The sequence below is a fragment of the Rhipicephalus sanguineus genome, unplaced genomic scaffold (genome assembly GCF_013339695.2).
Source record: "Rhipicephalus sanguineus isolate Rsan-2018 unplaced genomic scaffold, BIME_Rsan_1.4 Seq568, whole genome shotgun sequence".
Classification (NCBI taxonomy): domain Eukaryota; kingdom Metazoa; phylum Arthropoda; class Arachnida; order Ixodida; family Ixodidae; genus Rhipicephalus; species Rhipicephalus sanguineus.
In genome coordinates, this window is record NW_023615527.1 from 206,185 (window position 1) to 277,516 (window position 71,332).

The window sequence follows — 71,332 nt, forward strand, 5'->3', positions numbered from 1 at the left end:
TCACCGATAAGCGTAAACTCGGGCAATGTGGTTGTGTCTTCAGGGGTGAAGTTACAGCCACAAAAACGTGGATCTTGGCGTTGAACGGATAGCGAGAGCGCGACGCTCATTGCAGCGACGAGCTGAAGGGATTCCGCTCGCCAGATGCCTCACGAACATTGCACGATGTCACAGCCTTACAAGTCACCAATTGCTAGAAATTTGTTAGATATGTGGTACACAACACGGCTAGGGCGATTAATTATGTCCAAGAAAAGAAACCTCGAGATAAACACTGTCGCTCAGCTCACATCAACACGGAGTACGTTGTAACACAGGCAGACGACGCTCGCTGCCCACAGGAGGTTCAGTGACGTGTACTGGACATATCCAATCAGATCAGCCGCCTGCGTGACGTCGCGCTTCCAATACGACGCGCACTGGAAGTGGGCGGTTTGAAAACGCGTTTGGCTGAGCCGCTGTGATCGGTGGCGATTCGCAGCTTTAAAGCCTTGTAATAAATTACACAGTTTTCGCACAGAGCTTAAATCGGTCTGTAAATGATCCTTAGGACTTGCTCTACCGGCACAATGTGTTCGTACAAAATCGTCAAAACCGTTTCAGGGTCCCTTTAACACCAAATCAATCTTGTTACATTTGCTCTTTTATCAGAACAAGTTGAAAATACAGAACGCTGATTTTTTTATCAGAATAAACTAAGCACACATACAAACCTACTAAGCTAGAATGGTGTAGGTATGCAGAATAGTGCTCACTCTTTGGCAGTTTGATTGAAAAAATAAGAAAAAATCACATGCCTTGCTAAAAAATTGCTAAAATTTCAACACGTAAAATGCAATTGTAATCTTAGCGCCACTGAAAGAGGAGACGCTGGCAAATAAAATGAAACAAACGCGAATGCTTTACATGTAGGAGTTTCAGAGAGAATGGGTTTTAAAGAAGCACTCAAAATACATGGGAGTATAGGGCCTATTCTGTGCCCTTACCGAAATGAAAAAAGAATGTCCAACAAAGTGCGCGAGTCTGTACGATTGGCTATCGAGATCACGTGATGTCTTGAATCCGCCGCAAGTTTCGAAATGAGCTCGCTTACACCTGATTGGGTAAAGCGAGATCGCGTGACCTGCGGCTCAGCCAATGGCACGTTTTTTTGCGGACGCCGATTAGAGGTACCATGCTACTACGGCACAGGATAGCCTAATATATCTCTGGTGTAAGAGCACAAAACAATTCATACCTCCGTTATAAAGGTCATCGGAAGTAGCACCATGATCTTCAAGAGTGAGGTCGCTGAACTCCGCCGAAGCAATGCCTTTGCCAGCCGAAGAATTTGAGTTACTGCATTCGGTTACGTAGTGATTGGACAGGGCCTTGTGCAAGACTTGCTTGCCACATCCCGAACATTCGATGGCATGCCACGTGCATTGCTTCTCGAAGTGCCGCAACATATCTTCTATGGCGCCCTCAAATTTGCATCCGTGCGCCTCGTTCCAACAATGGACCTCCATGGCAAAGAAGAAAAAAAAATTCGACTCTTATAACACACGAAGGTGAAAGCCTTAGTGCAATCAAGTAAAGCGTCTGAGCTGCAACGAGCGAGTACTATCGCGATGAGAAGTATCTCCAGCAGTGTGGCCCCAACGTGCACTGCTGTTCGCATTTCTTTTCGCGCGGTTATAGCAGCAGCTGGTCCAGCGGGCTCGCCGGGTCGCGCAAGGCAATGGAGCCCTGGACTGAGGGCCCCACCCAACGATGGTCTTCTGTAAACTCAATAATAATAAATGTTTATTCTCTCTCTCTCTACCGTGGATGGCATAAAAAAAATCTGGGGAGGGGCGAAGCCTGTAGGCAAGTGTGTTTCAGCTCCACTAACGTGAAACCTGTAGAGGGGCGGATCATGCAGCGTGCGCCGATGTATCCCACAGCAAGATCACTGCTAATGGGCAATGACAGACAGAAGAGAAGTTAGACACAAAAACCCGCAGTCCGCTTTTAGTTAACGTGCAGGCTGCGAATCTTTATTTTTTTAACTACGCACAACTTAAACCTGCCATCGGCACAACATTGCAGGGAAAGATCCAATGCCTATATATACGCGGTGGCCAGTGAACGGTTGTGCAGCGCGAGCAGTTGTTTTTTTTTTTTTTTTTCAATCAAGAAAGTCGCTAGCAGACGCTGCCTGCGTCGGCGTTGTCTCTCGCAGGCAAGGGCGCGTTCTCGTTACTCGCGAGCTGGGGCCGTATTCTCAAAAAGGCGACAATCGCAAAAGCATCACCTTTGGTGCGCGCTGATTGGCTATTGACCAAAACAGGAAAAGTGAGAGCGCCACTTAGTATTTCCATCGACGTGACGATGCTCTACGGTGCTCCTGCAATGCCTGGAATAAACTAACACACCCTATCACCGTCGGCTGGTGGTGAAGACTAGCATTTCAGTGACGTAGGCGGTAGCTTCTAGTATTCAATCCTAGGCGGATGTACGCAGCATTTTTTACGCTGCAGCTTTCAGCGGAGCATTACCTTTGGGTGTTATTAGTACTCCTTCTTTGCCAGCGCCTGTTTTTTCGTAGTTTGAACGTCCCAGGAACATGAACCGTGCGTTGCTCGCGTGGCTTATCGCAAGCCGGGAACATGCTGAGATGTTGAGACGATATCGCTGCGGGGGCGCACTACAGCTGAACTCTCCGAGTACGCCGTGTTAAACTCTCAACGAAAATACGTTTCACGCAATGTTGCATTCTTTAAATATTATACTCTGCATTAAACAATCGCACAAAAAAAAACGTTGAAAGCACTTTACACACGTCCTATATTTCAAGTAGCCACAGCCAAGCCTGGCCACTGCGTAGAAGCCAGCATACGCTCGAAAACGCCGCACTCGGGTCCCTCTGCGCTCGTACGGTACACCCACTCCGGTGTTGCGAGACAGTCGTAACACCAACGGCCAGTGCAGCAGTGACGTCACAGGCAAGTGTTTTTTCAGTTATTGAACGCATCAGATACTATCGCCTTTTGCGACTGTTTGAGAATACGGGCCCTGGTAGTAGTGTTCATTGCAGAAAGAGCGTTTCTATTGCCAACGCTCACCGTTCGCTTTCTCTCGCCACACGGCGAGCGCTCAGGCGGTGACGCCCTCTCTTGCACTCAAGCAAACGGACGACGAGCACGCCGACACTCCGAGACTCCAAGGTGATTCGCCCCTAAAAGCCACTACAGCCATCTATGATACAATCAAAGACACTCTAGCACATATTTATTGTCACCAAGGTCAGAGCGCGCCACGCTGTTCGCGGTTCCTTGCATTGCCCCTGTACATGTATATCATTAAATCGACCTTTTGAATATCTCATTCGGGTGCTTTTATCTTTATATGCATTCTTGAAATGTTTGTAGACTATTGACGTAGCCGCTGCGCGTCCCACGTAGCTGCACACTGTTGATGCTGTCGCTGATGATGATTGTTTTTTTATTGTTGATGTTTAACGTCCCAAAACCACGATACATGATTATGAGAGACGCCGTAGTGGAGGGTTCCGGAAATTTCGACCAGCCGGGGTTCTTTAACGTGCACCTAAACCTAAGTACACGGGCCTCTAGCAGTTCCGCCTCCATCGAAAATGCGGCCGCCGCGACCGATAATGATGGACGATGGCTGAGCCCTGTGTAATGAGTGCTAAGCTCTACAACACTCATCCGTTGCGCAATTCGCGTGGTGGGACGCGTAGTGTGATTCTACGCTTCCGCCACACAATATTGCGTCTGGTCACGTGACCTCTCACGTCACATGACGCCTGTATGACGTCTTTTTTTCAAACCAGTTTCAATCACTGGCGGGGCTCTGTTAGTACACCTGACTGTCATGCAGAATGTCGGATTTCGTTTCCTGGTCGAACCCTGTTATGTAAGGTCACTTGAGAGGTAACGCGGCTTTCTGTACCACAAGCCACGTTTTTCAAGGTCACCCTCTAATGAAGCACCTAAGGCTTTCGCCTTTTTAAATCACGTAGCCTTTGTAAGCAAATAGCCTCTAATCTGGGTGATCTCTTAGTAGGCCGAAGAAGCGAACACATTTCTGGCTATGACATTTTGGCATTGCACAGCGCCGAGGTGCTAGGCGAGTGAACATAAGTTAAAGGGCCTCTAAACCTCACCGAGTTCAAAGACGAGATAGTGTTTTTTTTTCTTGGCTTCACTACCCTTCCCACAAGCGCTTGGCTGCTCCTCGCCACTTATTTCTAAATAAAACACGTGCGCAATGTCAGCGCCAAGCGTTGAGCCCATCAGGATTTCACGCTTTTCGGTTACACGCCGTTAACTCCGCTTGCGCAGTCGAAAACGAGCAAAAGGAAGTGAAATCAGTTGATCGGGCACGATAGTCACTCGAGGTAAGGTAGAGCGGTCGTGCGACTGCATAGCAAAACAGGGTAGGAGAGCATTCACAACTGATATCCCTCGTAGAGCGACAGCTTATATTCTGATGACGTCACGTGAATACGGGAAGCGCCAGGAGAGAATAATGCGCTAGTTTTTTTTTTTTTGCATTTTCAGAGCTTTTCTAGAGGCCCTATAAAGGACCTAAAGAATGCAGCAATAAGCGTGCAGTTGTGCCTTGTTAGATACGAACTGCGCACAACTGCAGCATCCAGCTTTTCAGCGGATAAGTGCGGCATTCCCACAGAGGCATGGGAGTGAGTCATCCCCAGAGCGACGCCTTCGCGCCAGAGCCGAGGTGGTTCGTATTCCACGTTCATCGATCCTGGGACGATGGCCTCACCGGGATGCAATATGATGCAAGGAGGCATTGCATCTCTAGGCGCGCGCTCTTACACGCAAGAGTGCAGTGCACCGGCAACAAGGCTCTGGGTCTCCCATTGGCCGAAAGTGACGCCACCTGTTTGGGACTGCCAATTGGACGAACCTGACATCACCTCACCCCAGTTCTTGATTGGCTGGAAGTGACGTGTGGGAAAGCTTTATAAGAAGCACAACCATCGAAAGCCGGGTCGTGTTCTCCTGGCCGTGGTCCGCAGCGTACGATATGCTGCCGGCCGAAACTATGTTTATCTGCAGTCTTGTCACCCTATTTTATTAATGCTCATATTGTAAATAAATCTAAGTTCTTCATCGCACTTCCGCGTCAATCAAGGCCAACTCTCGCACCTCAGCGGCGGGATGCAATAGCCTGCAAGGGTTTCACACCGCGAGTACCAAGTCATTTAACAGGCCACTCTTTGTGCGCTAAACATCGTGTAAGCGCTTGACATGCTATCCGGTTGGCAGAAAAGCTTCCGCCTGCTGTGTAAATACGCAAACATGAAATATATACGACAGCTCGCGTGATTGCTAAAGCGAGATAAAAAGGATCGCTTGCCCGCACGGCGGTACGCAAGTAAAAAATATCTGCTGTCATTTCGTCGATTGTTGCGTTATGCCATGTGGTTCACCAGTGGAACGTTCCAGAAAAATTACCGTTACGGTGGTGATATGATTGCGCATGCGTTACACTGTTAGTCAGGCTACAGTGCTAGAACTGTGACTTGTACAACAAATGGTCAAGTTACCCTTGAACAATTCGTTTTGTATTTAAAGCGAATTCACGGCAATACTAACCTGTTTTTTTTTATCTAGCACATTTAGCCCATCGCAGTAGCTCAGCGACTAAAGTGTTGGTCTTCTCGAGGACGTAGATTAGAGTCCCAGCCGCGGCGGTCGCATTTCGATGGGAGCGAAAAGCAAGACCTTCAAGTACTTAGATTTAGCTGCACGTTAAAGAAACCCGGGAGGTCCAGATTAAACCAGATCCAGCCACTGCAAAGGTAGGGCTCGAACTAGCTTGTACTCCACCCAGTGAGGCGTGCCTCTTAATGATATTGTGGTTTTGGTGCCTAAAACCCCCGGTATTATTAACTTCCTGTAGGTACTGTACAGTGAATCGCACTTGTCTCTATTGATCGAGCGCGCTGCTGCGGACGCTAGCGTCGTCCCGTCCAAAGCTGCTACATACCTCGCGCCAGTTACAAGCTTCCGTTCATGCTTGAATTATAGCTCAAGAATCTAGCATGCGGTTAAGACTATTTTTGGTGTAATTACGGTGACGCTCTTTGTATATTTTTGCAGAAAACGGCGGCCAGAGTAGCCGACTGGCCCTTCTAGACAAGCGCAATTCAAACTGTACTACATCCTTCTGTGCGGATGGACACATGTACACCGCTCAAGCACAGTCTTCGTTTGTCCCACCGACCGTTGCATCCATATTTAGCTTAAAGGCGCCCTGCGACACTTTACCAATTAACCATCGAATGGCTTCACTAAGGGAGTTTATTTCCTCGCGAATGGACCACCGCAAATTTTTTTAGAGTCTGTCAAGTACCAGTGGAGTTACAGAAGTTTGTCGCACGCAGTGATTTCTCTCTTTTCTCGTCCCGACGAACGCGCTGGAAGCTAAGCAGGGTGGGATGGCACGGGGAGAAGAACCTCCGTCACACGTGCGTCATGAGCTTGAGCACTTTTTCTTTTTATGAACGCGCGGCTAACCTTCAGCGAGATAGCGAGAGCGCGCGCGCGGGCACGTGGCGGCCTCCCGCGGCGGGCGCAATAACCACGCAGCCAACGACGCTCAAATCAACCAATAACCGTGAATTTGGGTATATGGTGCGGTCATACGAGTATATGGATTCATTTGTAAAGACATGAGCGGGTGATTTTTTAGCTGATTTCAGAATTAATCGTAATTCCGGGCCGCGTGCTGCGCTGTAATGTTTGGCTCGCGTGTTCTCAGGAGCTTCGACTACCGGATCAGCAGCGTTTTCTCAACACACTGGAAAATTGTTGCAGGGCCCCTTTATAGAGAGGCCACGACACGCTCACCCAACATTTCGCCGTTTTCCGCAAAAAATAAAAGCAGAGGGCCTATTGTGCCTGTACATTTATAAAAAAAAATCCTCTGTACAAGATTATTTCAGTATCGAATAAGTCATACAAGTCGCCGGCTATAAACCCAGCCCACCGCCAGCGACCGCAGTTTTGCCATGCCGTGTGTGACGTTATGTGCACACATGAAGCGAAGCCGTCGTCTTCTACCACAGTTTCAGCCGCTGCATACTGTTCATTTTCATTGCCAAGCTGAAACTGGCTTGGTTGCACGAGCATCTGACCCGGGAATAAAGTCGTTCACCGCAATGCAGACGCTCGCAAAGCGAGCACCTTGTTACGTCACAGCCCGCGAGTGCGCCAGCGTTGACCGACCTTCAGGCCACTCGCGTTTTTATAAAAATGTTCAATTATTATTTAAGGTCTCGGCCAAGCGCGCGCTAAAATTTCGCCAGCTTGTTTTCGAACATGTAAGAATTTTTAATAATAATAATGCCTTTTATTTCTTCAAACAAAGCACTACATGTGGCTAGGCCTGCCAAAGCCAATTGGTGGCTTGAGTAGCAGAGCCTGGCAGACCGCAAAACAAACCGAACGTGTTACAAGGTTGTAGTTCATGGCATCAGAGGGATGATAGGACAAAAAACAACGTGCACATTAGATTAGAAGACACCCACATAACACGAATTATGATCGAACATTGGGTGTCGCGGCCCCCTTAAATATCGCGTTTGTTTCTTCACTGCGCGGTTAACCGGGGCACCCAGCCTCCCGGATTAGTAACTTCCATACACCCCTTGGTCTGCATATGTGCGGATGCAACACCTAATGCAGAATACCGACGCGCTTGGAAGCAAAAACAAAGCGTGCATGATCCGTGCATGTCTCGTCCGCGTTGCCTGCTTTTCTGCCTGGCATACATAGCCAATACAACTTGAACAAGTACAGTACTCACGAATTTAAATGCGACATCATTTTTTTTAAATTAACGACCGCTATATGAGCGATTTCTCGCGGTAGCCGCTTCTTGTCGCTGCAAATCAGGTCGCTAAGGGAAACGCTTACTCAGTGTTCGAACCAAAACTGCACCGATATAGACGTCAGACTCTGGAGTTTCCAAGATGTGTGGCGCCACCTGTCGGAGAAGTATTGAGTAGTGCATAGACCGACTCTCTCGCACAGTTTGTTATGGGACCAGGTGCAACTAGCGAGTGCGAAACAACTATTGAGCCTAATATCGCGTGTGTTTGCGCATTTAGCACTCAGAACGAGAGCTGTGAATTGCTCTCCGCTAGTCGGACGCGCCACCGAACCAACCGAACCGTCGTGAAGTGCTTGCTGGATCACTCGCCTGAACGACGGCGAAAACAGCAGCAGACGAGAGCCCTCCGCACGCTACGAAGAAACTCCGCAAAAGACGCACTGTTGCGTTTTGAATTGCCACGGACGTAAAAGGCTGAATAACAACGTTCAGTTTTACCGATTTCCATAGTTGTCGTACGAAGAAGAAAGGCGAGAGCGCTGGATACGGGCCGTTGCGAGCGTGTTGGGTAAGCGAAGTACCCGCGTTCTCCACAGCCGGTGGCATGAATGTGTGGCTCTGCTGTTGTTTTGCGTAGCCCTGATGCAAAGCCGTGGTAACCTTGACTATGAAGCTCAGCAGAGGCTCTGACCGCGGTGCTTGTCGTGTAACACGAAGTGAGCAGCTAGAGGCAGACTGGAGACGCGTGATACGCACACCGACGAGTTGGTCGTCACAACACAGCATCGCGGACGTATGTACGTTTTGAAGGCTCAGAGTTCTGGTTCTAACTAGCTGACACCACGTGCGTCATACAAGTAAATCGCAGAATGTTGGTCGTGACCCCCTTCAGGTTTGTTTCGCCCGTGTCCTCCGCGGTTGTCGTAGCTATCTCGGAGGCCACGGTTTCGCCTTTGATTGTAACCCGCGAAAGTGGACACGCACGTATCCCCATTTGCAGTACATACAAACGGAAGACGACCATCAAGAGACCATTTGAGGATGCGTAATAAAACACTCCAATGCACAGGAAGCGAGAGATGAATTAAGGGAGAATACAACTGAAAAGGCGAAAATCGCCGGAGCCATTCGCCCTTGATGAACCGAGTTTTCTACCACTGATCGTAAGATGCATAGCTAAGTAAATTGATGGTATGTAGGTACTTTATCGCTGTGGCATACGTATATACCCAATTTTAACGCATTTAGGCTCTAGAGAACGGATGTCGGAGGGCTTGCCTCGAACTCGGTGTCGTGTGATGCTCGCTTGTACTTGCGAGTTGCAGCGCGCGGGAATAACTAAAACTTATTTTGCATTGTACTCGCGGTTCGCTTTGATCAGCTTCCTTTGTTTCTGAAGCGTGGATTGGCGGAAGAAGCTTTCCAGGTCCTTGATTTTCAGGAAATCGCGCCTCGACACCAACGAAAGAGGAGGGTATATTCAGGCCTATGCACATTCGCTTGCGGGCGGCTCTCCTTGCACTACCCAGTTAGTGCCAGGGCTACGATGAGGGCGCTGGTGGCGGTGTTTTTCGCAGCGCCGCCTCGGCAGAGTCTGACGTCTATGACACGAACTGTAGAAGCTTGGAACGAAAGTACGTGCATTGGCTAGCTCTAAATTATATTGATCCGCATATTGATCCGCGAATACGGTACAGCGGTGAGCACTGTTAGGGTGAACACGCGAGCGCGTGGCCGACGGCACTATCAGCGCCGCGTAACAGCCATCGTTGGAAACATTGCACATGCGCAGCATGTGCTTTGCGATGCACTCTTTCCACCACGCACACTGCGTCATAGATATGCTTGTTGGGGATACGCTTGTGTGCGCGCGGTGTAGAACGCATGATGCGCATGTGCAATGTTCCACCGATGACCGTTACGCGGCGCCGACAGAGCCGTCGGCCACGCGCTCGCATGTTCACCCTAAGAGTGCTCACCGCTGTACATACATGAGATGGGCAAAGCGAAACGCCCAGCCTTACGCTAGACGCGCAGGTATGTGGTGGTGCGAGTGACGTAACTAAATACATTAACGAATACCGACGGAAACAATCAATCTCTTCGCTTTTCTCACCTGCAAAGTGTTGGCTTCCGTGGCAGGCAAGTCATCATCAACGTACTCCTCTACCTCGAACGTTCCTTGATCCAAGGGACATCGTTTCCCGGAATCCTGGGACTCCGCTGAACAGCAAGACTGACACAGGTTATGCCCACACGGCAGCAGCAGAATCCTGTTGGGAATCATGCGGCAGAGGCCGCACGCAAGGTAACTGGGCACTTCGTGTACAAACCGCGTTGGTCGCCAGTTGACGCCTGCGACAGCGTGGTCGCGAAATTGGTGCACCTCTCCGAGATCAGGCATGCTGCGCTCGCTAGCAGGGTTTCCGTGAACACGGGAGCGCGTGTCGTACAATTTTAACGGCGAAGCCTTCCAAGTTCCTACACCAACGCGACGCTCTGCACATGCGCAGTAAGTCAGCTACGAGACTATTTTGCCAGCGCGCGCACCGCGTCACCTGAGCGCACCTTCATCAAAGCCACTCACTCACGACGCGCTGCGCGCGATAGTAAGATAACCACGCCGCAAAAAGTCTGCGCATGCGCATGCGCAGAGCTACGTGTTGGTATTGGTATAGGTGTCGCTCTTATAGCAGTTCAGCACGTGCTGCCGTGTTCACGATAGTCGGGCTCACGACTTTACGTGGTAGGCCTTCAGACTCGCGAATCGTGTACTCGCACGAGAGCACACTGGCTTTCATTTTCTTTCTTTCTTTTCTATTTTTTTCTTTCTTTTGTTGTTTTTGTGCTTGTTCAGAGAAGTTCCCGCTACTGCATGCTCTAACACAGTTCGGCTGACGTAGCATTAAGGAGAGATAATAGGACGCCATTCTTTTTTTTTACTTTTTTTGTTATCGCGTCCTCCCTTAAGTTTTGGAACATCACGTAAAGCAGTGCAGTTGTCACCACCGGCCACATGGGTCCCGCCACGTCGCGGCGACACAAAAAGATAAACGAGGCTTTTGGTGCAGTTTATTTCATTGCCCCGAGACGGTGATTCTTTATCGTCGGCTCGTCGGATTCATCACCAACGTTTCTTTATCTCCGGTGATCGAAATAAGTGTTTCAAGCAATTTCGAGGAAACAGGCGGAATACAACTTTTAGTAATGCTCAAGCGATTACTAGCGTCATTGTGAGAACAACTGGCGGAAAAAGCCTGCGCCCGTCACTGTAGCGCCCTCTAACTTTGTCAAAGAGAAAAAGAACGAGAAATAAGAAGGAACATTAATACATAAAACAGTGAAAGCAAGAAACAAGAACTAACAGGGTCCTTACGCATTCGCCGAAGACGACTCGGAGGTGAAAGCCATCTTCTTTTTCTTCTGAGTCTGTGCATTGATCCTCCCCCAGCTTCGCCACCAAAAGCTTTCTGCATCTAACATGGTTTTGCACGGCCTCCATGATCGGGTCACCTATGACCAAGCGGCAGTGTCATGAGATGGTGTAATAGTGACGTCACGGTGACATCATATGCTTTGTCGATCAGTGACGTTATGTGGTCGCGTCACCACGCGATTATGATTTTTTGCATCACTCGTGTTAAAGCCGCCGACGCGGGACGCCGAAGGTCAATTTTCGCGTTTGATGAGGCATCTAAGGCTTTCGCCTTAATAATAATCATCGAAAAGAAAAAAAATCATGCCAGTACTGCGCATTATGCAGGAATCGAAGCTACGACTTTGATAGCGCGCCTTGAAAGGAGCGCCTCACCACGCCCCATTTTCCTTACGCGTTGGAAATTGCAAGCCATCCGTTTAGGGAAGCGTTTACCGAAAGAATTCCTCAAATTAAATCGTTTCATTTTTGAACAACTCTAAAGAACTTAAAGGGGAACTCCGGTGCATTTTCTACCATATTGAGATAATGCCGTTTTCAGATAGTATTAGCAGTCCTGTAACAGCAAAGGTGCTTCATTTTGCTGAGAGACTAGTCAATAATTTTAAATAAGCAATAAACGATGAGTCGAAACCGAAACAGGGAGCTAAACTGCTCCGTGCTGGGTATGCGGTGACGTCACGAAGTACGCTACACGCCGCCACAGCTGGCCAAGGTGTAAACATAGCACACGCGCTTCCTCTATCACGCGAAAAGTAAGCTTTCGATGTCATCCGACGCGGAATCAAGCTGTGCCAGCCCGTCTCAACTTACCAGTGACAAGTTCAGCGATGATTGCAGCTACTATATGAGCGCGGGAGCATCGCCTTTTGATTTCTACCTGCCGGCGCGTGAAGTAGCTCACGTGCCTCGCATCGATCTCCTCATTGCTCAATATTGCGCGTGCTTACTGTAAGACCCGATGTCAATGACGACTGAGACGCTATGCAGCTAACAAAGCCGAACTTTGCTCGCGTCGTCGCCGCCTCATAGAAGAAAGCGCGCGCTGCAACCGTCTGCTGGGCGAGGCGGGGTCGGAAAAAGAGTAGACACGTCACGTCACACACACAGGGTGGCCTGCGTTAACAGGCGTGATTCCGGAATTGGCTACCAATTTTAAAATTCCTTTTCTAAAAGACTAAATGATTTACGGTTGTATAATTTGGCACATATCATCAATGTACCGAAGGGAACATATGTTGAAAGTTTAAGTGAAATCGGTGAATATATAAAAATCCCCGGATTTCCCCTTTAATGTGCCACCTAACAGGGCCTCGGGAGGGGAGCTTCGCTGCCAACGCATGCACTGTCTCCGTTGCCTCGACAAAAGTCCGGCAAGAACCGCGAACCCACAACGTTGGCCTCCCAGATTGGTTTCGGCTGCGCGCGCACCACGAGCCAATCTCGGAGGCCATGTCCCAACTGCCCGAGGTGAGGGTGCGCGTATTGGCTGCATGGTCGCAAATGCAGTCTATACGCAAACAACAAATCATTCAGGCGTAGTCACTAAAACGAAGCAATTAGACAAATGTTTTGGTATTGCCGGGTAATTAGGAACGGAGGAAGGGGAATTTTTTCGATGGGCTCCTTGCGCATCACATGTATACGGTCTCGACTGAACCTCAGATCTGATGCACAGCGTCCGATGCTGGTCCTGGGACTATTACTCAGTTTCATAAACTTAGAACAATTTTTCACTTACTGTATCCACGCAATTTCTGCTTGCCAGTGCCGCTTTCTTTGTTGACTGCTGTGATGTGCGCAATCGCAGACGTCCAACATCGTCCGCGACCCGCACATGCATCGGCAATCATGACACACGTCATCGTCAGCAATCGTGTTTAATGTCAGGAAGCATCCAAGGCTTGAAGGTTCGAAGCGAGTGTTTACGTCATCTTCTTCGCCACCTGCTTCCATGTTCGTGGACATTACTTCTCAAGCCAATTACCATAACAGAAAACTGCTTAGTGTCATTCAAAACTCGCGGCTATGTCGCCTAGATGGTTGTTTACTCATACTCCAAGAGTTAACAGCACAGGTCAGTATTAGCGGGTGGTGGTAGGCAAGCAAAGCAAAACAGCGATGGGCAGATCGGGCAGCGCGCCTGCTCAGGCTTCAACTGCTTAAAGTTTTGTAACTAATTTTAGCACGATAGAGTTAAAGAGCTGCTTTCGAAGAAATTCGGGTGTCCATCTCGTTGGATGTGAGCGAAAAACCAGCGTTGTCCGTGACGGAAAATTCGACGTAGATGCAAATGAAGTAATAAAATAACTTCGGCTCCAGTGGCATCGGGGATTCGAACTTGCGACCCCTCACTCCATGGCACGATGTGTTTAGCCGCTCGGCCGCCACGGACACATTAAAAAAAAATATTCAAAGACCGATGCCGGAACCCACATTAATCGGGGTTGTTCTTTATATTCTCGCAACTAATGTTCCCGTTTCATTACCATTCTTTCCTCTTGAAGATGTAAAATGTGTTTTTCTTCCCCCTTATGAAACAATTTGAAATATTTTGCAAACTCCATCTCTTTCTCTCGCCTACATTTTTATATTCGGCAGTGAAGAGGTTAACCAACCGAGCTAATCTGCTAACGCTACGCTTCTATCATTGTGACAGGTTTCCGCTATTCTATGAACAGCTGATAGGAGGCGCATTAAAATGGCTTGCGATAATTATTATGATTTGAAGTCAAGTGAGGGCCTCGGCACTCCGAACATGAACACATTGTTCGGGCATCTTTGGTCCGTAACATCAAGCACCGAAGACGCCCTCACTTCGACCTTTCAAGTAACAGCGAGGCACTTATCGATGCCTAATTATTGAGGATAAGGCGTCAATATCAGAAACTAGAATGCATTCCTCTTGTAGCTGGGCAATAATTAAACAAAAGGAACAGAAAATTTTGTACGATCTCCTCCTATTCAATAAAGCAACGCAAAAATAAATTATTCGTCACGCACTGAAAATGAGGCACAAGAACATTCACAGCAGCTGTTTTATTGAACTGCAGTCAAAACATCGTTAAGCTCATGCAGCATACACGCGTGAATTGTTAAAGAGGTATACAAAGAATAAAAAAAGCTCAGCAATGCAGAACATTGGCGCTAAGAGCACGGATGTTAAGAATGCGCAGTTTCGTTGCGCGAAACCTCGATTTCGAGCTCCAACTTTGGCCCACGAACGAAATCGTTCTTTTGCAGGATAGCGGAATCTATCGAGTACATACGGCGAAAGTGCAGCACTTGGGTTTCGTCGCCCATACAACGACAGGGATTTTCAACTGAAGACAGTAACAGCTATTGCCCGGTTCACCGTCGAACAATTTAACGCTAACAGAAGGCATCGAGCACTGTCCAGCCGCCAGCGATCCGTGAAAACCGATTCCCACGTAAAGATAGGGGTACTTCATGTCGACATCGAAGGAAAAGTAAGCGTCCCTCGTGTGCAAGACGGTAAGCCGAGCGAAAATCTTCTCCGTAATCGGCAGATCCATGTCGCCGTTCGTTAGGGTCAGGACGTATTTCACGGAGCCTTGCACCTCCCTCCAAGAGCTCGTCGTCGACAGAGGCGTAGTCAAATTCAAGTGACACTTCACGTCCTGTGGCCCGCACTTAGACACGGCATGCTGCGGGTAATCCTGCGAGGACGTTTGCCGCACGGCCTGAAGAAGATCCGGAGGCAGGTCCACGAAGAAGTCCGGCCGGCGACAGGTCTTCGACTTCTCCGGGCTCAGCTGTCGCAGCGACGTCGTGCTGGCCTCTTTCGCCGTCTCGCTTCTCTGGTACCTCGGTTGGCCCGCCATCTTGGGCGATATCGAAGCCGCGACCTGAGCCATATCGGCCTCCGCGGATGCACCCACCTCGCGAGTCAACTCGGCTAACCAGGATTCGTGTTCTATCATTTGTTGGGTGACTTTGTTCATCCTGCTCTGGATTGCTGGCATCAGCTGGTCGCGGTCCGGGTTCACCAGCAGGGCCTTCATTTCTTCTAGAGAGACCCTGAAGTCTCGAACTATCGCCGCCGCGGATTCTAAGGAAGAGTAGCCTGCACCCTTGGAAGAGAGACCGGAAGTGCATCCGGACGCGTAATGCGAGGAGAGGTCCCTGTGCCGGACAGCATCGCCGCATCGGAAGCAGTCGATGATGTGGAAGGCGCATTCCTTATCGTAATGTTGCAGCAGGTCTTCCGTAGATCCAGCAAACCCGCAGCCGTGCGCTTCGTTCCAGCAATAGACCTTCGTATGAAAAGGAAAATACGTGTATTTACACTTTATCCAGTTTGATATTCGTTATCGCTTTGTACGTACAAAAGAAGGGGAATTGTTCATTTCTTTGTCAGACACAAGCAATTTACTCACAGACAGGAGGCATGTAAATCGTAGAGGACACTATTAACAGCAAAGTAGGCAAAGAAAGGAGCTCTGGGTGACGCACACATGCGACGCTTCTGGAGCCTTAACGTCTCATGCCGCGGGTGCAAGTATTCGGAAGCTTAGATTGCGTGCACTAATGTTCCGCCACCTCGGCGCGTCGATTTATGCAGTGGCTCTAGGTGTAGTTTACCAGGCACAAAATGCCTGCGACGGCAGTTTGTGTCTGCCCTAGGCGCAGTTTACCAGAACGAAACAAGAAAAAGAACACGCCAGGCGTGCAGCACACTCAGAGAAAGCCGGAAAAGCGGTGTTTCCAGAGCACGTTGTAAAGTCTCTTGGGGCAACCATAAGTACAGCTGCAAGGCACCAATTATGCAACAAATCAATTTTTGTGGAGAAGGGAATCGTACACAATGCCATTATTCTTCATTCTGCGGAGAAGCGAGGTACCCGCTACATATATGCAAGGCATTATGTGCACTTTCCTGATGCTGTGGCTGAAGATTACGGTTGAGCCCTCTGTAATGGGTGGGTAGCTTTAAACAACCTACTCTTTAGCAGTTGGCCTTCTGCAACACCTGGTTGTTATTTTACTCTTCTACCAAGCTATATTACATCTGTTAATGCGATTCCATGCCTGACATGACGCCTGTATGGGGTATTTCTTATAATTATTTCATGCACCCGCGCCTCTGTGGTAAAATACTCTACTGCCACGCATAGAGCTTGGGTTCGAATCCCACTCAATCCTGGACTTTTTTTTTTCTCACTTCGCGCACTAGCGGACATGGACACCGGCGGCAAACAACTAAACCACCAAATCAGCTGTTGTGATCTCATAACAGCGTTCACCGTAAAATGCCCGGGCGGCCACCGAATAGGACACGCCGCATGTTCAATGCACTTCGGTTCTCACCTTTAAGGCTCTCGCAGTCTTGGCGGTGAAGCCGTGGACGCGACATTCCGCGCGTACGAATGGCTCTCGATCCATGGGACAAAGCCCATCACCGCCACCTTGGCAACTGGCGGTGTGGCACACTTGGCACAGCAAGTGCGAGCACGGCAACTCCAGTATCCGCCTGGCAATCATGCGGCAGAGGTCACACGCACGCAAACTCGGCGACTCGTAGAAAAGCCTCGTCGGTCGCCAGTTGACACCTGCGACGGCGTGGTCCCGAAAACGGTGCACTCGTCTGAAATCCGCCATGGTGGTGCGAGCCTTGAGACGTGTGTGCTGCGCTGGCGTAAGAACGGCTTTGCTATGTTTTTCGACGAGCTTATCGCTTTTATAGGGTACCTCGCGTGCTTCAGCTGACGTAACCGCAAGAAGAGATAAAGTGCTGATCATTCTTCCTTATCGCGTAAAGCCTTGCACGAGCCTCACGGCCGCATCGTTGTGTATACGATAGTACTACCAGGCCCCGGAAACTGAGCGTCAGTTTCGGTTTCAAGGAACATGCGCGCTCGTAGCGGTTGCCGGCATAGAGTTAATATACTGATTCTAGAGGAAAAGCTGGGCCGCGAGACCGCTAACCACAAGAACGCTGACATCTTGGAACGTTGTCATTCTTGCCATCACAAATCAATCCTAAAGAAGCAGTTGCACAAATAAAAACACCCGGATATTGTTTTGTGTTGTTTTTAATACTTTTACGAAAGAATACGACGGCTATTTATGTAGTTTACTGTGCGTGGAAAGGAGCGTTTGCAGGCTGATTTACTAGATGGCGCCACCATAACAACACCAGCACTCGAGAGTGCGCTTGCGGCCGATTGCGCCGGTTTGCGCGTCGCTTGAAACTTTGCGTCGTGTATCTCGTAGTAGTCATAGTGTCCCGTTGAGCGCGTTTGCTGTTGCCACGTGGCACTAGACTTTATGGGACAGCCCTTTTTTCTTACAAGCTGAAAACTTCAGTGCTAACCAGGACGGACGGCAAAGAAGAGATGAGACAAGCACTGAAAGTTATGTACCAACTAGGCGCAAGTTTTTAGTCTTTTTAACGGCGATAAAATTCCGTGTGCCGTGTATTTTTGGTTTTGATTGAAGCTTTCGGGTGACGCCTCACTCACATTCACCGCTGCATGCTTCAATCGACCTTTTTCTGCTTTATGGCTCTCTGCGCTGAAGTACGGCAGCAATGAGCTGAAAAAAGAACGTGGATACACTCTTTCTAAAAAGACAGGGCGTGCAAACACGGACACAAGAAAGAAGTCAGGACACCACAAACGCCAGCTAACAACTGAAGAGACGCACAACGGCTGAAAAGAAAGAAGGCACGAAAACTTATCTGCGCATGCCCATGCAACAGGCGAACCTATCAATCCGGCACGCGTGGCGGTCTACGTTGTGGGGTTGCACACGCAACCCATTGTCTTCAACGCGGCGGCACCTCGGCTTCGCGCTACGTTTGTACGCGCAGTGGCGAGGGGGGTTGCGTGGGAGAGGGCACGTGCCGCTCCTGCAGCCCTTCGCGCCCTGCTCCCTGGCCGAAGTCGAGATGCCCCGTTTTCCCTCCTTGCCCTTTTCTGGAGAGACTCCTCTCCAGACCCCAAGAGATGCGCGCGGCTTTCTTGGGGACCGCCTTGTCTTTCGACTCGAGCAGCGGTGACGACCACAGCTTGATCGAGTCGGGAGCCACCCAGACGCCATCACCCCCTGCGCAACGCCCGGTCTATTGTGAGGTAACTTACTGCCTCAGGGCCGGACTGCGAAGCCACGAGAGGTGAGTTGAACCTTATCGCTCTCAATCTCGTGTGCTTCCCATTGTTGTTGTTTTCACGTTGTCGTGCGGAACTTCTCCGCCGCTTCGTTTTACCTTGTATTTTGTTGCGTTGGTGGCGCTTTTGGCACAATAAACTGTGTCAGGCAAAGAACTGTCTCTGTTACCACTGGCCTGAAACCCGCCGCGGTCGCAACTTACGCGAACCGCGGGATAGGGGTCACAGCTCTGACTGTTAGGGCTGCTGCGTAGCACTAGTAGCGAGTAACTACACTCCTCTAGTGCGGTGTGATCCAAAGACGGGCAGTTTCGCACGCGCGGATCTGTTCGTTACAAAGTAACCCCTATATTTGGCGCCCAACGTGGGGCCAGTGGTTAAACAGGACGAGTAGTTTGTGTGAGTGACTGCCACTACACGAACAACCATGGCAGCAGACGAGGCTGACTTACAGCCGCTGTTCACGCTGTCAAGGGTGGCTGCCAACAGGCAACAATTCGAAGCGGCGGTAACTGCTACCGCACAGTCGGACCCTGCGGCGAACATTAGCCAAGGGGATCTGATTTGCTTCGATGAGGGTGGCGCTACACATGAGGCCCTCCCTCCGTTAGATTGTCCGCTCGAAGGCGCGAGGCACATTACGCCGAGCCCTTTGTCCGAGCGTGCGGAGAGCAGGGAGCCACAGCGGCATACCGGCTCAACGCAATCAGCTCCTGTGCCAGACCTTACTGGCCAGAGCGAGTCTCCACAGGTTTTAAGGGATGCCTTGCGCCTGATTGAGACTTTGACGGGTGTCGTGCAGAACACTCTGCTGAGGCCCAGCACAGCTGCGCGACCAAGCGTAAAGGTGGACTTACCCACCTACAGCGGGTATCATGACACGGTCAGCGCCAATGATTACCTTGACCGCATGCTGACTTACCAGCAGGCAACGGGGTTGTCCGATGGCGAGATGCTAGAACGCGTCGTTCCAGTATCACTGACTGAGCAGGCTGCCCGGTGGTTCCGACTTACCGGCCACCGGTCAAGCACGCTGAACGAATTCCGAGCGAGGTTTCGCGACGAATTCCTACCCGCTGATTACCAGCGTCGCATGCTGCGCGAGTTAGAGCGGCGTACTCAGCATCCGGACGATCCTTGCTCGAGTACGTGAGGGCGATGGACGAGCTCTATCGTATTGCTGACCCCTCGGCTCTAAATTGCGAGAAGGTGGAGCGAGTCACGCGACAAGCGCACCCCACTTTCGCAGCATATTTGAGAGGCGGCAAGTTCAGGGATTTGGACGAGCTGGCCTCGGAGGCAAAACGCATACAGGCGGACATACTCGCCTCACGTGCGTACCGACCACCACCCCCAGCGTCGCAGGCACTTGAGCCGCGATGCGCGTGGAACGGAGACAATGTTCGCATCCGTCCACAGGGAAATGGTGCAGTTGCCTTCAGTGACGGGCACTCGAGTAGCGGTTGGGACATATCTGACCGGGCTCTTGACCCGTACACGTACGCCATGCGAGCAGCACACGCTGCCGTGGCCGAGGTACGCAGAATCGGAGTCGACATACCGATCCGAGGACGCTAGAGCGGAGCGCGCCCGGAAGGGAGCATCCGATAGAGAGGAACGGTGGCCAAACGGCGCGAGGCACAGCACGCCAAGCCCGAGCGCGGCCGACCACCCTCTGCTATCGCTGCAACCAGCCGGGGCATTTCGCCCGAGATTGTTGGCAACCCGCAAGCCGAGAGCACGCGCTTTCGGGAAACGAGCGGGGCCGCCGGTGAGCAACACTGCATGGCCGGCGGCAAACAAAGCGGTGCTGAGTGAGACACATGAACTCCTAGCCCCGCTGGCTTGTCGTACTGGACCACCCAACGACACGCCAGTGCCACTTATTGAGCTAACAGTCGCCCGGCGCAGGTTTTTTGCGCTGTTAGACACGGGAGCAAGCGCTTCACTCTTTGGCGACGAAGTGTACGATCATCTCTGTCGGAACGCTATCCGGCTTAGATCGAGTAATGTGACTTTCCGGCTCGCCAGCGGCTCGGCGCAAGCAAGCGCTGCCGCTCGGCTGTGGTGCGGTGGGAGAAACGGGTCAGGCGGCAACGCCTAGCTTACCTCCCCGGCCTGTCGGTTCCTCATTCTTGGTAGAGACTTCCTCGCCAAGACGGGCATTGTTATTGACGTCTGCAACGGAGGATATAGGGAGCGAGCATGTGGCACCCTGAAACCTTTCGTTTCCTTTCAAAAAGCGTCAGAGACAATTACGTTCGATGATGCTTCGCGCGCAGACCGTCCCAACAATTGCCCGAAAAAGTCACTCGTACATGTTTCTGCCGGGTCGACAAACCGACCCGCGGAGAAAGAACGCGCCGGAGGGAACGGCTCCCCTCGCGCGCGTCCCCCATCCCCCTCTGCGGAGGCACTGTGCACTGCAGAGCGGGGTGAAAGGGACCACCCGCTGCTCAATAGCTCAAGCAGTTTGACGGTGGAAGAGAAAGCTCGCCTCTCATCGCTTCTGAATGAATATGACGCCATATTCACAGAACAGCCTGGCTGCACTGCGCTAGTTAGGCACAAAATTGAGACAGGCGATGCTTCTCCTTGGAAATGCAATCCTCGGCCGGTGAGTTTGGCTAAGAGGAAAGCATTAGACAGCGCTCTGGACGAACTGCTCGATACAGGCGTTGTCGAAAGGTCGGAGAGCCCGTGGGGTTTTCCCGTGGTACTGGTACCTAAAAAGGATGGGACGACCCGCCTTTGTGTTGACTACCGTCGCCTGAACGAGGTAACACGCAAGGATGCATATCCGCTTCCTAGCATTCCCTCGATCGTGTCAATGTTGGCGGAGCGAAGTACTTCACTACGCTCGATGCTAGCAGAGGATACTTTCAGGTGGAGGTAGATCCCCGTGACCGAGAGAAGACTGCCTTCACTTGTCACAGGGGCCTTTCCAGTTTACCCGTATGCCATTCGGTCTTGTCGGTGCGCCTGCGACTTACCAGCGCCTGATGGACCGCGTCTTAGGTGATGCAAGGTGGCACTACGCTCTTGCTTACCTGGACGATGTCGTGGTATACTCACGAACCTTTGATGAGCACTTACGCCATCTCAGGGACGTGCTGGAGCGTCTGAGGTCGGCGGGAATAACGCTAAACCCGGCCAAGACTCAGATTGCCGAGACCCGAGTAACGCTACTGGGTTTCACGTTGGATAACGGTCGCCTTCTGCCGTGTGATGACAAGGTTCAGGCATTATTGAACTATCCATCACCGACAGACATAGGTGGACTGAGACGCTTTCTGGGGCTGGTGAACTTTTATCGTCAGTTTATCCCAGATTGCGCTGCACTGCAAGCCCCCTTGACACTTCTGTTGAGGAAAGGTGAGCGGTGGAGATGGGGTCCCGAGCAAGAGGAGGCACTGCGCAACCTCATTAAAGCGCTCGCGGAAACCACTGAATTAAGGCTAGCGGATCTCAGCAAAGATTTTGTGATCCAAACGGACGCCAGCGACCTCGGCCTAGGAGCGGTTTTGCTCCAACAGCACGAAGGTGGCTTGCGGCCGGTAGCTTTTGCTAGCCGCTCCTTGACTCCCGCAGAGAAAAACTATTCAGTGACGGAAAAGGAATGTTTGGCAATCATTTTTGCCCTGAAAAAGTTCGATTACTATATTGATGGAGTTCAATTTGTTATCGAGACTGATCACATGGCACTAACTTGGCTTAGACGCCTAGGGGAGCCGAGCGGCAGACTTGCACGATGGGCACTTTTCCTGCAGCGATACGACTTTACCGTTCGCTACAGGAAAGGAAAGAGCAACGTTGTGGCGGACGCACTTTCGCGCGCGCCCGTTGACTGTGAGAAGAGTAACATTACTACTCAACTCACCTCGCCCGAAGTCGTGCCCGAGAGCGACGTAACTGTTGCGACGCTCGATGTTGTCACGAGGGGTAACATTAATACCCATCCTGACACCTTTGAAACTCAGCCTAAGAGCAGAGTAACTGCTACACTGCTCGACGGCGAGAGTCCTCACGGAAGGGCGGACAACCCACCTTCAATTGAGGAGAGCGTTAACCACTTGGACTGCGTCAGTTCAGTGGGGAACGTGTTCAGCAGGAAGGAGCTATTAGAGGCTCAGCGGGAGGATCCATTTTGCAAAAAGGTGTTTGAGGGGCTCCGGGAGCCCGGCGGCGCGGCCGCGGCGCATGTTGACGCAGCTGGTATTGCTGTTAATGCGCGGCGCTCTGAAACAGCTGGTAATGCTGTGAGCGCGTTGGATTCCTACCTGCTAGACTCTGACGGCACTTTGCTGAGATACATTCCTGCGGAGAAGGATACACATGAGTCCTTCAAAGCGGTGATCCCACGCACGTTGAGAGGAGCACTGTTACGCTACTTTCACGATACGTGCATCGCTGGGCATGCAAGTGGCCCTAAGACTTACCTTAAGTTGTGCCGCTTTGCTACCTGGCCAGGCATGAAACGGGATGTAACGCTACGCCCGCTCATGCAATGTGTGCCAACGCGTGAAGCCGCGTGGTGGACGCCCACCCGGGCTCATGCAGCCGATCCAAAGCCAAACACCATGGCAAATAGTGGCTTGTGACGTCATGGGACCCAAGAACACCGAGAGGAAACCAATTCCTTCTCGTCGTCACAGATCACTTCACTAAGTGGGTGGAACTGTTCCCCCTACGAAGGCTGACGGCACGCATTATCATGGAAAAGCTCATCGAAGTGTTCACGAGATTCGGCTATCCAAAGCAGTTGATTACGGACAATGCGTCCTATTTCACCGCCAAAATTTTGTGGACTCTTGTGCAGCCCTGGGCATTAAGCACAAGAGAACAACCACGTACCACGCCCAGGCAAATCCAACCGAACGTGTAAACCGCAACATCAAGCACATGCTTGTTGCTTTTGCGGGGACGCACAAGGATTGGGACAATTGCGTCCCTGAAATCGGATTTGCTCTGAGGACGACCGTGAACCGCTCGACTGGCTTTACCCCCGCCACTCTCAATTTTGGGAGAGAGCTGCTGAATCCGTAGAACATACTCTACAGGAACGCAGCACGGAACTGGCTGCTTCGTCGGCACGCGCCGATTATGCAGCTGGGCTGCGCGCGAAGGTGACGGAGGCTTTGGGCAAAGCACGACGGAACCTGAGCACTGCTCGTGGGGAGCAGAAAGCGCAGTATGACCGCTCTCATCGGGACGTTCAGTACAAAGTGGGCGACCTGGTGTTGAAGCGCAATCATGTCCTAAGCGATGCCAGTAAGAAATTCTCAGCTTCTCTGGCACCGAAGTGGATAGGACCGTACCGGGTAGGAGAGACTGTCTCTTCTCTCGTGTACAAGCTGACGGACTTAACGCTAAGACCGATCGGCGGACCGGTGCATGTCTGTGATCTCAAACCCTACTATGACAGAGGGAACGAGTGGCCCGAGGGAAACGCTTCCCCGCGCCCGCAGGCAGTGGCATCCGAAGGCACGGCTCGACATACGAGCTCAGTGCGACGTTACAACTTGCGATCTCGGCAGAACTAACTCTGTCCGGTTCGTAGGGGCTTTATTGTGCGTGATATCGGATGGGACGCTCCTCTGATATCTAGCATGCAGCCTTCGAGAGCGAGCACGCGCTTGCTTTTTCGGAGAGTAAGAGAGGGGCTAACTTATTGTTCGAGTCGCAGATCACCCATCGGCAGCACTTCAACAACAGCCAAGCCAAAACGACCGTTTTCGCCGGCAGCGCCCAAAGCCGGTACTTTCAACTGTACTTTCAACGCACGCATTCCAGAGCAGGGAGCGGCGACACCAAAGCTACAGTGTTCTACCAAAGCCTACAGCAGCAGCCAGAGTCAAGGCGAAAGAAAAACAGCAAAACAGCTTCCGGTCCCGAATGGCCTCGGTGCAGAAGAATTCGCGTAACCACTGCACAGCCCGGCGAAGAGTTGCAGACCCGGCGACCGAACTACGGAGGGCACCCGCGGTACGAGCGTGGTATCCCGCTGCGTAGAACGGGGGTTGCAGCCGGCCAGCCGCAAGCGTCGGGGAATTTCGACTCCAAACGCCTTAGAAGAAAAGAGGAAGAAAGAGAACCAAGAGCGGGAGGAGCGGAGAAAAAGGAGGGGAACGATTGTACCCCCACCAGAGGGCAACGACTGATGAGCGCCCAAGCCAACTCTCCTGCGTCGACATGACGCTCTCCTGGCGATGCGACCAACGCAAATCGAGGTGGCCTGCAGTCTGGCGCTGATCAATCCAGCCGTGTGCCCCTTTCAACACCATGGGCCGCAAAACCCGAGCGAGCGAGCGACGCCAGAAGCAAGCCGAGCGACTCCGACCGAGCTGCCTGGGTTCCTGACAATGCAAGTTCCGACAACTGTTCCGACTGTCCCGACGACGCCTGATGGCTGTCCTGACAACTGTCTTCAACTGTCAAGCTGCCCTGCATTATCACTCACCGACACTTCTTCCGGCTCGCCGGGTGACTGCCCCTCAGCGATAACGGTGATCTGCGTCTCCGTGCGGCTCCTCATCGACACGGACTTCGCCGTGTTCCTGGGGAGCCGCTAGCCCCCTCTTAAGCCCCAGGTGATGGCGATCCTCTTTTTGGCTAAAGGGTTCAATTAAGGAGGGGGGGATGTGGGGTTGCACACGCAACCCATTGTCTTCAACGCGGCGGCACCTCGGCTTCGCGCTACGTTTGTACGCGCAGTGGCGAGGGGGGTTGCGTGGGAGAGGGCACGTGCCGCTCCTGCAGCCTTCGCGCCCTGCTCCCTGGCCGAAGTCGAGATGCCCCGTTTTCCTCCTTGCCCTTTTCTGGAGAGACTCCTCTCCAGACCCCAAGAGATGCGCGCGGCTTTCTTGGGGACCGCCTTGTCTTTCGACTCGAGCAGCGGTGACGACCACAGCTTGATCGAGTCGGGAGCCACCCAAACGCCATCACCCCCTGCGCAACGCCCGGTCTATTGTGAGGTAACTTACTGCCTCAGGGCCGGACGCGAAGCCACGAGAGGTGAGTTGAACCTTATCGCTCTCAATCTCGTGCTTCCCATTTTGTTCTTGTTTTCACGTTGTTGTCGTGCGGAACTTACTCCGCCGCTTCGTTTTTACCTTGTATTTTGTTGCGTTGGTGGCGCTTTTGGCACAATAAACTGTGTCAGGCAAAGAACTTGTCTCTGTTACCACTGGCCTGAAACCCGCTGCGGTCGCAACTACGCGAACCGCGGGATAGGGGTCACAGCTCTGACTGTTAGGGCTGCTGCGTAGCACCTAGTAGCGAGTAACTACACTCCTCTAGTGCGCGGTGTGATCCAAAGACGGGACAGTTTCGCACGCGCGGATCTGTTCGTTACAAAGTAACCCCTATATTTCTACGTGGAAGATAACTGTTAAGGCATTTGATTTCGTCTTTATGCAAGTTAATCGACGGTTGCTCACGCATGCGCTACACTATTCTCGATATGCCAGCTTCAATCATCAGGCGTTTCTTCATTTCTGACGTGTGTACAACCACTGCGCATTCACTGAATTTTGGCGTTGTTAGTCGGCGTTTGTGGTGTCCTGACTTCTTTCTTGTGTCCGTGTTTGCACGCCCTGTCTTTTTAGAATGAATACTTATCAACTAGCTCAGCTTTCTGTTATTCTAAACGTGGATACACGTTTCTCGTCATTGCAAGTCGAAGCACCGCGCTATCACTGCCTACGCACTTTGCTTCGAGCCGCGAATCTGCGGAGTGACCCTTATTGTTCCAGCGAACGGAGAAACTTTATTCGTTATGCATTAGTGGTAAGGTGTGCCTAGTAAAAACCATGCGCAAACAAGTGGAAATGTTAACTGTTATCAATCGGGCCAGCTTCACAGACAACGCTACACTAACACACGGCTTCACGAATCAAAACACAGCTGATGTTCCATGAAGAGAGCGTAGATGGCTTAGGTTGGTAGATTAAAACTGTTTACTACCGTCAAATATAGCGAGTGTTTCAGGGTCTGGCAACGTTTGTTTTGTTCCATAAAGGCGGAACCCATGCGGTTATAGGTTTCAATGCATGGGCCCTATGGGGAGCTTTTCCTCTAGAGTCAGTATATTAACTCTATGGTTGCCGGGCATCCTAATATCTGGTTGAACGAAGTGAGGTTGATGTGGATGCTCGCACTTATTGTCTTTCACAAACTTTTGAAATAACGGAATTGAACTGTAAAGAACTCCTCTTTTGTTTATTTGTCTTTCTAATTTCTTATTTTGTTAATCTTAAATCGGGCGAAGCGCGGGAACTGGTTGACTGCCTTTCGTAGCGTTTGCCACCGCTCACCCTTCCCCTCGCTCACCGATATGATCAATTGGATCGCGCTCGCTTATCACGCGTATTATTATTACAAATCGGTCTTTTTTTTCTTACTTAACGCTTGATACTTCGCGTACACTGTTACCTGACGCCACAAACTGCGATACGCAGATAAGCAAACAAACACTTTCATTGCTGAAACAAGGGCTTCGGTTTCTGGGGAATCACAGCTTGCAACTCGACAAATTTTCATCTCCTACATACGTTTCTATTTTTTTTTCTATTTTTTTATTTCATTCTTTTTTGCTGTTTTTGTTAAACGTTGAAAATTTGTCAGACGGCAGCGCATTAAATCTGTCTTGCTCTCAATCATCTTGTGCAGTGCATTGCTCGTTTGTCTGAAGAGACCTCAGCTTGGTTAGGCGTAAACCTTTGGCTTGTCGGCGCTTGACCGGGAAGGAAAAGTAGAGGAGGCTGGTGCACAATCTCGAAAAAAAATGCAGTCACGTCGGTCTATCGTATCAGGTTACACCATGGCTTCGCCGGCTGACCACCTTCTCAGCGTGAATTGGAACCATCATTTCATTATTTTTCAAACGACCCTTTGGGCTTTGTCGCCCAGAGGGTCGTTTACTCATACTCCAAGAATTAACAGCAGAAGTAAGTATTGGCGGATGCTGTGCAGACAAAGCAAAACGACGATGGGCAGATCACGCAGCGCGCGGCTGCTTAGGCGTAACTGTTTAAAGTTTTACAAATACTTTTAGCGCGATAGCGTTAAAGAGCTCGTTTCGCAGAAATTCCGGTGTCCGGGCCGTTGGCTGTGAGCGAAAAATCAGCGTTTTCCGTGAGCGAAAATTCCAGGTAGTTGCAAATGAAGAAATAATAAAATAACTTCAGGTCCAGTGAGATCGGGGATTCGAAACTGCTACCCTTCGCTCCGTGACGCGGTGTGTGTAGCCACTCGGCCACCACGCATACACTCTCTAGCATGCTCTAGCAAGGATGTAGGAGCCGGAGGGCGTCCGCACTTCGGCTTTCCTCGAGGCACGGTTTAGGCGCCCACCGACAAGCGAAGCCAGGCTAGTGATTCGGAAAGCGATACTAACACGGTACGATTACGCTATCGCGTCCTACTCTTTAAAGCGAAGCTCAAGCGTCCTCCAAGTTTTTTTTTTTTTTCGCGTACAAAGTTCTGTGACCAAAAGTTACGGAGTTGGTGTTTGAAATTATTTTAAAAAATATTTAAAGACTGGAAGCCAGAATCCACATTAATCGAGGCGTTCCTGCCATTTTTAGAACTAATGTTCCCGTTTGTTTACAATTCTTACAATTTGAAAATGAAATATTTGTCGCAATATTTTTCTTCGCGCTACTGCAACTTTTTTGAAATATTATTTTGCAAACCGTATCTCTTTTTCTCGTCTACATTTTTTTTTCAGTAGTGAAGAGGTTAACCAATGGGGAAGGCCGAGCTAATCTGATAACACTGCACTGCTATCATTGTGTGATGTTTCCGTTTCTGCATAGACTGCTGATATGAGGCGCAATAAATATGGCTTCCGATAATTATGATTTGGAGTCAAGTGAAGGTCTCGGCACACCGCACATGAACATATTGTTCGGTCATCTTTGGTCTAGAGCATCAAGCACGGAAGACTCCCTCACTTCGACCTTTCACGTAACGGCGAGGCACTTATCGATGACTAACTATTGAGGATAAGGCGTCACTATTTTTTGTTGTGGTTGAACGCCCCAAAACCATGATTTGATTATGAGAGAGGCCGTAGAGGAGGGCTCAGGAAATTTCGCCCACCTGGGTTTCGTTACCGTGCACCTAAATCTAAGTCCAAGCGCCTCTAGCATTGTCGCCTCCATCGAAAATACGGCCTCCACGACCGGGATTGAGGCGTCAATATCAGAAATCATAAGTCCATTCCTCTTGTAGCCTCTCGTAAACAAAAGGAACAGAAAATTTTGTACGATCTCCTCCTATTCAATAAAGCAACGCAAAAATAAATTATTCGTCACGCACTGAAAATGAGGCACAAGAACATTCACAGCAGCCGTTTTATTGAACTGCAGTCAAAACCTCGGTAAGCTCATTAAGCATACACGCGTCAAGTGTTAAAGAGGCATACAAAGAATAAAAAGGCTCAGTAATGCAGAACATTGGCGCTAGGAGCTCGGATGTTACGGACGCGCAGGTTCGTCGCGCAAAACCTCGATTTCGAGCTCCAACTTTGGCCCACGACCCAAATCGTTCTTTCGCAGGATACCGGAATCTAGCCTGTAGAGACGGCGAAAGTGCAGCAGTTGGTTTTCGTCGCCCATGCAACGACAGCGTTCCTGAACTGAAGTCAGATAACAGCTATTGCCCAGTTCACCGTCGAACAATTTAACCCTAGGAGGAGGCATCGAGCACTGTCGACCCGCCAGCGATCCGTGAAACCCCATCCAAAAGTGAAGGTAGGGGTACTTCATGTCGACTTCGAAGGTAAAGTAAGCGTCCCTCGTGTGCAAGACGGTGAGCCGAGCGCAAATATTCTCCGTAATCGGCAGATCCATGTCGCCGTTCGTTAGGGTCAGGACGTATTTCACGGAGCCTTGCACATCCCTCCAAGAGCGCGTCGTCGACAGAGGCGTGGTCAAATTCAAGTGACACTTCACGTCCCGTGGCCCGCACTTAGACACGGCATGCTGCGGGTAATCCTGCGAGGACGTTTGCCGCATGCCCTGCAGAAGATCCGGAGGCAGGTTCACGAAGAAGTACGGCCAGCGACAGGTCTTCGACTTCTGCAGGCGTAGCTGTCGCGGCGACGTCGTGCTGGCCTCCTCCGCCGTCTCGCTTCTCGGGTACCTCGGCTGGCCCGCCATCTTGGACGAAATCGAAGCCGCGACCTGAGCCATATCGGCCCCCGCGGATGCACCCACCTCGCGAGTGAACTCGGCTAACCAGGATTGGTGTTCCCTCATTTGTTGGGCGAGTTCGTTCATCCTGCTCTGGATTGCTGGCATCAGCTGATCGCGGTCCGGGTTCACCAGCTGGGCCTTCATTTCTTCCAGAGAGGCCCTGGCGCCTCGAACTATCGCCGTCGCGGATTTTAAGGAAGCATAGCCTGCACCCTCGGAAGAGAGACCGGAAGGGCATCCGGACGCATAATGCGAGGAGAGGTCCCTGTGCCGGACAGCATCACCGCATCGGAAGCAGTCGATGATGTGGAAGGCGCATTCCTTCTCGTAATGCTGCAGCATGTCTTCCGTAGCTCCAGCAAACCTGCAGCCGTGCGGTTCGTTCCAGCAATATACCTTCACATGAAAAGGAAAATAAATGTATTTACACTTTATCAAGTTGATATTCGTTATCAAGTGCGGGCAGTATCGAAGATACATGTATTTAGATACTATCTTAGATACTCTATGGTTATCTTGTATCTGTATCGCGATACGTCGAAATTCAAGTATCTGTATCTTATTCCGATAACATTCGATAATGTATCGTGTATCTTAAGATACAAGATACTTTATCGCAACACAACCGTGCGAAACAAAATCGTGGCCAAGCTCCGCCTTCTCAAGCTGGTACTGGTGCCCCTCGCCGCTGAATAAGTCTAAGGGCAGTAACGTTATTTTATTTTTACGCCAGAAATCATCCAGTGAGGGTAAAAGATCAGGAAGACAAGCAGGGACGTCTATTCCTGCCCAACGTACACTTTTGTTTTCGATTTACTTTCCCTTAGTTGCGCCAATGCCGCGACACTTGCTCTTAGCCACTGTCGTGTGCGTACTCCACAGGTGCGGCGTTATCGCGCAAATTTTGATGAGTTACAGTGGTTATTGAAGATTCGCTTGGCGTCTTGCTCGTAACAAAAATGTATGCGTGCAAGAATGGGGTTGCCTTGCGTCGCATGGGTTTTACATATCAGCGATTTGAAGGATTTGTGGATGTAACTGGATGGCATGGACTTAGTTAATTATATGAAATAAGATTCTAAACAACTTAGCACCACGGTACTGATGCTAGACCTAATAGAGCAAGCGGTTACCAAAGAAAATATATTGGGACCGTATTTTTCACTTCCACTACATTTATTCAAAGAATTTATGAAATAATAACTGATCATTAGCACAAGTGCTTCTAGCTGTCATTGCATCACATCATTACTAGGTCTTGCACTGTTTCCCGGTTGGTCACCGCAGTATGTCTTTTGTAACGCACTCCCAAAATAGGATTTCTGCTTTACTTCTAACTGCTTTATTTTACTACTGTTTACAATTTACATGGCCCAAGGCGATTTTGAAAACAAAATATATTAGTTATGTGGCGTGCCTTGAGTACACAATACAAATATCTGCTTACCGCTTAAGAAAATGGCGACGCGAAATTGAGTTTGCTTAATAATGGAAATCATTAGAAGCCATCGTAAAGATGTTAGGAAGGGGATGTGAGAAACGCGGTTACCGAATGCTCGTTTTTACTCATGAGCGTCCCAACGAGGCCGCTTCAGGCAATTTTCCATAGACACTTAATTTATTGTCTAACAGGTAAGTTGACAATACTCATGTATCATAGCTATTGGACGAAGGGTGTATTGTGTTCTGACTCATCAATGTGAATGTTTGATACGGAACCACCTCTTATTTACTTATATTGTTTTCCTGCTTAGGCGTTTAAATTTTCGCATTATAACCGCCACGTAATGGGAGCTATAAGCGGCAATACGCGAATAGCGGCGGGGTCTGCGACGCTTTGTGGAACTGTACAATAACGTACTGAGAATATCTGTGTTGCACATGTCTCTTTGAAGAAAAATTGCTAAAAAGATTGCACGTTAGTGAGTATATCAACAAAGAATCCTTACGCCAGCAGCTAAGTAGGACATGGAAATTCATTGCCAGTTTACGTCATCTATCTACACAAGGGGTCTCAAACTCAACTTATAGCCGGCGGGCCGTAGTCGCGAAATTAGCTCCAAGGCGGGACAGTGAAGAAGGATGGTGGGAATGGAGAGAGCTTGAACAAATGACGTTGCCATTTGAAAGGAAAGCCTTTCCCTATTATCATATATAGGTCATTTCTGAAGGGGATTGGAGTCAGGATTCGAGAAACATCGATAGACGACGTACAGTACACAACGAGTGCAATCTACGTGGATTGAAACATAGAGTTTTTGTTCCACGGTTATGTTCGCACATGGGGACCACATGTTCTCACGAAAGAAATGCTTGAGACCAGTCAGTCTGTATAGCTCACGAACATACTTATTTAGAAAATAAAAACAAAGGGATGGAGGCGGTCATGTGTGCCGGCCGGGCCGCCAGCGAAGGGTCGCAAACCCCGCATACACATTCGCCCCCCCCTCCACCCCCCCCCCCCCCCCGAGAAAAAAAAAGTCCGATACCAGCGTTGTTGTGTGTACACTGCCGGATATACGGGCATGGTGCAAACTGTCTTTTACGGAGAAGGTAAAAGTCCACACCGGTATTTGCTTCGTAGTGCGAAGGCTTCTTATTGAGTTATTGTGATTATATGGCAACCCGCTACAGCTGGTCGACAAGCTAAAAGCAGCGACTCCCATCAATTAAAAAAATGACAAGCAAGACCGCTGTCAGCGAAGTGTATAAAGAGTTGTCCTGTGAAGAAGCTCAAATAAGCCCCAATAAGTACTTTGGAAGGAAACTAATGTACTTTGAGCAAGCAGGCCAAAACTTTTGAGATACTAAGAGACATTTCATTCAAGTCAAACAAAATAGGTCACAGTTAAGAAATTTCCAAGCAGACATTTTTGTGTATAGATGTTTGCTGCTACATTATATGGATCTATAATATTAAATTTGAGAATGTATCGAAGTATCTTAAGATACAATTGGCAAGTATCGTATCGGATACAATTATTGCGACAGTATCTTGTATCTGTATCTCCAATACTTCTGCCTGAGTATCTTGTATCGTATCGCGATACAATTTCAAAGTATCTTTGCCCAGCCCTGGTTATCACTCTGTACGTACGAAAGAAGGGGAATCGTTCGTTTCTTTGTCAGACACAGCCAATGTACTAAAGACAATGAAGGCATGGAAATCGTAGGGGACACTAATAACAGCGAAGTAGGCAACGAAAGCAGCTCTGAGTGACGCACACATGTGACGCTCCTGGAGCCTTAACGTCTCACGCCGCCAGTGCAAGTATTCGGAAGCTTAGATTACGTGCACCAATTTCCCGCCACTTCGGCGCGTCGATCTATGCAGTGGCCCTAGGTGCAATTTAGGAGACACAAAACGACCACGACGGCGTGGTAGCGAAATCGGTGCACCCTTCCCAGATCCGGCAGACACAAAACGCCTGTGACGGCGTTTTTTGTCTGCCCTAGGTGCAGTTTACCAGAACGAAACAAGAGAAAGAACACGCTAGGCCCACGTGGAACGTGCAGCACACTCAGAGAAAGCCGGAAAAGCGCTGTTTCCAGAGCACGTTGTAAAGTCTCTTGGGGCGACCGCAAGTACAGCGGCAAGGCACCCGTTACGCAACAAATCAATATTTGCGGAGTAGGGAATCATACACAGTGTCATTATTGGTCATTCTGCGAAGAAGCGAGGTACCCGCTACAAATCTGTAAGGCATTATGTGCACTTTGTTGATTTTGTGGCTGAAGATTACGTTTGAGCCATCTGTAATAGGTGGGTAGCTTTAAACAACCTTCCCTTTAGCAATTGGCGGTGTGCAACACCTGGTTGTTATTTTACTCTTCTACGAAGCTATATTACATCTGTTAATGCGATTCGATGCCTGACATGACGCCTGTATTTGGTCTTTTTTAGAATTAATTTATTGTACCCGCGCCTCTGTGGTAGAATACTCTACTGCCATGCATAGGGCTCGGTTTTGAATCCCACTCTATCCTGGACATTCTTTTTTTTCTCATTTCGCGCGATAGCGATCATGACTACCGGCGGCGAACAACTAAGCCACCAAAATCAGCTGTTGTGATCTCATAACAGCGTTCACTGTAAAATGCCCGGGCGGCCACCGAATAGCACAGCACGCATGTGCAATGCACTTCTGCTCTCACCTTCAAGTCTCTTGCTGTCTCGTCGGTGAAGCCGTGGACGCTACATTTCGCGCTTACGAATGGCTCTCGATCCATGGGACAAATTCCATCACCGCCACCTTGGCAACTGGCGGCGTGGCACGCTTGGCACAGCAAGTGCGAGCAAGGCAACTCCAGTACGCGCCCGGCAATCATGCGGCAGAGGTCACACGCACGCAAACTCGGCGACTCGTAGAAAAGCCTCGTCGGTCGCCAGTTGACACCTGCGACGGTGTGGTCTCGAAAACGGTGCACTCGTCTGAGATCCGCCATGGTGGTGTGAATCTTGAGACGTGAGTAGTGCGCTGGCGTAAGAACGCACTCGCTAGGTTTTTCGACAAGCTGATCGCTTTTATAGGCAACCTCACGTGCTTCAGCTGACGTAACCGCAAGAAGAGATAAACTGCTGATCATTCTTCGTTATCGCGTAAATCCTTGCACCATCCTCACGGCCGCATCGTTACGTATGCCATAGTACTACCATGCCCCGGAAACTGAGCGCCAGTTTCGGTTTCAAGGAACATGCGCACTCGTAGCGCATGCCGGATGGTTGACGGGCATCCTAAGATATGGTTGAACGAAGTGAGGTTGGTGTGGATGCTCGAACTTATTGTCTTTCACGAGCTCTTACAAATAACGAAATTTGATTGAACTGTAAAGAACTCCTCTTTTGTTTATTTCTCTTTCTAATTTCTTATTTTGTTATTCTTAAATCGGGCGAAGCGCGGGAACTGGTTGACTTGCGTTCGTAGCGCATGCCTCCGCTCACCCTTCCACTCGCTCACCGATATGATAAGTTGGATCGCGCTCGCTTATCACGCTCGGCTGGCGTGCCAAGTATGAATATTGGAAGTATAAGGCATTTGATGTGACGTGCGCGTTACCGAAGCAGCAGTGAATCACGTCGAGCAGATCAACCGTTACAAAAATATCTTCGGATTGAGTGAGATTGGGGATTCGAAACTCACCATTCGCTCCGTGACGCGGTGTGTGTAGCCACTCGGCCACCACGCATACACCCTCGGCATGCTCTAGCAAGGATGTAGGAGCCGGAGGGCGTCCGCACTTCGGCTTTCCTTGAGGCACGGTTTAGGTTATCCACTGACAAGCGAAGCCAGGCTAGCGATTAGGAAGGCGATACAAACACGGTACGATTACGCTATCGCGTCCTACTCTTTAAAGCAAAGCTCAAGCGTTCTCCACGTTTGGTTTTTTTTTTTTTGCGCGCAAAGTTGTGTGAAGAAAAGTTACGGTGTTGGTGTTTGAAATCATTTAAAAAATATTTAAAGACTGGAAGCCAGAACCCACAATAATCGAGGTGTTCCTGCCATTTTTACAGCTAGTGTTCCCGTTTCTTTACAGTTCTTACAATTAGAAAATGAACTCTTCGTCGCTATGTATTTCTTCGCGCTTCTCAAATTTTTGAAATAATACTTTGCAAACCACATCTCTTTTTCTCGCCAACATTTTTTTTCGGTAGTGAAGGGGTTAACCAATGAGGCAGGCCGAACTAATCTGATAACACTGCACTGCCATCACTGTGTGACGTTTCCGCTTCTGAATAGACTGCTGATAGGAGGCGCAATAAAATGGCTTGAGATAATTATTACCATTTGGAGTCAAGTGAAGGTCTTGGCACTGCTCACATGAGCACATTGTTCGGTCATCTTTGGTCTAGAGCCCCATCAAGCACGGAAGACGCCCTCGCTTCGACCTTTCAAGTAACGGCGAGGCACTTTCGATGACCAACTATTGAGGATGAGGCGTCACTTTTTTTTGTTGGGGTTTAACGCCCCAAAACCATGATTTGATTATGAGAGATGTGGTAGTGGAGGGCTCCGTAAATTTTTGACCACCTGCGGTTCTTTAACGTGCACTTAAATCTAAGCCTCTAGCATTTTCGCCTCCATCGAAAATACGGCCGCCGCGACCGGGATTGAGGCGTCACTGTCAGAAACTATAAGTGCATTCATCTTGTAGCCTCTTGTAAAGAAAAGGAACACATATCTTCGTAACTATCTCCTCTTATTCAGTAAAGCAACACAAAAATAAATTATTTGTCACGCACTAAAAACGAGGCACAAGATACTTTCACAGCAGTGTTTTATTGAACTGCAGTCAAAACCTCGTTAAGCTCATGCAGCATGCACGCGTGAAGTGTTAAAGAGACATACAAAGAATAAAAAAGCTCAGCAATGCACTACATTGGCGCTAGGAGCTCCGATGTGGCGAATGCGCAGTTTCTTTGCGCGAAACCTCGATTTCGAGCTCCAGCTTTCGCCCACGAACGAAATCGTTCTTTTGCAGGCAATCGGCATCTATCGAGTAGACACGGCGAAAGTGCAGCAACCGGTAATCGTCGCCCTTACAACGACAGGGTTCTTGAAGTGAAGACAGATAACGGCTCTTACCCGGTTCACCGTCCAACAGTTTAACCCTAAAAGAAGGCATCGAGCACTGGGGACCCGCCAGCAACCCGTGAAACCCGATTCGCACGAAAAGAAAGAGGTAGTTCTTGTCGACTTCGACGGTAAAGTAAGCGTCCCTAGTGTGCAAGACGGTGACCTGAGCGAAAATTGTGCTCTTTTCCATCGCCGGCACATCCATGTCGCAGTTCTTCAGGGTCAGGACGTATTTCACGGAGCCTTCCACTTCCCTCCATGTGCGCGTCGTCGACAGAGGCGCGGTTAAATACAAGTGACACTTCACGTCCCGTGGCCCGCAGTTAGAGACGACATGCTGCGGATAATCCTGCGAGGAAGTTAGCCGCATGGCCTGCAGAACACCGAGAGGCAGGTTCGCGAATAAGTACGGCTGGCGACAGGTCTTCGACTTCTCCGGGCGTAGCAGTTGCAGCGACGTCGTGCTGACCTGCTCCGCCGTCTCGCTGCTCTGATACCTCGGCTGGCCCGCCATCTTGGACGAAATCGAAGCCGCCACCTGAGCCATCTCGGCCTCCGTGGATTCATCCACCTCGCGAGTGAACTCGGCTAACCGGAATTCGTGTTCTCTCATTTGTTGGGTGAGTTCGTTCATCCTGCTCGGGATTGATGACATCAGCTGGTCGCGGTCCGGGTTCACCAACTGGGCCATCATTTCTTCCAGAGAGGCCCTCACGTCTCGAACTATCGCCGCCGTGGATTCTAAGGAAGCGTCGCCTGCACCCTTGGAAGAGAGACCGGAAGTGCATCCAGACGCGTAATGCGATGAGAGGTCGCTGTGCCGGACACCATCGCCGCACCGGAAGCAGTCGATGATGTGGAAGGCGCATTCCTTTTCGTAATGTTGCAACATGTCTTCCGTGGCTCCAACAAACCCGCATCCGTGCTGTTCGTTCCAGCAATAGACCTTGATATGAAAATAAAAATAAAAGTACGTGCAATTTATCCAGTTGATATTCGCTATCGCTTTGCACATACGAAAAAGGGAATTGTTCGTTTCTTTGTTAGACACAACCAATGTACTAACAGAGCAGTAAGGCATGGAAAGCGTACGGAACAATATTAACAGCGAAGTAGGTAAGAAAAGCAGCTCGGGATGACGTACACATGTGACGCTTCTGGAGCCCTAACGTCTCGCACCGCGGGTGCAAGTATTCAGAAGCTTAGATTACGTGAACTATTTTCCCACCACATCGGCGCGTCGATTCATACAGCTGCCCTGGGTGCAGTTTAACACACACAGCTACAACGAAAAAAAAAAACCAGACCTTGCGTGGAACATCCAGCATATATCATAGAGAAAGCTGATTAAGCGGTCTTTCTAGATCCCGTGGAAAATTTTCTTAAGGCAACTACAAGTTAAGGTACCCATTACGCCCCGAATCAATTTTCGCGGAGTAGGCAATCATCCACAACGCCATTATATGTCATTCTGCAAAGAAGCGAGGTACCCGCTACATATCTGTAAGGCGTTATGTGCACTTTGTTGACGCTGTGGCTGAAGACGAAAAATATTGGTTGAGTCATCTGTAATGGCTAGGAAGCTTTAAACCACCCACTCTCTACGCAATTCGCGTTGTGCATCACCTGGTTGTTATTCTACTCTTCTACCAAGCTATATTACATATTATACATGTGGTAGAATACTCGACTGCCACGCAGAGGGCTTGGGATCAAATCCCGCTTGATCATGGACATTTTTATTTTCTCATTTCGCGCGATAGCGACCCTGGACACCGGCGGCGAACAACTATGCCACCAAAATCGTCTGTTGTGATCTCATGACAGCGTCGCTGTGAAATGTCGGGCGGCCACCGAAGCGAACACCCGCATGTACAATGCACTTCGGTTCTCAACTTTAAGGCACTCGCTTTCCTGGCGGGGAAGTCGTGGCCGCTACATTCTGCGCCTACGAATGGCTCTCGATCCATGGGACACAGTCCATCACTGCCACCTTGGCAACTGGCGGCGTGGCACGCTTGGCACAGGACGTGCGAGCACGGCAACACCAGTATCCGCTTAGCAATCATGCGGCAGAGGTCACACACACGGAAACTCGGCAACTCGTCGAAAAGCCTCGTCGGTCGCCAGTTGATGCCTGCGACGGTGTGGTCCCGAAAACGGTGCACTCGTCTGAGATCCGCCATTGTGGTGTGAGCCTTCAGACGCTTATACTGCGAGTACTGCGTTGGCGTTACAACGTACTTGCCATGTTTTTCGACGAGCTTATCGCTTTTATAGGGCACCTCGTGTGCTTCAGCTTACGTAACCGCAAGAGGAGATAAACTGCTGATCATTCTTTGCTTATCGCGTAAACCCTTGCACCAACCTCACGGCCGCACCATTTATCAGCAATGATCGTAATTATTAGCAATGATCGAATTTTTGCATTCATATGACGAATATGACGAGTAAATGCTCTCTTCAGAAGACGCATCTGATCTTGAGAGACAGCATTAGTGCTCACATGCTGCGGCAAAATAAGGTGCCCTGGAAGTTCCATAAAAGGCGTGGAAGTGCTTTTATGTGTTCCCACGTGCTAAATTGTGTTGTTGATACATTTTAAGGAAACACTGGCATAAATGCTTTCGAAATAAAAAAGCAGGCCACGCTAGCGCCGGAATCGACCCGTTCGTTGCGACGCTGGTTGCAGGATCGGCACGCCCTTTAGTAGGAGGCGCACCGAACTGCACAGAACCATTACACTGAGCGAAGCGACATTGCTAATGCACTTAATAGCGATTTCCCTTCCACTCAAATTGCTCAACACACACTATACGTTACCCATATATCGCATTACCGTAATTTTCAAATTTTTAAGATCCTAGTATTTGAGCAGAAGTTAATTCTATTATAGCATCACTTAACTACAACCGGACCAGGTTCACATTCCATAGACCCTTCAAGAATAAAGCCCGTAAATGATAAGAAATCGGAAGCTCATGTTGATATGATCGATCACGTGCTAAATTGTATGTTTCCAACCCCACCCCCCGAAAAACGGACAGGTAACTCCCCTTTTTGAGAAAGGCGATCGCAGATGTAATAATAATTAACGCCCAATTTGTGTTCTTCCCTTCTTTAGCAACGTAATCGAAAATTTCCTACAGAAGCGCCTAAAGTCCTGTTTTATTAAGTTCGATTTGATCTTTCAACATCTGCTTCGCTTCCGTTCAAAGTTGTCGAATGAAATCGCAGCACGGAGCATCGCTTACAAAATTATAATATCTGGGGTTTAACGTCCCAAAACCAAGGTATGATTATGAGAGACGCCGTAGTGGAGGGCTCCGGAAATTTCGACCACCTGGGGTTCTTTAACGTGCACCTAAATCTAGGTACACAGGCCTCAAACATTTTCGCCTCCATCGAAAATGCAGCCGCCCGCGGCCGGGATTCGATCCCGCGACCTTCGGGTCAGCAGTCGAGCGCCATAACCACTAGACCACCGTGGCGGGGCTATCGCTTACAAAATTAAACTAGTTTTTAAATTCAGCTTTTGCCGCAGTCTTCGTTGACCTAGCTAAGGCATTTAATAGCATTAATTAATGTGGTCATTCGATTTCATCAGTCCATGCCTCGGAGAATTACTGTTCCTGCTTTGAGCCTCTATCAAAAGTTACGTAAATACAGGTCACAAGTTGCCGAATGATACCGTCTCCACTTCCATGCTTTCTAGGGAAGGAGTACGTCAGGGATTGCCTGCTCTTTTTTATAGACACAGTCCTATCAGTTCACTTTATAGAGTGCTTACTATATGATACAACCACGTATTCTTGGTTGCATCCTGCAGTTAAGCACTCAATTATTCATCTGTTAGAAACATCAGCGTTTTTGAAGAAAAGGTCAAAGCTGCTTTGCAGAATGTCAGAGTTGTTTAGTGCTAGAACTTCCTGCTCATTAACCCGCCACTGACTACATATGTAATATTTCTATCGCAATTATTAAATGCGATTCCAGTGGTGTTACAATAGTACGAGAATGCCGGTTACAAGAGCATCGAGGCAGTGTTGCCTCGATGAATTTCCGAAAGGCTGGCTTCGGCGACATTTTTGTTCAACAATTTGTCACCACTTTACGCATTCATGTACTTCTGTGTAACTTAGGATCGCAAGCATTTCGCACGTCGTCCTCGCGTAAAAAAAAAGAAAAAGAAAGAAAGCATATTCCACTTTGCCATCGTTATGTCTGACATACTCTGATTCCATGGAGTATGGATATGGAATCCATACTTCATTCAGGTATGCGCACCGTCACATCCCAAAAGGATGGTTAACGCGCGATTCCTTTCGTCTCCCGACATGAAATATCAGTACATATAGGCCAGAATTGACTTGAATATCTGGGGTTTTGCGTGTAAAAACCACTATATGATTATAAGGCACGCCGTAGCGGAGGGTTCGAGAAATTTCGACCGTCTGGTGCTGTTTAACGTGCACTGACATCGCACAGTACACGGGCCTCTAGCATTTCGCCTCCATCAAAATGCGACCGCCGTGGGCCGGGATCGAACCCGCGGCCTTCGCATCAGCTGCCGCGCACCGGACAGTGTAAAGATCATGCTCTTATGATTAAACCATAAAGACAGAAAGAGAGAGAGAGAGAGAGCTCTCTATCGAAAACTGGAGTGGTTCGCGGGTGTATATTGACTAAATTGCCACTGTTTAGGAAATGGCGTACGTATGGTGCTCATTACCTTCCCTCCTCTCTTTTTCATCTCTCTATTTCCCTTTGCCCATTCCACCAGCGTAAGTTGGCCAATCGGACATGTTTCTGGTTAAATTCTCAGAACATTGATGCGCGCGCACCAGTGCAATTTTTGGTGGAATATATGAAATATTACAGAAGTTTTAAATCTGATAAAATTATATTCGCGTTATTGTTCACCGGTATCGTTGGACACAATATTCTTGTATTCTTCGTTTTGGCAGGGAATTCTTTGTGAAAACCTCATTGTTGCAGTTTCACTGCGGTACTTACGAGAATTCCCAAGTGACATGATCGGCTATGCCAACATTTTAGTGAACTGCTATGTTTCGTGTGGACATTTCAATCGTGTGAATACTCGTGTTTTGTCAGCTTTTGCGCTGAGTGGACAGAGTACTCCATTGAAGAATTTGGACTAAGCGCGCGAGTGCTGTACTATGTGCCGTTGTATAGCCTTGTATTTATTTTCTACTTCGCGACGACAACCATTGTGCGACAGAAGAGGAGTAGCCGGCTCCACGCATTGACACCAACCTCTCCTTATATACATTTAATAAAAAAAGAAACCTAACTCCTCAGGATCCAATAAAGTTCGTTGTCTGTCTGTCTGTCCCTGCCTTCTGTATAAAGCATGCATAAAAATGCAGGTCTTCCACCGCTATCATACGTGATGAAGGTGAGAGCATTGGAATTATTCATTATATAACGTGTGTGTTTGTGCGTGCGTGCGTGTGCGCGCGCACGTCTGTGTGTGTCTTTTCTAGAGCTTGCAATATGCACCTTCTAAGTGTGATGTTTGCGTTACTTAATGCAGAGTCAATATGAGTCCACGTGAATCGAAATTTAAAAGAGCTTGCGATAAATACGTTTTAATGTCATAAGCGAAGGCAAACACTCCAAATGTGAGAACACTGACCGAGCGTTTTGGAGGCAACATGACGGACGAATCGTCACTTTTAGATGCGACAAAATGAAAATTCCCAGTCACATGGCGTATCAACAACAAAGGAACAGACAACAGTTTTTAACCATATGATAAGTGTAGCAAAATTCAACAACTGTCTCACTAACAAGCATTGTTATGAGAAAGAATTTTCTCTGGAAAGGAGGGTATACCGGCGTACTGCGCTCTCAGCTACGTCGAGCATTAGAAGCTCCCGCCGGTGGGTTTTCTGCATGCGAGAACTCGAGTCTCAACTCCATGTGCCCGTCTTGAAGAAAACCGCCCGCCTGAAGAGAATCGGATTCTGTCCAGAACGCACGGTGAAAGTGTGCCCACGACCCTCCGTTGTGCATACACTCGCAAGAACTGTCAATGGAAGGGAGTTCACGAACCCTCCATTGTTTCTTGTTCAATGCCATGAAGCGGAAATGGGGCGGCAAACAATGGGAGCCAGCTAGCAACCCGTAAAACGCAATCTCCACCCTGATACGATGAGCGTGCCCGACGTAGCTCTTCCAGATGGCGACCGTAAAGTATGTGTCCCTCATGTGCAACAAAACAATCTCAGCAAACTTTTTCGACCTTTCCGGACACGCAATGATTTCGTCGCAGTTTTCGACGCTCAGTACGTAATTCACGTTGGCGTAGGCCTGGGTCCACGCTAGTATGGAAGGCAAGGAACTGGTCAGATTGCGAACGTCGACGCTCCTCGAAGTGCAACGAACAGCTACTCGGCGCGGACACTGCTCCGAAGTTGGCAGTGAGTGTTCCGGGCCACCCAGTGACATGTTCGCGAATTGTTCCAACTTTCGAAGTATCAGCATCTTCTCTGAGCCCAACGGAAGAGGCGCCGAGGCGTCGGCTTCGTCGGCCACCAAATCTCGCAAAGAAGTGAGCTCCGGCGACAAGGTGCACGAAATACTGGCCGCGCCACGAGCCATCTCCGCCATTACTGATGCTCCGACATCGCGGATGACATCAGCTAACCTAGACTCTTGGTTCCTGACCTGTTCCGTCAGCTCATTCATTTGGCTCTGAACCACGGGCAGAAGCTGGTCATGGCTCGGGTCCCTCAACAGCGCCTTCAGCTCTTCCAGAGAAGAGTTGACGTCTTGTAGCGTCAGCGCTGTAGACTCCGCGGACATGTTCTCTGAGCGTGTCGAAGAAACACCGGCACCGCATCCGGCAACGTAGTGCGCTGGCAGGTCCCTGTGCAGGACCCCCTCGCCGCATCGCAAACATTCCACTGAATGGAATGTGCATGCGTTCTCGTAGTGTTCCAGCGTATCTCGCACAGTGCCCTGAAACTGGCAACCGTGTGATTCGTTCCAGCAGTGAACCTTCAAAGAAAAAAGATAAAATGCGATATCGTTATGCGCAATAATAATAATAATAATAATAATAATGATAATAATAAATAATAATAATATTAATAAGAATAATAATAACAGCTGGGTTATTACGCGCCAAAACCACGATATGATTATGAGGCACGCCGTAACTGAGGGCTCTGGAAATATCGACCGTCTGGTGTTTTTTCACCGTGCACTGACATCGCACAGTACACAGGCCTCTAGCATTTCGCCTTCATCGAAATGCGACCGCCGCGGCCGGCAGACTAATATATCTCTTAGAAAGCAAACGTCAAGAACCTCGAGAGCATGCATAAACTGGCAGTATTGCGAAAAAGGGGATATAGGCCTTCTATGCAAGAAACCATATTTCTGCTTGAATGCTCCTTTACTTTTCTAGCCTCCAAGTTATAAAATTATAATCTGCGTACAAATATAGGCTTTGTCGCTTACACAGACTTTAAAAAATCAACAATAACTAGTCAGCAATTATGGCTTTCTTGCAGCATCATAACTCTTTTCAAAACGTGCATCAACCACAGCGCTGGAACGTTAACACTAGAAGAACTAGCAACGGCGACCAAATGCTTCAGTTTTCTTTTACGAGAATATTATAACATTAGCAAAAAATAACATTAGCAAATTATGCTCTGCCTTTAAAAGATCTACGTCTTATTTTTATGTCGTGTAAAAGGTTCATGCTCTTTTCGCAAACATTATTTATAACGCTTGCGTGAAATTTTCTCATAAGGCCTGTACGAAATCGTGGGATTTTCGGCGATCAGCCGTTTCTGATATGACAACGTGATACTTTATCGAGGTGACTTCTCATGTCACTTTGGCACATTTCATTGTTGCCTGGCTATAAACGTACGACCGTCGTTGTAGCAACCAAAGTATTGCGCTGCTAAGCACGTCCAATTCCCAGCATGCAGGAAGGAAAAAAGTTAGGAGGGCAACACTGCGCGATGTGAAAGAAAGAAAGGAAGAATATTAGCAGGTCAGGCGCGCGGACTGAGCAAGGGCTCCTGACTTTTTTTTTTCTTCTTCTTCGGAAGAGACATTGATATTGGTTTTCTTTCCTCACCTTGAATGCGCTCGCATTCCTGGGGAAGAGGTCGTAAGCGGAGCACTGCGATGCCTCGAACGGCTCTTGATCTAACGGACACCGCCCATCGGCATCTCGAGAGCTGGCTGCGTGGCAGGATTCGCACAGAGCGTGCGAGCACGGCAACAGCACAGTCCTCTTTGGGATCATGCGACAGAGGGCACACACTCGCGAACTGGGCACTTCGTCCACAAAGCGGGTCGCTCGCCAGTTGACGCCTGCGACGGCGTGGTCGCGAAAACGGTGCACTCGTCCGCGATCCGGCATGGCGGTACGTCTTCTTCGCACAAAAACACGCGGCTGTCGCGCCGGAGCAAGACTCGCTTTTATCAGCAAGCTTTCCGATACTCGGTGGTCTCATAGAAACGTCGCAAAACAGAGATAAAAGCGGAAGGAGGCAGGTCATTGTAACGTTATCGCGTCTTTTATCTGTCACGACGCGAGGACCAATGCACACGCTAACACCGGCGGCAGTGGCTCTTCTTAGGTTCCAGATGCCGCAGCGAGAAGTACTATCGTGAGTAGTATGAATAGGAGCACGTGGGCGCTTGGCAAATAGCTTCAAACCTGACGCAGGGGATTTCGCGGCGCCCGCTGTCGGAAACAAGTGGCAAGAGCGCCGCGGTGCAATCAAATGTTGACCCACCCGCCTCGCTATTGCTGAGAAAAAAAAACAGAAAAAAACTGCAGCTGATTAAGTAAAATACAGCGTTGAGAGCTGTGCGTGCGTGCGTGTGTAACACATAAAATGAAGACACAGCAAAATAAAAATTAAGGCAGTCTCGCATAGGGGTGCCAAGAATGAAGGACGTGCCTAGCTGGGCAGCCTTTTTTGTTTCTCTTCGGTTTTCTCTTTCTTTCGTCCTCTTTTTCTTTCTTTTTCGCTCTTTATTTTTATTTTTTCATCTCGTAAACTCTTCATCTCGCTTTATCTATATCTTTCTCTTTCTATTTTTCTTCCTATTTTTTTCTTTCTTTCTCTCTCTTGCTATTTCTCGCTTGCTTCCTCTTTTTGTTTCTTATTTTATACGTGGTTTTGCCTGCGTTGCGCCAAGCGACGATAGCTTACGATAGCCCGGGCCCCTGAAGTGCTTGCTCCGCACTTATCACCATCAAGGCGCTCGAAGAACAATAGGAAGCAGATTTCTCTTTCGCGCGAGCGCGCGCTCGATATGCTACAGATGGCCATGCTATTCGTGTTTTTGCCTGCGTTACGTCAAGCTACGACAGCATGCGATGACAGCATACGACAGGCCGGGCCCCTAAAGTGCTCCACACTTAACACATTTAGGGGCGAAGCTCCTTTGGGTGTGGGTCTGTCCCTCCTCTGTAGTATGTAGTAGTAGTATGTAGCCACGTCTAGTTCTTGGAGCGTTCACTAGATGGCGCTGTCGTAGCCACCTCTAGTTCTCAGAAAGATCCCTAGATGGCGCGGAGGCGCTCGCTGCGTTGCAGATGCGTGCTCTAGTCCCCCCCCCCCCGCTACAACAGCCGCTAAATATCAGACGCGTTGTGGGAGGGACAACAGTTTGCGGAAAACGTCGCCCTTCGTACTTTATTTGTGGCAGCGCCACAGCGCCATCGCCAGGTGTCGGTCACAAGGGGGTTTCATTCTATTTGCTACGCGCACTCGTGTTTCCTGTCATAGTGCTCATGATAGCACAGAGAAGTGGAAGTTGCTATCATATATATATATATATATATATTGTAAAGGCATTTATTCATTGCACTAGGCGACGGTGCACATCAGCGATATTCAAGACGGAGGGCAGACTCAGCACGAGGGGCGTGCTCTCAGAGAGAGCCGAAGACGACCCGCTAGAGGGCGCTCGAGAGGACTACCCATTAAAGTCACTGTAACGGGAACAGTACCGCATTCGTTTTCTCTTCGCCGCCGCGCCCTTTGGGCGGCTTCGCCACACAAATGGTCCAGCTCGCTCGCCTCGCTAGTGACTCCCGGCTGCCGACACACGGTGCTTTGGAGGGCGATTGTTTTTATAGCCTCAGAAAAGCGTGCAGGAACATTACGAATGCCCGCATCGTTTTGACACTTCATCGCAAGCCTATCGAGGCATCGAAAAATGCCTGGGTGCTGTGCTTTTGGGTGCAACAACAGACGGGAAACGGGCAAAGCCCTCTTTGCTATTCCCAGCAGGAAAAGTATGCCAAGCGACGGGCTGTGTGGCTGCACAGAATACGGCGGGAAAAATTTGATCCCATGACTGATACCCGCTTTTGTGAGGTAAGCGTTTCACTGAATATTCGCGAATGTTATTTCGGGGAATGTTTGCGTCTGCCTTGCACTAGTGCAGCTTGTTTCGCGTGGTTGCCGCGGACGGTTCATGCACAATAACATTGCCGGGCAGCTCTTAATTATGTATGGTGTAAAAGTGATGCCTTTGGGCTCACATATAATGATCAGCGCGCCATGAAAACTGACTGCTACAGATTGGTATTGCGTGACGTGACTGTATGACGAACATAAATAACAGGTGGTAACATGAAAATAATGGCACGCACGTCATGTAAGGCATGATTTACATGTTACCACCTGTCACTAACGTTCGTCATACAGAAATATGTCGTCATAAAATTTTGGTATATATGCATTTCATTAAACGACCGCGAGCGCCCCGGGGCCATGTCATTAAATCATGTTTTACATGGCATGCCTGTCATGATTTGCACGTTAAAACCAGCAACGATAGATAGATAGATAGATAGATAGATAGATAGATAGATAGATAGATAGATATAGATAGATAGATAGATAGATAGATAGATAGATAGTGAGATAGATAGATAGATAGATAGATAGAATGATAGATAGATAGATAGATAGATAGATAGTAGATAGATAGATAGATAGATAGATAGATAGATAGATAGATAGATAGATAGATAGATAGATAGATAGATAGATAGATAGATAGATAGAAACGCTGAAAGTGTCAAAGGTTCACTAAATAATGCTTCGCATTTAGAATTGAACCTTACTGTGCCGTCCTTTTTAAATATTTTCTTACAGCTTTGCTAAGTTTAGGTTATCTGGAACAACTTGTGTAGCACTAGTTAACAAAGAATGCAAGACTGAAGTCTATAGCAGAAGTGTGTGCATGGTATCTGGTCTATTTTGTAGGGATCCATTGCAAGTTTTGCAATGAACAGCGGTAAAAATTTAGCCAAAGCAGACAGAAAAAACGACAAGACCAAGCGCTGACAAGAAAAACACTCGACGAGCGACTGCAAAATTTTTCAAGACCAATATCCAGATTATACGCTGGTGTCACGATGGGCATTTAATGTGTCTCGTCACATCTTGGACACCAGCCTCTCAGCCGCAGCTATCACGGCATCCTTCGCCGTAACGAGGCCTTGCGTACTGATGTTTAACCTGCGCAGCAGTCTCAGTGCTGCTGTCTGGCATGAGTTAGATATAGCATTGTATGCCCCTAAGTCGGCCATCTCCGACATGATCTCCGCCACTTTCTTGACGTTCGCGTCGCATGTCCCCAGAAACACCTGGAAATAGAGAAGAACATCAACGTTTCTTTAAAGGGGAGTTTCCATATAGAGTTGTAGGAATCGAGCGATTTGCTACAACCATGTTATTGCAGTGCCCACTCATAATATCGTGCGAGTTTAGATATTTCGGTTGTTTTGTCAAATATTGCATATAAAAACCTTTCGATTTAAATGCGCAGTGATCACTCGCAACCGTTTCATGGTGTCTTTTTTGTTGGGATGGTTCATTGATCCAGACAGTTAACCGTGGCGCTTAGTCTACACCACAGTTTACCCCGATGTCTACCCCAAAGTTGTTGGCGAGCGAAAAAATACAATGCCAGCTTAGGTTATAAAATGCGCCGCCACGTCTGTCACCACAGACGACCAATCTTCCTAGCATCCCAGCACTGTTAAACACCAAAGGCGCGGTGAACCTATCGATTCCTAGTATACTACGACCCGCTGGGGCATTACCGCAGAGGGACAAGTTTTCAGGCTGGGCAGGCCCAGTGACAGATAATCGCGAGATAATGCGCTAACTAAACAGTCAGTTTCACAGCAAGGGCGAAACTGTGACAATGAATGCGATAGCGGGAAAGTGGGATGTCATACGCAGGGAGGCTACGAGCTCGACACTTGCAGCGGGCTGCTCTAACACAAAGGACGCACAGGAAGGACGCACAAGACGCACAAAGGACGCACAGGAAGATCGCGAATAAACAACTGCAAACACTTGCAGCATGCTGCTTAAACACAAAGAAGGACACACGAAAAGAACACACATGTATATACAGGACAAGCGTGAGCTAAAAGCTGCCACAGTTGCCAGCTCGCGACAGTCGCGAACGCGAACTAAGCGAGCGCTGTGCGCGCTTTGTTTGCACCGCTGTGTGCTGGCACTATGCCGTGATGTGGCGCCTATAACTGCAGCGAAACAAGCGTGCAAATGATTATGCACTGTTCATGATACCTCAAGGTAAGCGCGATGGCTTGCGCAAGAAGCAATGGCTGTACAACATAAAGCTCTTTCGGCCAAAGGACAGTGTTTGCGAAGTAAGGCGCCTTTCTTATTGCTCGTGACAAAGCACCCCCGAATGCTGCATTGAAATATTCTTCTGGATGATAAATAATAATATAATAATAATAATAATATAATAATATAATAATAATAATAATAAAATAATAATAATAATAATAATAATAATAATAATAATAATGTGAGGCTTTAGGTACAGAAACACCATATCATTGTGAGGCCCGCTGTTATGACTGGCAGTCGGTGCCGACGCGCTGGCCATCAGAATCGGCCGGCGAGGCGTTCTCCCATGCTAGAACCCTGCATCTTTCCTGGAAACGGCGTTCCCGGGACGGCAAAGCCGGAGTCAATGGGCCACCTGGGCTTGGCGTATGATGCCGAAACGATATGACCTGTATCTTTGGACAGGAGTCGCCGCAGACCCTTTTCTGCCCTTCGGGGAAGAACTGGAAGAGCAAGCATGTTCTGCCCTTCGGTGAAGAACTGGAGGAGCAAGCACGTTCTGCCCTTCGGGGACAAATGGAGGAGCAAGCACGTTCTGCCCTCGGGACAAGAGAGTACGAGGAACGAGCCCGAGGAACTGTCACCTTGCTCCCCCCACAAGCGTGCCGTTGACCACCTGACCCTTGCTGTTTCAAGAGTGCAACGACCCCTCAGCGACAGTGAAATGGACTGTGCCATGGTGGGTGGGGTCGTGTGTGTAATTGGTGGTCATCAAGAAGGAGGAGCCAGTCTGAGGGGATAAAACGACGATGCTGAGTGAGAAAAGGGGTTCTGAGCCCTCGGTAACAGGCTCATCCAATTCGCTCGTCGCTGAACTCTGACCTTGTCACGATGTAAATTGAGTGTACAAAAAGTGCCAGTAAACTTGTTATGTTTTCCCAACTTGCTAGCAGCATTTCCTCAACCCGGAGTCTCGACTACGCTACCAAACGGAGTCCGGGTACGACGCTGCCCTATCGTAGCAACAACATGGTTGCCGAGAAGGGATGGATCCAAATACCCAGGCACGACAACTGGTGATCAGCGCTGGGATCTGAAGATACAAGCGACAACAACAGTCGGCCTAAGGGAATGCAGCTGTCTGGAAACATCGATCACGTGTGGGTGAGTGCTTGGCTTTTCCTTTGATGTAGACCAGGTTCTAAACGAGGGTTTTAGATCTGGTAGATAACTTTGCCGAGAGACTCAAGGTTACGTACTCTCGGATAGTTGTTTTGGAAGTAGCGGGCACTCAGGACGATCATGGATTTACAGAAGCTGCAGGAGCCGGACTTGTTGCTGTTGTGTAAGGAATTGGGAATCGATACAAAGGGTTTGGCACGAAAATCCCTTATCATACAGGCAATCATTGATTTGGGGGTCGATGATGAGGAGATCTGTGAAGAATGGGAATACGCCAAGCAAAATAAGGAAGAGCGGCTCAGACACTGGGAGAGAGAGGAACGCCGCGAGCGTGAAATAGAGGAAAGGGGACGTGAGCAAGAGATTGAGCTCCGCAAACTAGAAGTCAAGGTAGAACTCCTAAAGTTGAGTAAGAGGTCGGGCAGTTGTCCCCAGCGAGTGGTACCTCTTCTCAACAAGAAGGCAGAGTTCCCAAGGAGGACGGGAGCCTTCGACTTTGCACGGACTACAGAGCCATTAACAGCCAGACGCATCTTCCCTTTCCTATGCCCAGAATAGATGGAATTATAGACGAGACAGGCGGATGTTCCTGGTTTTTCAGGATAGACCTCTGTAACGGCTTCTGGCAAGTACCTCTTCAAGAGGACACAAAGCAGTACACCGCTTTTGTAACGCCATTCGACATTTATGAGTACAACCGGCTGCCTTTCGGATGGAAGAACTCGCCTAGCTGGTTCCAGAAAATGATGAATACGGTTCTACACCCTTTCATTGGAAGCTTTGCAATGTCTACGTGGATGATATCATCGTCTATTCTAAAAGCGAAGTTCTCCATCAACAGCATGTGGCACAGGTCCTCACAGCTTTGTCAGAAGCCGACCTCAAAGTCAACTTTAAGAAGAGCGAATTTTTTAAAACCAAGGTGACTTTTTTGGATGGAGTGCTGGACGGCACTACGAAAAACACCAAGGAGGAATCAGTGGCACGCATCGCAAAACTGGCGAAGCCCTTTGATGTCCACTCATTGCGTGTGTTTTTGGGGCTGGCCGGTCATTTTAGGGCATTTATCCAAGATTATGCTCTTAAAACGAGGTGTTTGACAAGACTGATGCAAAAAGATGTACCATTCCGTTGGACAGATGACTGCGAAACGGCCTACAAAGAGTTGGTACGAGTTATATCGTCTGATCCAGTCCTCACACTACCAGACTGATCTTCCGTTCGAGCTCAACACGGATGCATCACATTACGGAACGGGAGCAATACTTTACCAGCGAGATGAACGCCAGCCAAGTAATCGTCAACTCCGCGTGATTGGTTACCACAGCTACACTTTTAACAAAGCGGAAGTGAACTATACAACAACGGAGAAAGAAGCACTGGCCGTTCTAAAGGCTGTTCGGTACTTCCGCTCTTACCTGGAAAGTCGAAAATTCAAATTATACACTGACCACGAGGCACTTACCACCTTTTGAAAATGGCAGAGCTGAAAGGAAAAGTCGCACGGTGGGTAAGCGAGCTACAACAGTTCGACTTTGAGGTGAACCATCGCCCGGGAGCTTCAATGAAAGACGCCGATGCAATGTCCAGGCTGGGGGTCATAAGGCTTGTTGATGTACAATGGCAAACAATAAGTGCAGCCAAACTTTGGGAAGGAACTGAAGCTTTACAACTCACACAAACCGAAGAATCGCAGTGCCTCCTACACTAATTCCGAAAATTCTGGATCTTTATCACACAAGTTGTCATTCAGGTGGTCACGATGGTTTCTGGCGGACCTACATGAAGCTGACCAAACGGTTCACATGGCCCGGCATGAAAGAAGACACAAAAATATATGTGCAATCATGTCACGAATGCCAGATCAACAAAGTAAAGTTTAAACAGCCGACTCAACTGATGGTATTACCAAGGCACTTACTACACCGTTTGAGGTGATTCACATGGACTTCGCGGAACTTCGAAAAAATCTGAGAATGTGAAAAAAACTGGAGCCTTCCTGTTGTGCGTCGATGAGTGCACAAGGATGGTGGCAGCAAAAGCTGTAAAGCAGGACACCAACAGTGTGATCTCTTTTCTAAACCGCAAGATGTTTGAGAACGTGAAGGTATTGGTAACAGACAATGGACCAGCCTTCCGGAGTCACCAACTCAATGAATGGGCAAAGCGGCGAGCAGTTACGCTCAGGTTACTGCGCCGTATCATCCAGCAGCTAATGGGCTAGCGGAGCGAGCTATTCGAGATATCAAACAGTATCAAGTATGTATCCGGACTTCCCAGGTGGATGGAAATGCTGCCTTGAAGCTGCAGTAGCGCATCATAACCGGTCCTATACAACAGCTCTGGGATGCACACCGCTGTTTGCTGCTACGGGAAAACCAACTATTGCCGGCTGACACGACCTTAGGAGTTGAAGCGATGATCCGCCTGATAGAAGACAGAAGACTGAAGAGAGCGAAGTGAAGTATCGGAAAGGATGAAAAGGAACTTCGACAAAAAACAGAATGCGATGGACCCAGGAATAGAGGTGGGAGACTTCGTGCTGGTGAGAAAAGGATTGCCGAACTCGGGTGCGAATCACACAGGGCCATTTTCTGTTGTCAAGACAGCAAGACAGCAGGACATTTAAAGACGATCTGGTATATAGGTCCCAATGGAGCCGTTTGAATCGGCGTCTATAGCTAATGTTTCAAATATAATCCAGGAGGGATGAAACAAGGGTGGGGGAGTGAAGCAAGCTCAAGCAGTTGAAGAAGAAGACGACAGAATTCAGGCCAGGGGGACTGGGGAGAATAAAGAAGAAGTTAGAAATGGCGACATGAAGAGCATCGTCTGTTTATTATGTGCGGTCTTGTTACGTAATTATGTGCGGGCTTGTTACAAAGATGTCAAGGTATATGCAGCCATATGTGGTATCAGGGGATATCGGCCTATATCTTGCAGAATTTGAACAAATGTGTGAGGAAGTGTCTTTTGAGCGAGACACTTGGTCTCAGTCTCAGGGGTTATTGTCAGTTCTGCCCAGTGAGGCAGTTGAGGTTGTTGCGCGACTCAGTGAGAAGGACGCGGGCAACTACGATGTAATTAAGGCATCTTTATTCCAGAGTTTCGGAATATCTGATAGGAGAGAGGAAAGCAAGAATGGTATGCAAAGGGATCCTTCTCCTGAGAACAACGAGCGACAGGTCGCCGTTGGCGAGATCGCGCCAGAGAAAGGCCCGCCGTTTCATGAGAGCATGAAAGCAGAGCAGGCTGAGAATGAGGCCTTGGCCGGTCTAGAGTTAGGGACAATTCCAGAAGACGTTCCTTTCGTGGACGAGGTTGGTACCAGCCGCCCTAATGGGCTGTGTCGCAACGGTGGCTGTGTCGCAAAAAGCTCACTAATATGATGAGCACGTGATGTCAATTGTCAACATACGTTCCCAAGTAGCTGTGAGTTTGGAAAACAGTACAAGTATTGTGCTGTATCAAATCCACCGATTCAGTGCGCTTGCTTGCATTGTCTGTTCTGTCATTTGTGAACAAAGCTGAGCGGGAACAAGACAAACAGAACACAGCGCAAGCTCAGTCACTCTGATATCAGCTATGTCGTAGAGCGGTCGACGTTGCTTTTGAAACAACGAGTGACTTTGTACGGCGTCTCTGCTATTTAAAAAAAAAAAGCTTGAAAGATGCCCGTAGCGCGCGCAGTGGTTTGTTGCCTCAAAACATAATAGAGTGCGGCAAGAGAACTATCTCTACGGGAACTGTTCATTTTGCAGTAAGAAATGATTTGCTTAGATTATTTTAATTTTACCTCAGAAATATTTTTTTACCCCAATTTATGTCTTGTAAGGAGGTCCTCCAACAGTCGTCGCTTCGGGACCTCTGAATGCGCAGTTATATGTCCATCTTGTATGTTATTTCGCCAAAATAAACATTAATTATTAATTCATTTATTAACAATTTATTCATTGATTGACCCCATGGAAGCCATGATGTTATACTCACTGCGGAAATGGAAATAAATATGTTCATAAGTCCGCAACATGAAAATAGATGCACAAATGTCAGGATTCGACGTAATGATAATGACACTGTGACGCCCAAACCATCCTTTTTGAAGTACAAAAAAAAATGCACGCGAAGCACCCTCCGCTGCAAAACAACTTGCTTGCGTGTGGAGGTGGATGCCGCTTGTGTGAAGCAATGACCGTTCGCATTTTTCGTTCCCAGTAATAATGGCCTTCGTTATTCCAAGGAGCTGCACATCCCTCCTAGGTGGGCAGTTTGCGAGAATAAAGGACCACGACTGCTAGATGGGAGTAAGCGACGGCACACAGACAGTGCCTATACTTTAGCCTATACGGCGGCACAGCCCTTCAAACCGGAAGTCGACGCTGACGGCGCCGTAGCCAATAAACCTTTGCCATAATTTAGTTTTGCTATCCACCTATACAACAAGCGCTCTTTCCGTCCACTCGTCGAACTCTCTCTCTCCTCATGCTGCGTGCACTCGCCATTGGTGACGAGAAATGGCGGCTATGTCGCTGCTGTCTATTTCTTTGCTGTCGCACTTGTTTAAAGGGACACTAAAGAGCAAAACGATTTTTCTCGCATTAGTAAAGTAGTCTTCCACGATACCAAAAACACCACGCTTGCTGCGAGAAGACGCTTAATAAGCGAGAAAACGCGCAAAAAGAAAATACAGGTGGCGACGCCACCTTGCAATTCCCGCACCATTGCCGTGACGTCACATATTTTTGACGGCGCCTGCTTGGGCCTACGTAGTTCCTAATCGGTTAAATCAAAGTACATGGTCCTTTGAGGGGGCCAGAGACTTGACATAACGAGTTTGTGGAAATTTCGTTGAGCCAGTGGCTCCAAAATACGTTAAATGCTCTTTGAAATCTTTTACGTCACGAATTACTAAGTTTGGCGCGAAATTTAAAAATGAAACTTTGAACTTGGTTTTCTCCTCTAATAATAAACCTATGGTGGTGAAATAAACTACACAAGAGTTCTCCGAGCACACTTTATCAACCTAAACCAATTCATTGTTTCTCTTTAGTGTCCCTTTAAGCATGAGTAATCAATCCTGGTACCAGGGTACTTCACTCTGTCCACTGACTTACAATAACCTAATTTCCTAAACGGCGAAGCATCTCATACGTTTTCTTTTGCTTTCTCGTCGTGGAATGCGGCGAACTGTTGAGGTCCACTTCGACGAACCCGACAGTTGTCCACAGCCATCTTTAGTATACTCTATATACTGCACGACGTTGTTTGGAAGAACTGCTTTAACTCTCCAGTGCCGGAATCCTCTCCTGCTTGGAACGCTCAGCAGCCAAGACGCCGCATGGCTCAGCACTCAGGCTTTCAGCTCCTCGAGGTCCGTGCTTTGAAGGTAAATTTCGGTACACTTTATTTCTGTTGAGAGATCTGTTGGGAGGAAGACCGGAAAACGAATTAAACATCCACCTCAATACAGAAGATGTACAGCCGCACATGGCGAAAATTTTGCCGAAGAACGTTGATCTAAAACACTTTCGCGCACGCACGATATATTCACGCAGCAGTTCAACCACTGCTAACCATATTGACCGCTGCTTTGAAGCAATACCTTGAATTGAGCTGGTTGGTGACGCAGAGCTTGAGAATTAATGGCGCTAACACTGGGATGGGACACAACTACACAGGATCCAATTTGCAGGTGATCTTCACTTATGAACACAACGGATATTTATATAAGCATCCCGCTTCTGTGTTCTACGTAATCACCATTGCACAAAACCCACTATGTACAGCCATGATACACAGTCACAAGATACAGACACTGCATTCATTTCAGTTCCAAAAGTCAAACATCACCCTTGCCACAGCGCGCGTTCAAGGAAGCTGGCGCGCTGTCAAGGAAGCTGGAAGAGCAACGGAAGCAAGCTGAACGTTCCGCGGATCTTGGATAATTCCCGTTTAGGGAGCTTCCGTTTACTTTTGTAGTGTTAGCTACACTGGCCGAGCCGGAGCGGTTTCGCGTGCGTGTACAAGAGCCGTGCTGTGCATGCGCGAAGAGCAGTGACGTCACACGGCGCACAGCTGGCGCTCCGAAGCCGCCCGCGCGCGCCTCGCCGATCTGCGCATTCCAGAGGAGTGACATCATAGCCGCGGCAAACCGGCAGACATACTGGCGCCGGCACGCGCCCAGCTGTGCGCCTCCGTTGCGCAGTGGCCGTCTTACGCTGCGCCGGGCGTTGAGGCCGTAGAGACGGCAGCATGTTACTACACTGACCACCGAGCCGTCTTTGTGGCAATAGAGAAATGGCGTTGAGCAAAAAAAAATACATATACATGTGTCACATAATGCGTATACCGTGTGTGTGTCATTGAAGCAGCAGTAAGCATGATAATCAAGCTAATCCTAGACAACCAGGAGAGCTAAGAATAATCAGCTGAACCTTAGCACACGCTACGTATATCCTGGCATAGCCGAGCTAAGCCGCTACAATTTTTTTTAAATGCGAAGTATCTTAAGGCGGAGCTCAATCCGGTGGTGGTGTGCGGCGTGACCACCCTTACTGCGCATGCGCATACCCTCACCACACACCTCTTCACTCCCTCTGTCATCTATCCACTCTCATTTCCCTCTACTCACCATCTCCCCTTCCCCTCTCCACTTTCCCTCTCCGATACCCCTCTACACTTCCCCTCTCCCCTACCCTTTCCGCTCTTCCTCTGAAACGCGGGCTAGACATGCCGAAATTCTCTCCTGCGCAACGCCGCGATGAGCTCGAGCGCATGCGCGTCCCCTCCCCTTCTCTCTCCTCTCCTACGCTGCCCCCTCTCGCCCGCCTGTAGACCGCGTTCCCCGCTCGCCCTGTGAGAATTAACGGCCAGGCTAGATGGAAGATACGACGCGCGTAGCGTCGCTCTTCGCGTTCCACGACGCGAGTTCGGTAGCATGCCAAACGAACGCCAACGGAACGCGATCGTGCAAGTGCACCGGCTTCGCATCTACTCATGGTCCCCTTTAGCGGGAGATGGTGTAATTTTCTAGACGAGTTTAGACATTTGTCGTCCTCTAGTCGTAGCTTCTAGGTCAGCCCGACAATGTCATCCGTGTTGCGCACATTATTCAGGTCAGCGGTGAAATTATCCGGTGTAGTTACGCGGACAATGATCGCATTGGTGAGCGTGAGAAGTCTACTATTGGGCATAGGTAGACTCCAGATTTGCGATTTTTAGGGAGGCCGTAGTATGCTGGTGCCGACCTTTTCTTAGTAGTTCACAACAATTACCTCCAACAAATAGGTAGAAACAGGTCAGCACCACGATTCTACGGCCTCCAGAAAAAATTTACAAATCTGGAGTCCCCCTACGCCCAATACTAGACTTCTCACGCTCACCAATGCGATCATTGTCCACGTAACTACACCGGATAATATCACCACTGATGTGAATAATGTGCGCAACACGGAGGTCATTGTCGGGCTGACCTAGAAGGTACGGCTAGAGGACGACGAATGTGTATACTTTGACGAGTGACTAACCGAATTAGGACTATTGTCGGAGCTGCGAATTTTGCTGGAATGGAATAACGCACGATGAGCAACGCATTAATCGTCCATATAAATCGTTCTTTCGAATGCTTATTTCGGCAAGATAGTCGGAATTCATCGAGCTCCAGGACAAGAGAAAGAACAGTGCGAGGAAATCCAAGCCAGCAATAAAAGCCAGACTGGAATCTACGTCGTTGAGATTTTTCGGTGTAAGGGAAAGTGGACCAAAAATCACGAGGCCTGGAAATGTCCATTTAAACAATCAACATGTGACAAGTTCGACAAAATATATCGCTTCCCTTTAGCATGCCGAACCAATAGCGCAACGCCGGAGAAGTTCAAACAAAGCGTCGCATCGGTAAACGCGCTACACTGAAACTTCTGGATTGAAGCTGTATTTCGCAACCATAAGGGGAGCGTCGCTCAGGAGCTATTAAAATATACAGGATGCCCATTCTTTAAGACAGGTGCAGATTAGTAAATGATAGTACGAAGCAAACTGAGAGCGAGATAGAAGCTAATAGCTGTGCCATAGTCCTGATTTTTTTTTTTTTTTCAACGGAAAGGAGCTACAGGCCGCGCGCATCTTCGTGTAAGAGGAACAGATCCTCCCTTTCGAAAATATTTGAAACAGAATCAACCTCCGTTTTTTTTTCGCCACGGCAACGCCGGTGGCAACACTGGACCAAGCGGTAGCGCAATAAAACCAAGTACACTTTCTTAAGGTTGTATTCAGTATACCACACGCCGGCGGTACCGGTAAATGGTTTTCTACAGCCCGATAGGATTCTACTGATTCTCACATCAGCCCACGATACTTGTGAGAGATGGACAGGGCAATATAATTTGTCTCAGGAAAATGATAACCGTAATAAAACACAATGCACCCATCGCAATGGTTGTGACGGATTTCTGGAATTTGCAAACCACGTTAAGTTAGTTCGGAGCGTTGTAACTCACATTTGTCGGGTCACCGGGCTTCAGGGCTGTCTTGAGCAAGGCCTGTGGCGTTCCCTTCGGCACCCTGCTGATGATGATGATGATGCTCCTGGGATGATTGGCACCTACCTACTCAGGGGGATCGGCCAAGAGTCGGGCGGACCATATAGGCTCAAATGTTTAAGTGCTAATACAGGTGACAGAGCCAGTTAGGATGAAGAGTTATTTTTAATTAATACCAGTTTTAGCCTAGACCACACTGCATAATCTCGCTAATGACTTGCATATTCCAAAACACAGCGGCATGATCGTACCTTCTGTCTTTTTCAGAAGGGGTGGCTCATAACCAATGCGCAGGATTCGCCAAAGTTTGATTACTGAAATGAAGAGTTCGACAAAACCTCGTCTGGTCGGGAACAGTCATTGTCAGAATAAGAGGACCCCGACCAAACACTTAAAAATAACAAGACGTTTCGGCTCCCGTACGGGGGCCTTGCTCACAAAAGCTGTGAACAAGGCCCCCGTACGGAAGCCGAAACGTCTTGTTATCTTTAAGTGTTTTTGGTCGGCGTCCTCTTACTTTTGACCAAATATTGATTAGTATATTGCAATAGGTCCTAAAGGTTAAAATTGCTGATTTGCTAACAATCATTTAAATTGAAAGTGCACATCGTCAATAATGAAATATTTAATGGTGACAAAACCTAGGGAGACATTCTTTTAGACGTTTTGAGAAAGTCCTCAATAGCGACACGAACATCCCTGTGGCTGCATCCCAGAACATACGCAACGCCCCAAACGAAATAATTACCGGCTCTGTTTATTCTGGTGATAGTTAAGGACATTCGTCGCAATGTTTGGTGTAAACAGACGAGAAAGGATTCAGATGAACCATTAAGCGAAAATAGAAGCTTCATGTTGCACACTAGAGAAGAGAGGAAAGTGATAGGAACAAAAAAAAGAAACCATTAGAGAGTTTGAGAATTGGGGCCCCTGTAAGCTTGGGGACCCAAGAAGCTTGCGAGCCGCCAGGGCGCATGCGCAAAACCCAAGCCACTCTTGGGCTCTTGCGCTCGTGTTGACCCGAGACGCAAGAATTGAAAACTAGCGTGGGGCCCCAAGGCGTCTTGAGTCACTAGTGAGAAGACGCAGACGCAGCTCGGGCCACGGCGCAGAATGGCCCGCGTCTCGCATGATTTTAAATTTCGTCACGCGTGGCGCTCCGTGTGCTTTACCGAACGCAGCCTGTGTTGGCCCAATTAAACTCTGCTGATCATCCGAACGCAAGAGCAGGCTGCCCAACGCAGCTTGGGGGCCCAGCGTCTTGGGTCCCCAATTCTCAAACTCTCTATTATATACAACACTAAACGCCACGCATGACGCAACATGCGCAACAGTCAATCCTGAAATAATATGCGGAGAGTGCATCTACGCTACCACTAACTCGAGCGCGTATAGTGCCCGATTTGTAAGGAAAAAAAGAAACGCCGACTCACAATTGGGGTCCCCGTCGTCCCGCCATGATGTGCTGGTCGACGTGCGCGACGGCAAAGGAGGCACGGCTGGAACGGCTGACGGCACACGGATGCGCTACCGTGTGCAGCGCCGTTGAGTCGGACGTCGCGGCCAACCCAGCAGTATGGGTCGCTACTCCCGAGGACCAGGGTCAGGCCACGACCCACGAGCACCGCACCAGGTAGGCCTCGTCCACGAACCTACGCCGGCCACTGCACCCAGGCAGGAACCGTTCAGCAGGCCTCGTCGTTGGACCTTGGACAGGCCATCGGAAATGGACCTTGGACAGGCCACAGGAACTCGACCGGGCGGGCACGAACTGGTCCAACGCCCGCCTCAGGAACGCCGCCAGGAGCTCGTGATCACGAGCGGCGCACCGCTTCGTCTGCCTTTGTGGCCTCAACCCGCGAGCTGCTTTCGCACATGATGATGATGATGATTGCCTTTATGAATGGCTCACACGCACTCTGGGGGATTGGTCAAGAAGCGAATAATCTACAGATAACAGTTGTCACATATCAATTCTATGAATAATGGCTTATAGACTGGTTAGAATAAATTAATAATGCTAATTTAAAAATTGAAAATCACAACCGCCCTGATTCAACTAAGAATTTTTGTACGCCGGAACAGACATCAAGGTGACAATGACCTAATGAGGAGGCTCCCAAGGGTATATTAGAAGCAATGAAATGCAATCTAATTCGATTAAACACCGCTTTGAGAATGTTTTTCCTCAGTAAAGTGAATCGGTTACATGATAAGAAAGAACGTTCAACTGTTTCGTCCTTGTTGCAAAACGAGCAAAGAGGGGAAGCAGCCAGACCAGATCTATGCATATAAAAGTGTAGTTTTGGAACACGACATCGTAATTTTGTAAAAATAACTTCATCTTTTCTTGCCGAACAAAAATTCCTACGCCAAGGAAACAAGGGCTGTCGGTATTCGTTTAGATAAGCGAATAATGTTTTACCACAATCTTGAATTATGGCACGTCTTCTAAGTCTATCACGAATTGTGAGTGCTGATGTGGGAATAATTGAAAGTATCGGACCACTCAGAGCGGCTTTCGCCAGAGTATGCCATTTCATTCATTTTTAGAGGCGAAGCATCTTATGGCCGAGCTCAAACCGGTGGTGGTGGTGTGCGGCGTGACCACACTTACTGCGCATGCGCAAACCCTTTTCACAAACCTCCTCTCCACACACACATCTTCCCCCACTCCCCTCCCCCACTCCACTTCCCCTCCGCACTCGCCCTCTCCACTTCCCCTCTGCACTCGCCCTCTCCACTTCCCCTCTGAAACGCGGGCTCGACATGCCGAAACGCTCCTTCGCATCGCCCACGGTGTAAGAATATTCAGGTGTTGACACTACGCGCGTCTAAGCGGCCAGAAAATGTTCGCTCATGGGTCCGTTGAGCGTGGCGCCATGTAATCGCTCGAGGCGGAGAGAGCCCGCGAGTAGCCGAACCACGGTGGTGCCGCGTGATCGCCGCCGCGCCCTCTCCTGTTACTCTCTTGATTTCGTCCCTCGACGCCGCTTGGCGGATGCACATTATCCAGCAAAAGGCACAGCAAAAGGCACGTTATCAGCAGCATGCGAATCGCTATGGAGGCGACTGCCCCGCTTTTCGTATATAGCGCCCTCCAAGAAGGCGCCGATGAAATTGCATGTCAATTGATAAGAACCCGAACATTATCTGGCCGCGCGTGGATTGCGGTTTTCGATCCGTTGGGGGAAGAGTGTCAGCACCCGAGTATATTCTTACACCATGCATCGCCTCAGCGGGAGATGGTGTGCCCCTCTCCTGCGCAACGCCGCGATGAGCGCCAGCGCATGCGCGTCGTCCCCTCCCCCTCTCCTACGCTCCCCCTCTCGCGCGCCTGACAACCGCGTTCCCCGCTCGCTTTGCGAGAATTAACGGCCAGACTAGAGGGAAGACACGACGCGCGTAGCGTTCCTCTTCGCGTTCCACGACGCGAGGTCGGTAGCATGCCCAACGAACGCCAACGGAACGTGATCGTGCAAGTTCTCCGGCTTCGCATCGCCCTCATGGTCCTCTGTAGCGGGAAATGGTGCAATTTGATCCCTTTGTGGCCCCGTACCCAGAATAATCTGATTAAAGTTACGTAGGTGGGAACGAAAAAATGAAAAGTACGTGATAATTGAGAATCTCTATTTGCAGCGAGCGCTGAACACAAAGATAAGGAATCTGTAACTATGGCCATGATTGAGGTTGATGGGCTGAGCTTTCGTGAAGCCATAATCACCGCTAGAAATTCTGCCGAAAATACCGATAATAAATCGTGAAGCCTTAATGAGAATGTCCAGTTGAAGGTCTCGAAGAAAATCCCAATGTCAGATTCCGTCTTTTTCTTCTCTTCTTTCCCTGTTTTGTTGCCGCCTGCGTGCCACCTGCCCTCCGCTCGTGTTCTTCAGTTTCGGTTTCCACTTTGTCGGCGCTTTTGAGTCCTTTCAGTCACAAATCGCGCCTAACACACACCACTTTTGTGTCCTTTCCTCACATCTAGGTTTAGATGGCTGCATTGTATATGCCACACTTGTATTTTTTGTCGGAATCTTTTTGATGGATAAACGTAATCAAAATACACACGACCAGAAAAACACGAGAAGAAAATAAGTGCCGTGAACGGGAGTCCAACCACGACGTCTCAGTCCGCGACGGTAGGTGACGGGCGCTCCACCCACTGCGCAACAGTAACCTTTTTTTGTTTAATGCAGTCTGTAACATTCAAACCAAAGCAAATACATTCCCACTAAGCTTCAAGCCTAAAGCTGAACATTTTGATAGATTTGCCTGTCTGGTTGGGGTAATTACGACTTTCAAAGGGGTACAACCAAAAAAAAAAAAAAAGTCACAGTTTCACCGCAAGGGCCAAGCAATGAATGCGATAGCAGGAAATTAGAATGTAACACCATAGTCCTTCAATACTTTTTCTGGTCACGAAACTTCGCCGTCACGCTATGGGGGAGCTTGATATGGCGCGACAAGCTGCCGCGCCGCGGCGCCACCGTCGCTTAGAGGCCACCCTTCTCCAGGTGGATTCCGCAGACGCCGCAAATGCAGACGGCGTGAGCTGAAAGTTTGCACGTGTACTCTCTGTCTGTGACTGCGTTTTGGATAAGGGCCAAGTTCAGGTATCGTACACTTGAATCGGCACGCTCTCGTGACGATGCCTTTTAGGCGCTGCGTACCGAGGTGCCGTTTCGGCTACAAGGGCAGCGACTGAAAATGTATCGATGTTTTGCATGCCAAGCGTTCATGGGTAGTTCAAGACTGGAAGTGAGCCATAACGCAGCAACAAACGGACAACTTCAGCATCGATTCGAAGCATGTGCATATGTGTGCGAGGCACTTTGATTCATCGGACACCGTATATGTGTACAATTTCACGATAAACGGTGACGCCGTATCGTTGTCGACAGACAAGCCGCGCCTCAGGCCTAACGTCATTTCTCGTGTGTTCCACGGCCACGGCCAACTTTACGAATGGAAAGTCTCGACCACGGACAGTTTTAACGTCACTGAAACGACCTCGAAAGCCGTCGTGTGCAAAGGGAATTTTCAGCCGTGGCAAACGGGCCATTAGCTACTTAATGTAACAAAAAAAAAACAATATGCAAGATTTCTGTGTCAGTACACCTTTAGAATGTCTTTTGAGCTCTACTCTACCCCAATACTGAGTGAAGGCGAACGTTATCCATTTCTCATAAGCATTTGCACGGATTCATTTCCTTCAAAGACAGATCGCGATTACAATCCTAATAAGCGTCCTGGTTCGCCAAGAAATTACGGCACTGAATGCAAATGGGCGTCAATCCTCGTCACCCTGCTCGTGAGAGATAGAGATTAAGAACACAATGCGTAGTCAAGGGCATATATTAATCTGTGAGGTTTCCATCGCCGATATTGTCAACATAAATCGCGTTGGAAAACTGTGTCGAAAACTGATACGCACGAAAACTAGCAAAGCTTTCGAGGCCTGGGGGGGGGGGGGGGATCGGAGATCTCTGTTCGTTCCGCGTTCGTTCTGGCGGTGTTACGTCACAAAAGTGGGCGGTCCGCAGCTCTCTTCCGCCGAGAGGAAGCGGACAGCCAATCGTCAGCGGTGAGCGGCGAGCTTTCCGGAAGTAGACGCGCATCGTTTCTCCTCGGCAAGGGGACCGTATATTTCAAAACGAAGGGTTTCTCGCCTTCTAATAAATACAGTTGTTATAGGAAAAGATATTGTTTTTCTTTTCAATCTCAAACAGTTTCTGAAACAGCAATAGGTTTGAGCGCTGATATTTATTGGTGTTAGTTTTTCTAACGCGCTCGCTATGTGAAGTCGCGCACGCGAAAAAAAAAAAAGAAAAAGTGGCGGTTGGAGCAGTTTTTCAAGATGTCGTCCCACCGCAATGTCTGGCTTGGCTCCCGGGTTTTTATAAAAGAGCACCCAGAGATACCTACGCCGTCGTGCCCACTGGGGCCGTCGTTCACGAGTGAGGACCGGGACGACACGTGGAAGTAGCTGGTAGCGCTTTTGAACTAAGAAGTCCCTGCGCGTAAGACCACAGCCCAGTGGCAGGCCCGTTCATTTTGTTCGCACTGTTCGTTTCGAGAACAGAAAGCGACGCCGCACTCGCTCATGTCTTCAAACGCATCTCGCACCTCCAACCGCAAGAGAAGCACAGGTCGCAAGCGCCATTTTCTCAAAATCAGCTGTTGCGGCAGCCGCAACCGCCGCATCATGCCGTGCGAAGCCGTTTGTTCGCTCGAGAGAACGCGTGCGAGCGGTCTCGCGCTCCGTTCGTTTGTAGCAGACGACATGCTCGTTATGACGCGGTATGACGTCACCAAAAAATAAAAGATCAAGCAAAAAGAAAAATGGCTACGGCCCTCAGAGATGTGTTTTTTTCCGGCTTCGACCAATCGCGTATGCCGCCAGAATGGGTACAGAACGAACGGCGCAGAACAGAGATCTCCGATCACCCTACTCGTTATGCCGCGATATGACGTCACCAAAAAAGAAAGATCAAGCAAAAAAAAAGAAATGGCGACAGCCCCCGGCCTTGAGTGGCATCTCCCGCTTCAGCCAATCAGCGCGCTTGTTCTTCCCCAGGAGAACGAACAAGCGGAACGAACAGATCTCCGATCGCCCCCCTGAAGACGACAACACTTCCCATCAAGCAAGCGTTTCTTGACGGTACGATCTGCCGATGTATCTGTTCCGAACAGACTACCGGCAAATGCAAGCTCACGTCCTAGAACATTTTATGTTACGTAAAATTAGTCCGCAACCACTGCTGGAACGACACGTGTGCAATCAGAAGTTCGGGAAATAACAGTGAGCTCAGGTTGTCAGGCATTTAATGGTAACGCCGCTGATGTCTCATTCTATGTACAGCGCATCACAGTAACGTCAAAGTTTCTTTCTTTTTTCTTTTTTTTTTTTTGAGGCCTGTTGGGACAGCTAAGGACAAATTTCGCAGTAGCAAAAGGTCTATGCGCGTCGTCTGCTGACACATTGAGCCGCCAGCTGAACTTGAGATTGTTTACTTTTTGTATGCGCCTTGTCTTCGGTAAGAAAACATTCTCAGTAGTTCCAGGTTTAGTTCGCATAGTTGTTACAACAAAATAGAATGTAAATATTGTCTAAAAAGAGTGGGGCTTTCGGCCGCGACGTACGGGAGAATAAAAAATACAGGCGTCGCCTACGGCGGCCGCTCCGCTGGGTGGCCTTTCTTTTACTGTGGCGCCCCTAGCGGCCGCCGCTAGCTCTATATTAAACTGAGGCGGCAGTTTCGTGACCAGAAAAGCTATTGAGGGACTATGGTAACACGAAGAACGAAAAGCAGCTCGATACATGCAACGCGCCGCTGAAGCACAAAGAAGGACGCCCGAAAGGAACGCGCAGTTATACAGCAAGCGTGAATTAACCAATCGCTGTTGTTACGTCTTTGTGCTTGAGCAACGCGCTTCCTTTCCCCAATGCTTCCCCTTTCCCAAACGAGCAGGCAGGCGTTGTGCCCCTTTAGGTGACAGTTGTCAGCCTGTTCCCTCCCTATTTCCTCTGTGTCTTCGTGTTTTCTACGTTGTCAAACCAAATAAATAAATAAATAAGTGTCGACAATGGAGAATCAGATGCTTTTAGATATTTCTTTTTCTTTTAAACTGCGGCGCGTGGAGTGACCCCCTGCGTTTCCTGCCACATCGGGGCGTCTGATGCAAGATGTGCCTAGAGTTAATGTATATGCTACCTGTAGGTAGCAGAGTTGCGCATAGGTCTGGATAGCAACCACATCTATTCGGTGAAGACGCACTCCGTTTCTGCAGGCGACATGCCTACCGTGTCGCCGATTAACATGTCAGGCGTGTCGAAGACCGGCGATAAACATTGGCTGTCGATGACTAATGTTAATTCAGTTGGCTGCAGCGGCGGTGTCAAGAAATACAAAAAAATTACACCATCTCCCACTAAAGGGATCCATGTGGGGATGCGAAGCAGCCCATGGGTAGACTTAAAATTCCGTTCATCACGGGCACCTTGCCCGATGTTAACGCGTCCTTGCAAGTGGAGCACACCACGAATTCACTGTAGTATCTCACGCGGGAACACGTGTGTTCATCGCGCGTCTACAGAATACCGTTCCCCAACTCCATCATGTGATTGCTGAAAGAGTGTACGGGGGAGAGGCCATAGCGTCTTACACCGCGCCTTACACAGGCCCGAACGCGCTAGCGCGTGCCAGCGCGTTCTGACTAGGATACAACGCGTTGATTCATCGCGCGTCTGCAGAATCTCGTTCCCCGACGCCATCATGTGATTGCTGAGAGAGTAAGGGGGAGAGGCCACAGCGTCTTACCCAGCCCCTTACACAGGCCCGAACACGCTAGCGCATGCCAGCACACATGGTTCCCGAGCGGACGGTGAATGGAAGGACGGACACAGCCCCGAGGAAAAGCTGCCTCGCATCTAAAATTAGCTCGAGCGTCAGCTTCTCCGCAATGCATGGTTGCTAGCGGCGTTTGGAAGACAGATGCGCAATTCTGCTACCTAAAGGTAGCATATACAGTAACTCTAGCTGTGCCCGGTGTTTTTTTTTTTCTTCCACATCACGATTGGGAACAGAAAAGGGCCACTTTGTCGTGCGCTTTAAGAGATATGGCGACTTTATTCGGCAACAAACTCGTTAAAATAAAGAAATAACAAAGTCAAACAAGAATAAATGTTTGCGAAGCCGTGTCTAATTTAAGATAGTAATGCACTCCCAACCCTGAAAAGTTTGCGGAGCGTGAAATTTCCAAGGAAGCTATGTTACCGCTTTGTCTCAGAACATAGCCCACAAATCCTGTGGTAGTGCCTGCGACCTATACAGATACCCGCTAAGTTAGAAGCGCCACACGCTAACAGAGCATAAATTCGCACTTTCAGTGTAGCCCACGTTCCGTAAACATTTGTGGGCGGCAGTACCTCGCAGCCAACGACCACCAGAGTGAGTAAACAACGTGCAGACATCTTCCAAGTAACCTGAATACCAACACGGGCACGCAACATATTACCACATGTGCATACGTAACGAGACATTAAGTACACCTTCTAACCCTTTGCACGGAAAGACATCAGTGGGACAGCCTATATTCAGAAAAAAATAACCAAAAAAAAAAAACAGGAGCCCTTCTCCTATTGGTGAAATGGGGTAAAGCGAAGCTTGGCATGGGCGTGCTTGATCTACTGCGTTTCTGTCTTTCATTGTTTTATGTTTCTATCGCACTGCGCATTGCGCTCTCCTAACTGTTTCCTTCCTCCATGCCGGGACTCGCATCTTCATCCACGAGCTTAGCAACGCAATACTTCAATTGCTACAGGCAACAACGTCGGTAACTGGGTTCATATCCGGGTCCAACACTGAAATGTGGCGACGTGAAATATCAAGTCACCTCGTTAAAATATCAGATTGCCATATCAGAAACGACTGATCGTCGACAAGCCCACGATCGAGATAGCACCATTTATTTGGAAAACGGCGCATACAGATACGCACCTTCGTGGGCCGCATTTCTGTACGCGCCCGGACGCCGGGTTTTTCCACGTACGCTGCCGAAATCTGTGAGTTATTAAAGCTTCGCTTAAAAGCACCATCCAAGTACCGTTCGGAAACCGTCATCGACGAAGTACGCCTATTCAGTTGCTCCGTAGTGCATCAACATGAACCACAGGGTGATAAGGTATCAATCATAGTACAAAAGATAATAGCATTACTCACGTAACGAACCAAGGCGTTGACCGGGATCTGTCGCGCAGCTGTGCCGGGGTTCTCACCAGTGCCCTCTCACCGCAAGAGCCGTTGCGCAAGATGGTGCAACTTCCTTACAACTCCCGACAGCCAGCGCGGCTTTCTCTCCTTGCGGCTTTCGGTTGCGTCACGACTCACAAGAGACCGCGCCGGGCATTCGAAATTTTGTACGCAGTTTTCTGTTCGTAGTCGGTTGATTAGTCAGGGTTAGACGTGAGTCGAAGGTAAACGGCATTCGGGTTAAGCATGAAAAGCGAAGCGCCAGGCGGTACTGGTTCAGACCAGTACCGCCTGGCGGTGTTTAAAGTGAAAGAAACGCAGAGCGAAATTACTTCTGAAGGGTAGATGGTTTGCACTGATGTCACTGAAACAGCGCCGTTGGATCACCAACATGGAGGGAGCGAACTTTGTGGTGTCACGTTAAAGTTATGGCACGTTAATGTCACTCTGAACAAGCAGGTTCATAGTCGCGCGTGATTGCACTGCCTTGACGTCATCTAAGCCGCCATGTTGGAGCCATGTTGTGCGCCTATGACGACTCGGGCAAGTCATCAATAACTTGGGAGTATGGACTAGAAATGGGCGGCCTGAGTGGCTCCGAAATCGACCCACCTTTGCCGACGTGGCGATGTCTTGTGATGACGTCATCTGTGATCACGGGATAGCTTCTAGACCATTCGAGTTGAAGCCGCCCACGGCCACGTTTTTCGTTTCATGAAGCATCTCAGGCTTTATTATTCATTTGAAGATCCGCAACCTAACAAGAGATAAATTTCTTGCGTTTTGTTTGTTCGTGCCTTTTGCGCAAGCAGCGTTTGGCAAGACTATGCCGACAGAAGCCGCCTGATGGTACACGTGCTTAACCTTGACCACCGCAATTTAATTTTGCATACGCAATCAATGAACGTACGTACACACAGGGAAGGGGGAGGGGGGGACGACTGATATTCACACGACCGATAAGCACCGCTATTATCGGGCAGTACAAACAAACATAAAGGGAGATGGGGGATCGAGCTCATTTTGGCTCGCGTCCTCGCGTTGCTAGTGAAAAATTTGCCTGCAAAACAATCGTATACGAGTCGCCCACGTATCTGCAAATGCGCTAATAAGCGATTGGAAAGTAATCAGGAGCATCAGTATAACGCGAATGGCTCGCTATCATTATCGAATCCCCGCGATAAGCTGGCCAGCATAAATGACACTGTTCGTGATGTTTTCGATGTGTCGGTGCCAGAGTCCTCCTGTACCAGCGCGTCACGACAAAACCCAACATGTCAAGCTCCAAGCCGAAAGTACTACTGCACCAACTAAGCGAGCACGTCGTTGCAGGCGTCAACTGGAGGCCGTTGAGGCTGGTCGCAGATGTCCCGCGCGAGCACGTCTGTGAGCATTGCCACGTGATTCCGCGAGAAACGGCGCTACTCCCATGCAAGCACGCCCTGTGCGACCTTTGCCACGAAGCGAGCACTTCGGCGGGTGAGACAGTCTGTCCCATCGACAGGCAGTCCTGCGGGAAGGACGAACTCCGGATGATACCGCTTCCGGAAACGATATCGAACTCCTTGAAGGTGAGTGGTCGAATCGCCCTCTGGGTCGGACAACTATCGAAGCGATGCATTCTATGCGAAGCAAACAGCTTGTCAAGCACAGATTATGTACAGTCGTGCGCGATATGAGAGGGAACACTGAAATCAACTATTAAAGGTCACATAATAATAATAATTGTCGGGGATATAGGTCCCAAAACCACAATATGATTATGAGGGACGCCGTAGTGGAAGGCTCCAGAAATTTCAACCACCTGGTGTTCTTTAAAGGGACCCTGAAACGGTTTTTTGAAGTTTTGTCAGCGTTTAGACAGGGGCATCGCCAAATGATTCGCACCAGAAATTAAACGACGCACTATCTACCAAGGCCGCTACGGAATTTACATCTATACCCTCCTCCTCACCACTGCCTTGCACCCTCAACTCACAGACACCCTGACATCGCCGGCGATCGCAGCGCTCTCATGAGCGCACTCGACGGTTTGAGCTTCGTCATGGCCTCAGATATTGTGCGCCGACAGGTTGCGCGCAATCTTGGAGGCCCAACAAAGACGAAGCTCGCGGAGTGGTTGATATCTGCTCCGACAGGTGCCGCCACACTACCAGCAGATCGTATTTTATTCTCCTGTACGGCGACAATCTGCAAAAGCATGCGGACCAACAAAACTAATTCGGGAACGATCACCGATAAGCGTAAACTCGGGCAATGTGGTTGTGTCTTCAGGGGTGAAGTTACAGCCACAAAAACGTGGATCGTGGCGTTGAACGGATAGCGAGAGCGCGACGCTCATTGCAGCGACGAGCTGAAGGGATTCCGCTCGCCAGATGCCTCACGAACATTGCACGATGCCGCAGCTTTACAAGTCACCAATTGCTAGAAATTGCTAGATAGGTGGTACACAACACGGCTAGGACAATTAATTATGTCGAAGAAAAGAAACCTCGAGATAAACACTGTCGCTCGGCTCACGTCAACACAGAGTACGTTGTAATACAGGCAAACGACGCTCGCTGCCCACAGGAGGTTCAGTGACGTGTACTGGACATATCCAATCAGATCAGCCGCCTGCGTGACGTCGCGCTTCCAATACGACGCGCACTGGAAGTGGGCGGTTTGAAAACGCGTTTGGCTGAGCCGCTGTGATCGGTGGCGATTCGCAGCTTCAAAGCCTTGTAATAAATTACACAGTTTACGCACAGAGCTTAAATCGGTCTGTAAATGATCCTTAGGACTTGCTCTACCGGCTCAATGTGTTCGTACAAAATCGTCAAAACCATTTCAGGGTCCCTTTAACGTGCACCTTCGTGCACAGAGGCCTAGCTCCGACCTCCCTTCGAGTTTTCGCTCCACCTCTCTTGAAAAATTGCCGTTTTCTTAAGCTTGTTCTTGGCAAAAATAGAAGGGTATTTTTTCGGGGGAAAGTAGAGTGAAAATTGACCTTACAAAAAGTTATGTGTCTTCTTTTATTATCATGCATAAACC

General features: G+C 49.1%; 4 protein-coding genes across 4 annotated transcripts in view; all 4 read right to left on the reverse strand.

Moving 5' to 3' along the window:
• Positions 1 to 10,457, reverse strand: part of LOC119377799 (uncharacterized) — a 14,301-nt gene extending 3,844 nt beyond the window's left edge. Inside the window, exons 1-2 of the mRNA XM_037647103.2 lie at positions 9,968 to 10,457; positions 1,238 to 1,502 (exon numbers count right to left, since the gene is read on the reverse strand). Coding sequence (XP_037503031.1) covers positions 1,238 to 1,502; positions 9,968 to 10,255 — 553 coding nt within the window. The 5' untranslated portion in view covers positions 10,256 to 10,457. The remainder of the gene's footprint in view (positions 1 to 1,237; positions 1,503 to 9,967) is intronic.
• Positions 10,458 to 14,282: 3,825 nt separating this feature from the next.
• Positions 14,283 to 38,500, reverse strand: LOC119377808 (uncharacterized). Its single transcript, XM_037647112.2, has 4 exons — positions 38,190 to 38,500; positions 16,619 to 16,716; positions 14,735 to 15,564; positions 14,283 to 14,289 (listed from the first exon to the last, which is right to left on the reverse strand). The coding sequence occupies exons 1-4, from the start codon at positions 38,380 to 38,382 to the stop codon at positions 14,283 to 14,285; spliced, it is 1,128 nt and encodes a 375-aa protein (XP_037503040.2). The 5' UTR covers positions 38,383 to 38,500.
• Positions 28,752 to 37,179, reverse strand: LOC119377809 (uncharacterized). The gene is made up of 2 exons (XM_037647113.2): positions 36,051 to 37,179; positions 28,752 to 28,931 (listed from the first exon to the last, which is right to left on the reverse strand). The coding sequence occupies exons 1-2, from the start codon at positions 37,086 to 37,088 to the stop codon at positions 28,902 to 28,904; spliced, it is 1,068 nt and encodes a 355-aa protein (XP_037503041.2). The 5' UTR covers positions 37,089 to 37,179; the 3' UTR covers positions 28,752 to 28,901.
• Positions 38,501 to 42,036: 3,536 nt separating the features above from the next.
• LOC119377802 (uncharacterized) lies at positions 42,037 to 44,746 on the reverse strand. The gene is made up of 2 exons (XM_037647107.2): positions 44,322 to 44,746; positions 42,037 to 43,222 (listed from the first exon to the last, which is right to left on the reverse strand). Exons 1-2 carry the CDS (start codon positions 44,607 to 44,609, stop codon positions 42,071 to 42,073), a joined length of 1,440 nt encoding a protein of 479 aa, XP_037503035.1. The 5' UTR covers positions 44,610 to 44,746; the 3' UTR covers positions 42,037 to 42,070.
• Positions 44,747 to 71,332: the final 26,586 nt, after the last annotated feature.

Excerpts from the sequence above, each read along its gene's own strand:
- LOC119377809 (XM_037647113.2), bottom strand. The coding sequence starts at position 37,088 with ATGTTGCAACATTACGAAAAGGAATGCGCCTTCCACATCATCGACTGC. Across the intron at positions 28,932-36,050 it reads AGCTGGAGCTCGAAATCGAG|GTTTTGCGCGACGAACCTGC; the intron begins GTTTCGCGCAAA and ends CTCGAAATCGAG.
- LOC119377808 (XM_037647112.2), bottom strand. The coding sequence starts at position 38,382 with ATGGCGGATCTCAGACGAGTGCACCGTTTTCGGGACCACACCGTCGCA. Across the intron at positions 16,717-38,189 it reads CCACGCCGCCAGTTGCCAAG|GTGGCGGTGATGGGCTTTGT; the intron begins GTGGCAGTGATG and ends CCAGTTGCCAAG. Across the intron at positions 15,565-16,618 it reads AGACTGCGAGAGCCTTAAAG|GTCTATTGCTGGAACGAAGC; the intron begins GTGAGAACCGAA and ends TTTCATACGAAG.
- LOC119377802 (XM_037647107.2), bottom strand. The coding sequence starts at position 44,609 with ATGCCGGATCGCGGACGAGTGCACCGTTTTCGCGACCACGCCGTCGCA. Across the intron at positions 43,223-44,321 it reads GGAATGCGAGCGCATTCAAG|GTTCACTGCTGGAACGAATC; the intron begins GTGAGGAAAGAA and ends TTTTCTTTGAAG.